The following is a 72,089-nucleotide window of genomic DNA, read 5'->3' as shown; positions in this document are numbered from 1 at the left end:
GCGCTGGGGTATTTTAATCAGCTTCTACGTGGCCACTAACCAAAGTGGCCTAGCTGAAACACAGGCATACAAGTGACAATGTGACCACATTTCACAGGGCTCACTGAAAACATCAACAGTGGTATTCCTCAGGTATGAAAATCAGAGCTTCGTAATGTAGATGTCAGTGTTCTCCTGTACTTTGTACCAGCCAGTTGTTCATTCTTAGACTGACAATTAGGAAGGTGTTTTCTTCAGCCCACTCTCCTGAGTAAGCCTGAACACCTGGGTCAAGGCATAAATGGCAACCTTAGTGTACACAACATAGCCTCTCTTATATAATGAAGGGTATAGCAGAGAACAGTTTGGCATCAGTGCGTAACAGAAGAAAATTATAATCTAATATAATAAGAGTATGTTTTTCTCCAGGGACAGAGATCAAAATATTCAATTTGCAAGATTTAGATTAGCAATGTTGCCAAGATACATATTCTAGGAAAGTGGAGCTGCATAGTGTTAGTGCTCCGCTCCCTTGATCTGAAAGCTGTGTGCCCTTTATATCACCTTGGATGTGATCGTGCACTTTTTTTTAAGTTGCTTTCTTTCAGCAAGAGCCATTGAAGGGTTGTGATCTTATTGAAGAGAATAACTCCAGAATGGCAGGAGGGACAGCTTCTTATTTAGTGTAATCTAACACTGGCAAAAGTTAATAGGGAGAAAGAAGTCATCAATGAACAGATTCTGTGAAAGAAAATTCTGGCATTTGCAGCTTTCTGGTGTTAATATTTCTGTAAGGAAAACAAATGGAGCAAAGAACTTTCTGGCTGTAGGGAGCACGTCAGTTCAAAGCCTAGGGATGGAATGAGCAGCTCTGAATTTTCCTTTCAAAACTATGTCAGCTGAATTTATGGACTTCAGATCACTCTGAGAAAACTTCTCACATCATTTTAAGCTTCATATTTGATTCCACTGTCTCAGTTCAGTATATTGAATTATGCGCTATTTGGTTGTTCAGGAGACAACAAAAAATGAGAGATCTCTTAAGCAGAGAGGTGAGTTCTTATATCAACACTGGAGTGACTTCATCTCTTTTGGTAAGACAGAAACTTGTCACGCAACCATCTTTCCTCGTAGCTCACTCTGTGATGTGTTCTCTGTGGCTCGTGCTTATGTTGCACTCCACTGTTTCTCTGCAAAAGTGCTCATTTGTGATTTGTTCCCTGTGCATAGGCTTCAGGAGCTGTAGAGGAAGTCCTGTGCAGGGAGATGCAGAAGGGCAGTTTCAAAGTAGGAAGAAGTGCTGCAAAAGCACTTGGGTTTTGTTCACGGTAATGAGAAGGGTTCTGTAGACAGGTTGGCAATAGAGCACATTCAGCTGGGTAGTTATGGCTCCAAACTCTTTGATTCTGTACTTTGTAAGCAGCTAAAACACCTGGGATGTCTTCTTTGCTCGTATTATCTTAACGATCTTTTATGCTTTTCTTGTCAGGTGTAAGGTATAGCAAATATTTTCAGGAAGTTCTGTGGTTTGTTTCCAGTTGTTTTTAATTCAGCAAAGTTCTTTGTTCTCCATGGAGGTATTAAATAAATTACAAGACAAATCCCTGAGCAAATAAGCACTTACATGCTTTTTCTTTCCTCAGACAGCATTTCTCTTTTTGTCTCCTTTCCCATCTTCCACCCTGTGTTACAGACACTTTCCTGTAGAACTAAGACATTCACATTGATAACTTTTGTTTTGATTTCTAGGCCTCACAGCTGGGCTGTTCCAGTACCAGCCTCTCTTGGATTCTGATTCGATTTGCTCTGCCTCGAGAGTACAAGAGATTTGGAATCAGAATGGAATCGGGACACAGAGAAAACATTTCTTTTCAGCACTTCTCTTACTTCGTGACTTGGGCTTGAAGTTCCCACTGTTTTACCTGGGCATAATGAACACACCATGGTGCTTTCTGGATTAACAGTTGCGTAAGAGGCTTCATCTGGACTCACTTGCACACATCACATTTCAAAGGAGTACATTTCTTTGGGGGAATGCGTTGTAATTTTTAAAAAGGGTATTTCACAGATTATTAGACATAGTTGTGCCACTGGGTATCAATCTCACAGCTAAAAAACCCAATCATTGTGTTGTGGCAATTGCTTACTTAACGTTTGGGCTTGTTTGTGTCGCTTTTGTGGGTTTTTTTAAATGAAGAGAATGAATTCCTTTGACTGACTGCAAGGCTCAGAAAATACCAGTTATCAATTCTCTTCCTAATGACAACTGATGACATGATTTTTACAAACGGTTGAGCACTTGGCAAATGCTAACCATAGAAATCGAATGAGCTGAAAGAAACTCCAGCCTGCCCCATTGTCATGACTGAGCTGACAGATGGGAAAAAGAGAAGGAGGTTGTGATGCTATCCCAGAAGCCCAGGGGCACAGCGTGAAGTGACTGCTGAAGTGCCTTGAAAGACCCCAAGTGAGGGAAGAGCAGATTTCCCCAAGCAGACATCAACTGTACTTTGTTTCAGAGGTTGCCCTTTCTAACACAGCCCCCAAACGGGCTGGCCAGATTCTCAGCAGTGGAGGTAAAATTGAATTTCCAGGAAGGAAAGGAAGAACTGGAGCCAGGCTGCTGCTGAGAGAGCAGGAGGGCAGGGGTGCCAGTGCAGCTGCCTGAAGCAGGTGGCCCAAATGGCAGCATCTGCTGCTGCCTAGGACACCGTCACCTGCCTGGGCATCAGCGGCGTGGCCAGGCTGCTGTGCTGCCCAGTGTTTTGCTGCAAGCAGCTGCCCTCCCTGCCTGCGCTTCATCAGCGGGGAAAATCCCCCGGTATGTGGAAAAGCCTCTAAGCCCCAGCGCAAGAATTCAGAAATTGCCATTGACAGTCTGTTGAGATCAAACCGCTTGGCCTTGCCTTTCCTTACCTATTTTTCCCCCCTGTCAATGCATCTAATGTGTATCCTTTGGTTTGGTAAAAAGCAACTTGAGAAGTTAAAAGTACCAAACCTCAGTAGCTTCACCCATATGTGCTGCGCGCCTCAGGCTAGACAGCACATATTGGTAGCCAGACTGAGAAGAACATTTACCACATTACCTCTTAAAAACTCACTTTATTTTTCTTGTTGAGCTGGCTCCCATCCAATGTGACACTCCAGCATGAGCCATGCAGTGACAGCAACAGCCTCCATGGAAACACACCGGAGCATGAGGCCAGCTTGGGGTAGAGAGAAAAGGCAGCTTCGTCCTTTTGCTTAATCTGCTGCATTTCCTTTTGAACGCTCTCTCCTTTCTTTTTCTTTTTCTATTTTTTTTAAAGCATATTAGCAATGCCTCTCCTCTGCCAATGTCTTTTGTCTGTCTTTTATAACAATGCAAAATTATGCTCACCCTCAGCAAAATGGGGCTGATTGCAGCACACCTTACAGCCCCAGCACCACACACTTCCACTCCTTCTTTGTCACACCATCCAAGTGCCAAAGCCAGGATGGGATCCTGCCCATGCCACCAAGATGTTGTGAAGAAATGTGGGTTCCAGTGGGAGGAGGTTTGAAAGTGCGTTGCCAAGCCAGAGACCCTTGTGTGTTGAAGGTGTTGCAGACTCGGTATTCCTTCTGATCCAAAAAGAGGCAGAAAGCAGCAAAGGAAGGCTCTGTCTCATAAATTTCTGCACCATCTTCCAGAATTGTACGTATTCCCACTTCACTCAAGAACCAGTTGACCAAGGAAGAAGTAAGTGAAAGGAAGAAATTTAGCAGGTTGCTCTCCTAGTAGTGTAACTGGGGAGACTTTGATGGTCAGGATGCTGTGAGGAGGAAGGATCCAACTATTACCTTCATCATCCTTATGTCTTTAACCATGCCTGCCTCTCTGTCAGACTAAGAACGCGTCCCTGCATGTAACAGCATTATTCAACTTCGCATAACGCTATTTTGATAGAACTGATTATATGATTTTTCCTTTAATATTTCTCTGAAATGCTTCTTTTTCTTTTTCCCCTCAGACTGTCATGAAGTAGATCTCTCACCCTAAATATTCACTCTTCGATATAGGTGGTGAACAAGACAGTTATTTGGCACTGCTCCAAATGCTTCAGCATTTCATAGGCTAAAATCCAGCAGAATCTGCAAGCCTACAAGCTAGCTGCTACTGTGCTTAACTTACAGACATGTGGCTTTACATCTACAAACTACATGCAAACACTGAGCTTCCCCACACATAACTCATAGGTTCCTACTACTGAATTCCTAACATACAGTGTGAAGTAGCAATTCTTGTATATCACGGGGAGAATTAGGTACCTCAGATTCACAACAGCCAGAGTACTGAGCAGGAGGTCTCTTGAACTAACCAAGAAGAATGACAGAAAACAGATATAAAGTAGCATTTCCTTCATCTATAGACTTAAACTGCCTAAGTGTGGGCTGCAAGCAAATGTTATAGGACTGGGATTCATGGGCCCGTACCCTCTCCCCAAGTTGAGCACCTTAGCCATCATTCCCAGGGGCAGTTCACATTTTTTCCAAACAATGCGAAACTGCCCCAACAATAAATGTGTGACATGCAGTATAGCGTGTAATAAGCATGTGTTAATGTATAATACTTTAATACGTGTTATAAATAATAACAGACAGCAGGCACTTACTTGATATATACCCTAATTCTCTCATCTCCCCACACAGTTCCCTCCCTATATTAGACACGCTTGAGGGACCGGGATATTTCAGACTAAATGCATACTGCAGGTATTTACATCAGGACCAACCATTCTTCCCTCTTTCTAATAGGGAAAGACACTCCTCTTTAGGGTCTTGCACATTTCATCCTAAAATAGATGTATGGATCTAATTGGCATCACCAGACTTCTTTGTTGCACCATTCACTTTAGATGGCATTCAGAACTACATTTTGCTTCATTGTAAACTTCGGCTCTCTCTACACTGATTTGGTCCCTCCCAATAATTTGTATATTTGTGGGCAGCAATAGGTTCCCAAGGCTAATTCTGCACTCTTCGTGACATAAAAGCAAATCCATATAAATTCCCACAAAAAAATAAAAATAAAAATGGTTGTCCCAATGCGCCAGACCCCCAAGAAAACTAATTGCACGGTACACATAAGGGAACAGTATTGCATAAGGGAAATCAATTGCCCAATTCCCTAAGTGGTGCTCTCTGATTGAGGTTACTGAAATTACTTCTCTTAAGATCACCAAGGGTTCTAGACCTTCAGTCAACATCCTTAATATCTGTTTCAGCGCACAATGTCAGGTCCTGAAATAATGGCAATTTGAACATCTACATTGAGCTGGTTGTCCTGGCCATGTTTAGCAAGCTGGAGACGTGGCCTAAGAATTCTGTGTATCTTCCCAATACCTTTCACATCACTTCTCATCTTTTCTTCTTCTCATCTACCTCTCATTCCAAGAAAGCCTGGTTATTTTATTATCTTGTAGTGTGATACACTAAAAACAAACTTTGTTGGCTACCTTCAAAGCACTTCATATAAATTTAAGACATTTACACTACCGCAGCAACACTGCAAAACATGCCATCTAATTTACATAAAGTCACCCAGAGGTTAATTAGTATATGGAGGTAAATTTCCAAAAGAGTGCACCAGGAAAAAAGCAGCAAAAAGCAATTCTTTCCTTAATTGGCTTTGTACACACACCTCTCACTCCATGTTTTTCAAATGTACTTAGTAATTTCTGTCTTCGTTTTCTGAGAAGATTGCATGTCAGGTAGAAAAGAAGTCTGTCATTCTGTATGTCTAAGTGGTTACTTGCTGACCTTTTGTTGTGCAATAGGCCATTTGGAAACATGACCATCACAATTGCATGATAGATGCTGTATTGCTACACTTGCACACACGCTCCGGAATAGAATAAAAAAGTATCCCCGGATATCCTTCTGTTTGAATAACTGCTGGCAAAGGTTGATAAAATCTACACATTAAAATGTCATGAAATCATGCACATTCCCAGCTATGTGTGCATTGCGGAACAGAGGGAAGATGCTCACTTGGTGAGCCCTCATGCAGGGGAGAAGAGTGGGACATCTATTGCTAGTAAAGGCAAAAGTGATGCATTGCTGTTTGAAAAGAAACATTCTGAGAGTCCATCGGAAACTGTCCCTAGGTGACCAAAGGAGAAATCTTTGCTGGATTTAACTCTGAGTCTTGACACATGGATCTGTACATTGGCACCACATTTATCTCCAGTTCCTAAGACATCAGTGGAAATGTACATCTATTTACACGAGAGCTTTAATGGATACAATCCAGGCTAATTCAAAAACTATACTTCTTTCAACAATGACAGCATACAGTTCCACTATCAAGACCTAGAAAATGTGATAGATTGCTTTACAGTGTTTTTAATGACAATTTTTAGTAATTGAATTTACTGCAGCCAGACTTCTGATAACCTAGAAATATTTGATAGTGCTGACCTTGGCCTTTTAAATATGAATTAAATCTACGTTTTCCCTGAGGCTTTGGAGCCAGTCAAGTATTCTAACCTCAAAATGTAGCTGTCTCTGAAGTAACTAGGAGAAATCAATGCATTGGGGTTGCAGATTATTTTGAGCAGAGTTTTCTCCAGCTTTGCTTGAAACAGAAAATCCCATTGCTGGAGCCAAGGATCCACTTTAGTTCTGTTTAGAAACAGAACACTTCTTACCCCTAGATGCAGCATCAAAACAGCAGGCACATCATCCTGTATGGCCTACTCACTCGTAGGGAAGGTGGTAGTTCCACCTCCATTCCTTTGAAGGTTTGCAGCTCTCTAGATGTTATTTCTAATTAGCGTTTCTGTAAAAGATGTCTAAAAAGCAAACAGTTGAAGAACTTCAAACACTTTTATGATAAAGTAGATGTAGAGTCGTACAAATGGTAACACAAGAGTAGATGTTACATTTGGCAGTGCTAATAGGGTAATTAGAGCCCTTCCATTCTCCTCAGTCATAAATAAATCTTTCCTCGACAAGTAGCATCACTGCATTTGTAAAAAAGCTGTGCTGTAATAAGAATACCAATAATCGACACTGAACATATTCTATCTTGTGCATCTATTATTCCTTATTACTCTCGGTGCCTGATCAAGTGCTTTTTTCTTACTTTAAACAGCCCTTGTCCATTGTTGGTGTTTACAATCTTCTTATTGTTGCTGAAGATTCTCTTATTCCTTCCCCACCATTGTTTAGCAAAGCTAAATGCATTTAGTTATTTTAATCTTTCTTGAAAAGTCAATCCCTTAATTAGAATCTATGGCTGTGGAGTTCCACAGGGTGTCTGCAGGCTAAAAACCACTAAGGCTGTTTTCTTACTAATTGTGCTCACAGACAGGACATTTGTTAATGTTGTTGATGGCATTAGTTTGTTAGGGCTTTTTTGTTTGTTTGTTTGATTGTTTGTTTTTAATTTAAAAAAAAAAAAAGAAAGAAAGAGCACTGTTTATTTAGGTGAGAGGCAAAAGGAAGAATTCATTACATTAGGTTTTCAAAGGCCTGAAGGCAAAGAAAGGGATGATTTTCTTGGTTGGGGTTTTTAACCAAAATATGCAGCAACATGCCTGAAAGCCAGGGGACTGGAGAATGAGCGTGTGAAGATCTCTCTCCAAAACACAGAGATTTTAAGATTTTGCTTGTAAAAGAAGGTTGTCAAATGTCAAACCATTCTCTCATCTACCAATAACTGATGAACATCCAAAAATGTGGAAACACTCCTCGATTCCTAATCTATTGAATGTATTTTGCTAAAGACACTATTGGAGATTCAGTGGGAACACTCCCAAAATGACTATATCGTCCTTTTCCCCCTTTCTCGCTTCCATCTGCAGTTTTGCTCACTGAGCCTGCATGTAGGTTTTTTAGGAAGAACTTTTAGGAAGAACAAACACTGCAACAAGCTCTTCAAAGAAGTTTTTATGGGCTTCTAATTTCTCTTCTGTGTGTCTTTGAGGGATGTAAATTCTCTGACTATGCAAAGGCCCTCCACAGCGCTATACATACTATTCTATATAATAAATGTGGTAACAACTTGCCTGAGAGATATATTTTCACACATCTTTTGCACATAAATGTACTGTAGCTTGAATTTTTCTTATGCTGGGATGTGTTCCATTTGATTCATTTCAATACACACAAGTTAGGACAGAAGTTCCATTGTTTGGGCGTACACCATAATGGTAATTCATCAAGGTATGCCCAGGATGTGCTTATATTCCCTCTGCCCACCATTTAATAACACCAAGATTATGAAGATCAGTTGTGCAGTGTGGCTTTCTCTGCAATTAAATCCTGTTCTGTCGCTGCTGTGTCCTGCTGTCTCTTCCACTGGGTCCCACACTGTAATTTGCACTTCACTTCATGCTCTAAAAGTAGCCTTTTTAGGACATTTCTCCTTCACTTGAGAGAAGAGCCCCAATGGTTGGGCTTCCTCATCATTGCCGTGTTGACACATTCATTTTTTCCATCCGCTCTAGACCTGATGTAGTCTAACCCCTGGTGATGTTTGCTAAAGTGGTGCTAGAGACCTCATTAATTCTTAGTTACATTGCTAATCATATGCTGTGCACTGTCAGTTACTGGCATAGAAGTGATCTGAGATCAAGCACCTGTCAGGCAGTACCCTTTACTGGGACTTTGGGATGCCCATGTCTTTCCAAATGAGATCCTTTTTAGAACATTTTGTGCTATCTGTAGCATCCCTACCTTCCTTGAGAGCAACCACTGCCCCAAGTCCACACTGTCTCATTTCCTTCTTCTGTTCCCCTATTGCAGCTGCTAAGGGCTTTTTCTTAGAATCATAGAATCATCATAGAATCACCAAAGTTGGGAAAGGCCTATAAGATCATCCAGTCCAACTGTCCACCTACCACCAATATTTCCCCACTAAACCATGTCTCTTAGTACAACATCTAAATGTTCCTTGAATACTTCCAGGGTCGGTGACTCCACCACCTCCCTGGACAGCCCATTCCAGTGCCTGACCACTGTTTTGAAGAAGAATTTCCTGAATATCCAAGCTGAACCTCCCCTGGTGCACCCTGAGGCCATTCTCTGCAGTCCTATCACTGTTACACAGTGGAAGAGACCAACCCCCACCTCATCACAACCTCCCTTCAAGAAGTTGTAGAGTGCAATGAGGTCTCCCCTGAGCCTCCTCTTCTCCAGAGTGAACAATCCCAGCTTCTTCAGCCACTCCCCATAAGTCCTCTGCTCCAGATCCCTCACAGTTTCGTTGCCCTTCTCTGGACACATTCCAGGACCTCACTGTCTTTTCTGTAGTGAGGGGCTCAAAACTGCACACAGTGCTCAAAGTGCAGCCTCACCAGAGCTGAGCACAGGAGGACAATCATCTCCTCCTACTGTCAACACAATTTCTTATAATATTTTAAAAATATATTCAAATATAAATTTATCTTTCATGCTTTCCTCTTCTCTATGTGGCTTTTTATGCACCACCTACAAAGTGTCTTAGCTTTAGCAGCAGCAAAGCTCACCTCTTCTCTGAATGTCCCTTGCACAGCAACATAAACATTCTTTTGGTGTCTAGGAGCTGTAGACTAAAACCCTCTCAGTTCAAGAAGTGCCCCATTTCCAAGGCGAGATGGCTATCACCAGAGATCCTGAAAGCTGAACTCAGACTACACTAGGCTATGTGCTGCTGGGGATTTCAGAAGAAGCCAGACATCTTGTCTGGTTAGTCCAGAGCATGACAGATTTTAGGTGAGAAATGTGTGGCATTTCCTCAGCTTGGGCTGTATTTGAACCTACTCAAAACTTTGCTTTGAGGGATTTGATGGCAGTCTAAGACGTTTCTAAGAGCAAGTGTTTAGCGGATTGGACAGTGCTGGAGAGTGGGCAGCATGGATCCCTGCGATTCAGGCTTTTGCATTTTGTCCAGGTCCCAGGATAATTTTGATACGTGCGTATGTTGCTCTTACTGCCTTCTGCTCAAAAGTCTGGCAAGTAATTGCATGTGCTAAGACCTATGTACCTATACGCACAAACCTATTTACTTTGCTTTTTAATGAAATCCCTACATTTACATGACTAAATGACATGTCTGCATCAGCAGGCCCTAGACATAAAGCTCACCACTGTGTGATGTACACTGCAGTTCCATCCAGGCTGCGGTGCCAAACACTCTGAACTTCAGCCATCCTGGTACTGTAAATGGGGAGATTCATTCCTACTTTGTAAATAGGATACAAACCAGCTTTCAGGCAGTACTGGAAATAAAAAATAAATGTTTTTCCTCTTAAAGGAGTAAAAAGCTCATCTTCTAAAATATGAAAAATATTTCAATTTGGTAGAGAACAAAATACTTTCAAATTATGCAACGTGAAACCATTCCTGACACCCCTACTGAAACATGACCCTGGTTCCAGGGTGTTCAGGCACTCCTGCTGGGACAGATCATCTGCATTTAAATTACAAGGTTCAGCCATATGTCTGGCTGGGAAATGAAAAGGTTGGAGTGATAGATACCGCCTTGTGATTCTGCAGTTGGAGCCTTTCATGCTATTCAGTCACTCTCCTGCACAGTGGCCTGTTCCAGGAAAAGCTCGCTTCCCATTAAATAATATCTGAATGTCTCCAAGGCCCATTTCAGAAATAAGCATTCTTTTTTTTTTTTTTTTTTTCTTTCTCAGAAACTACCTATCAAATCTTCACTTGGAACAGTTTTTGACTGATATTCTTCTCTGGTTGTTTAACGTTAACAACTTATCAGTTTAACCCACACAACGTTTTTGACATTTAGGTTATGATATATTACTTGGGATTAATCTCCCTCATTCATAACAGCACAGAACTTTCTAGCTCCCCACCCCGGTGTATCTGCACGTTTTAAAACAAGAAAGCTCTATTCTTTATAAATCAAATTATGCTTTCTTTTTTTTTCCCCTGATTTTGCACCCCTGATATTAGTCAGTCTACGGTGCTGTCTTTCAGTGAGAAATATTTTTGTTGTACCTGTCAAAACAGTATCAGTGCAGCTGCTGGATGCGTTCTGTAACGACTTGGCCTTTGCTTCTTTTGTGCTGTGATGAATGACTATTACAGTATTCTCAGCACTTCAGTTGTATATCCTGAAAAAAAGTAAAATTACTTTGTGAGAAAATATATTTTATATTACGAAGAAAAAAAAAAAGATATATATATGTATAGTGTTCTGAAAATATAGGTTCTTTTCCCCACATTTTAGGTGCTATATCCTTTCTGGACTTTTAAGTTGTTGTTGCACAAGGCTTGACTTTAAGAAACACGGCCTTGTGCAGGCTTGTTGATTTGATAGAAGTACCAGCAAGTGGTAAAGGCACAGCTTAGGTTTAGAAATCTGGTTGCCATACTTCTTAAATTGGAACCTCTCCCAGAACGTACAGTCTTCACCGAAAGCCTTACACAGAGAGGATGCCATTCAAAGCATCAGTGGTATAGGTCTGGCCCTGTACATTCCATGTTTCAGTGGCTGGTAATTCCATCAGGACATTTTTATTCTACACATACGAGGCACTGAGCTCAAAGTCTGCACTCTTCAGAAGAACATACTCACAAGGAATTCAGAGAATACTGCCAAAGAAGCTTCATCCCTGGGACTTCTCTAGTAAAAGCAGCTTTGCACGTGAGTGAGAAAGAGGTCAAAAGAAGCCTTGCTGTGTTATATTTTCTGCTTGTCCAGATGCTTGCTGCGGTTTGCCCTCACAGTGTTGGAGACCATGCGGCCAGGCTGAGCTGCTGACTGCCCACTGGCCACAACGATGTGGTATGAGTGGTGTCCCCATCTCCAAGGCACGACTCCCTGTGGCTGCAGGCTGCAGCCTGCCTTCTGCTGTCTCCAGCCACTGATGCAAAGCTTTGAACTCAGCCACAGAGCTCAGTGCTTTTATCGCCACTTTGAAAAGGAAAAGAAAGAAAAAGACCATTAGTGTAGACCAAGTGTGAATTGGTAAAAAGGGATATCCTTGTGAACTGCTCCCAGAATTGTAACTGGCCTCTGGCGCTCTTAGGAACAAAGAGTTGCAAGAATTAGCGTAACAGAATGGCTCTCAAGGTACTTATTTTCATATACTTTTTATTCTTGCTTTTTGTCAGGATAGTTTTAATTGAAAGTAAGCACTGGCAGTAATCATATAGCAAACAGTTCCTTTTGATAGCTTTGAAACATCTCTTTTTCTTAAAAGCTCCTGGTAGCGTGATTGAAAAATCAACTGAGTATGCATAAAACTTTTAACATCTAATTTGGTACAGAAATTTTCCACATATGGCATAAATTCTGTGTGTTTTATAAGAGAGACTAGAGAGTTTCATGGAGTGGTGTCTATCTGTAATATACACATACACACCACAGATGCGTATGTTTTTGTCTGTGTCATACACAAAGTATTATAGGCATGTGTTTAAAGGAAGACAGAGTGACAAACGTCTCAGAGCCACAAGGTCTACCTGATGTGTATTATGCATGTTAGTAACAAGTGCCCTATGGATGTGCTGACACCAGAAGAACCCCTTGGGTCTTTCTGACAATAATGCACGTATAAAACTTCAATGAAACATGTCATCCTTTTCACTCATTTTTACTGAGGAAATGCAAACAACACACTGTGTTTAAATAGCTTTAAAGATCTGATATAAATCAACAATAGGCAGGAAATTTAAGAAAGCCAAAGTCTGACACTCCCATTTCAGCACATTACACTCTGTTTTTGCAAAGCAAGTTAGAAGCCCTGGGTATTCCACCTGATTTTCAGTTCTTTATGTCAGACCCTATGGGAAAAGCACCAGAAGGCACAGAAGCTTCCACCTCAAACCCTGTAGGCAAGAGTTCAAGTGAAAGCACAAGTGTTCCATACAAAGCCTCAGGAGCTCTTTGGCCTGAGACACCATTTTCCTGCAGCTCATGCCGCATCCCTGTTCCAATCATGTAGCACCAAGGTGCCCTGAGCTGCATGTTGGTGTTCATGGAATCGTAAGTCTTCCAGAGCATCAAGGCCTACCACACAGCAGCTGCCCCAGCCCCACCCTAGGGCCTGCAGGGCTGGAGATGGGACTGGAAATAGGGCTCTCTGCAGGGAACCAGGGTGGGCCTGGCCGTGAGGCCTCCACTGGCACAGGGCTGGGTGGGAGGCCTGGCTCCCCTTGCTGCACTGTAGCTCTGGCAGTGATCTTGGTTAGTAGGAAAACAACCTGGAGAAAGGAAAGGATTTCCATGTCAGAAGGTTTCTTTTCACTGTCAACTTCCACACAGCCGGAGGAAGAAATCCCCTGGGCAGTTGGAGCTTATAACGTCACGGGCACAAGGTTTATTTTGAGAAAACAAGCACGTGTCAGCAGTTTTTTAGTTATTCCTTCAACCTTTAGGCACACTGGCAAGGCATCGATTCAGTGCCTTTCTTACATGAAGGCATATAGACAGGAAAGCACCATGCCAGCTGTGAGTGCAATATGCCACTGGTCTGTTAATGATCAAGAGCGACAATAGCAAAGGAACCAGAAACCAAGCTGAGCAAAAGGAGGAGAGGCATGCACAGAATAAATGTGCGGCAGCTACTGAGTATTAGAAATGTATTTGGTAGTACTATTGAATGTCCTTACAGTATTGGTTAGGGACAGCTGTACAGCTGTGCCAGAGGGTTTTATTTTTTTTTTCCAGCTCCTGCTTTCCACAGAGGCAGCAGCATAAAAATAAACACACATTAAAATCAATCTACAGGGAACTGGATAAACACAGTGCAATGATGGCTGCACTCTTGTGGCTTGCACCCTGTGCCTGTTAAACACCAGCCTTGGATTTCTGTAATATAATCCAGCAAAGACAGCAGCATTTAAAAAGAAATGTAATAATTTTAAGCCTTTACCTTAAAATGATGCCCTTACTAATGGTAAGTAGCTCCTCTGCTTTAAGTCTGTTTATTACACTACGGTAGGCTGTACTTGCTGCATCACTTGAAAACATGAGATAATTCTTACAAAAAACTCAGCCCTTCTGTGTGTACATTTGAATAGTGTAAGATTCAGCATGTGTAATTATTTTCAGTCAGCTTTTGTGCACTTGTGTTGAACAGGTGGAAACTCCAAAACTAAAAACAGAGTGGAGAGAGGAGGAGAGGAGGAGAGCCAAAAGTTCTCCGTGTCCTATCCTTTCCCTCTGAACGTGCAGAACATATCTGTAACACACTGAGTCAATAATGGAAGTATTTCCCAAACTTGGACCCTGACCTTGCACCTGGACCCTGCCCCTGCACAGCCTCCCACTGCCACATCAGGCTTTCGGTCTCAGTGTCTGTGCATACAGATGTGACGATTTGACCAGTGACCTACATAGGACATGTTTCCTAACCCGGACGGCAAGCAATTTTAAGAGCACAGTGCTGCCACTCCTGCATAGGAGAAACTCCCACTTCCTCCTAAAGGATGTCTCTGGCTGTAGACGGCAGCGGCGGGGGCTGTCACACAGAGGCAGAGATTCTGTAAGGCAGCTCTATGAACGTGGCAAAAGACCTGAGGGAAAATATGGAGAGAAGATGAATCTATTCAACGCTAAACATGTTTATTTTAACTTCTCTGGAGCTTCTGAAAAATCACTGAGCAAAACTCCAGGGTATAAATCAAAGTGAGAGAGAGAAAGAAAGAGGGCAAGCAAAAGAAAGTCATTACTTTGATTGGCAATGAAAGATTACTCAGAATCCATAACTGTGTTTACCTAGCTCAGCTTTGTGATCTAAGCTCACCATTTCAAAACCCTTGAAAGAAGCCCATGTGAAAAAAATGAAAGAGCCTGGAGTGTTCACAGGAAAAGGACTTATGTAAGTACACTACAAGTGGAAGGGTGCGCTTTGCCACTTACGCTCACACAGTGCATTTTCTTTACTATTAAACACACGTTTTAAAGAAATGAGTTAATTTCAAATTAAGGATTAATGGGTTGTGGGTTGTTTTGTTTTGTTTTGTATTGTTCCTTTTAGGAGTTTAAATTACAGATTAAAGGTTAAAATGATGACCAAAATGACATCTACTTACTTTTTTTTTTTTCCACCTTACTGCACTGTCCTACACCTTAGGGCAGCCACAATTATATTATCAGGCTGAAAAGTCAGTGCTAGGCACGCAATTACAATAAGCACTGTTCTCATTTGTTCACTGTAAGCTCCCCATTTCCTTCTTAAAAGTTGTTTTCAAAAGGATCTGCTTGCGTAATTGTGCAAGCCCTGGTAGCCTCAATCCCCAAGAATGTTTTCAATGACCTCTTCCTGCCCGGTTTTTCCATGAGGGAACTGTTGAGAAAGGGGGAGCTGACAGAGTTACCAGAGGGTAAATGAGTAGACAGATCCAGAACAGAGATTAGAGTTTCAGTAAAGAAACAAACAAACAAAACAAAACAAAACAAAACATAAAAACAACCAACCCTAAAAATATATTTCTCTCTTTTTTTCTCCCTGTTGTTATGATCTATGATTGCTTTTAAAAACTCCCCCTGATTTTAACATTTAACGTCCTTTTTAACAGGCCTTCCAGCTACAAGGTAGACCATCACTTCAGAGATAGGAATATTAACACAGAGGAACAGGAGCACTTCATCCACATAATGGCTACTGGCTTCAAGCAGGCTGTGGACCAGTCCTTGCTACCAAGAGGCTGGGTGGCTTTGTAATGACAGTGTGAGTCAACGCTGCCATTTGCACTACACATAAGTGAGTGCAAACAGAGGGTGGGAGGGCAGTAGCCAGAGTATTAGAAATGAAATACCTGCTTCTGAGGGGAGCTGGGAGCTGTAATGCAAGAACATACCTGTACTCTGTGTGTAGCAAATCAAGAGTTGTTTATTTACAGTATCAGTGTTTTGGTTGCGGTGAACACTTCAGAAGCCTAAGGGCAAACTGACCTTGAGAAGTTCAGATTATTAATAATTAATTATTACCCTCTGACAGACCCCATTTATCACCACAAGCACCACATACATTAATTAGAGCACTTCTGGCACTGGAGCAAACCCGTTCCCTTCATACCAGATTTTGTTTTAGATTTTGTTCCCAGAGGGAGCGTTGGAATTCTTAGATGTACCAAGGAGCAGCTTAGAGATTTTCCACTAGGATGGGTTTAAAACTATTTTTTTACTGTCCCCAAATCATGTTCAATGATAACCAAAAGAATATCTTTGCTAGAGAAAGACAAAATTAATAACCAGAGTTGCAGTTTTTAACCCCGCTTGTCACCTACAGCACTGACACTGGGGACCGCAGGGTAGATTATTCAGCAATTAACATTACATGATGTTGCTGAATGCAGCATATTTCCTAGCTTAAAAACATGCCACTCTGTGGCAATGCAGGGTAGGCAGCTCTTAAAGTTTGGACTGAATCTAAATGAAAGTCTCCCATGAATTGTTCAACTGCTGCCATTACTTTGTATATTGTGATTATGGTGTGATGCAAAGTAGGGATTTGAAAGGGCAGGAACAGAAATATTTCTTTGAGACTGATAACATTTTGCTCATTCCCATGTACCAAGAGGACAGGAGATTACTGTGTTGCACTTTCCCACTCCCAAAAGGGGTGCAAAATGATAGTTTCATAGTTGGGTCAAAATCTGTACTTACCTCTAATATAAAATTTCCCATCAGCTTAAAGTGTGCAAATTCAGTCCAGTACAGAAGAATTCGGGAGATAAATATACCGAGAATTTTATTAGCTACAGTGAACTGCGAAGTCCGCGGTGTTGCACTGCTTGCATTTTTCTCTGGATGGGAACATACATGTGTGTATATGTATATGGGCAAATATGATGCACCAGTGCTCCATGCTTTTAACTATTCACCCAAACTAGCCTGCCTCTTTAAAAGAAGCATGGGCTGAAACATGCTATCTGCTTCTCAGAAAGCCGAAGGTGGATGCTTGCCAGGGATTTGTGCAGCTTCCTGGCCCGGCTGATAAAGCAGGCCACCGTGAGGTAAAGCCCTGCTTTCCCTCCAGACACGTTTCCTCTGCGGCCGCCCAGGGGCAAGGAACTGAGATGATCAGGGAAACAAGGGGACTGCAACACATGGGGACCACTGGAGGAATCCCCTGAGAGGTTCCCACATGACTGCATTTAGAAATGTGAGCTTCTGAGTCAGGGTATTCACATCAGTGCATGGAAAGCACAGCTAATGCTGGAAGTTTAATGATAGCGTTTGACCATGTTAACCAGTAAGTGACAAGGCAGGGTCACGGGAGTTAATTATTCGAGTAAGTGAGTGCTAAAAGAAATGTTGAGAAACGCTGGTAGTTTGCACTGACTGAAATGGAAGGTGACTAATCATTTCAGAGTTTAACCTTGACAGCTCTAAGCATACCCTCCTTTCTCTTTCACCACTTTTGTTTTTTTAAATCAATATTGTGTACCTCGTGGGCAGAACATTAAAGGTTTTGCAGCACAAAGAAAAAGGAAAAAAAAAAAAGGCAGTCTGGATAGAAGGGTACCCGTGAGATGGAGATGAGAGCTCTGAGAGAGAAACACTCTGATATGGAAGGCTTCAGCTTTGGGGAAAGAGGTTCTGGCCTCCTGTGTGACGCAGGGCCACCCTCCCTCCCTCTTGGTACTTGTGTCTCTGGATTTCAGCCCCTCCGGGGCAAGCTCTACCTGGCTGTACGTGCCAAGCGCAATCAGGCCCAGCTCTCCACTGATCTCCGGTGGCAGTGCCATGATACAAACAGTAATGAAGAGAGACTGCTTGTACCTGCCTGCCTAGCCACCAGAGAATCCACCACTTCACATTTTTCATTATTTATTTTCATGCCCTGATAATTTAGAAAACTCCAAGGCAAAGTACAATTACTGCTGTGCCATGGCCGCTAAGCTTCTGTGAGACACAGCTGCATAATTTTAAGAGCCAGCAAACCGCTAGACCTCTTTGTTTCAACAGGCAAATACCAGCAAGCAAGGTAATATTGGGTACGCATTTTTCTTCTTTTGTATGCTGAACTGCTTTACAACTTCTAACACTGATACATGAGTCTATGACATCAAGGAAAAAAAGAAAAGAAAGCAACTATAAGCTAACTCTTCATAACAATCATGTGGCATATACACAGAGCTTTTCATCCCTCTCCTTGTAGGCCACCTCTTTTTTAATGCAGCCCAGAACACAGTTGGCCTTTCGGGCTGCAAGCGCACACTGCTGGATCATGTCCAGCTCCTTGTCCACCAGGACCCCCAAGTCCTTCTCCACAAGGCTGCTCACAAGGAGATCTTCCCCCGGTCTGTATAAATACCTGCAATTGCCCTGGCCCAAGTGCAGCACCCTGCACCCTGCCTTATTGAACCTCATCAGGTTTTCTCAGGCCCATTTCTCCAGCCTGTCCAGGTCCCTCTGGATGGCTTCCCTTACTTCCAATGTATCAACTACACCGCTCAGCTTGGCGTTGTCAGTTATCATTCAACATCCAGGGAAAGTGCAGCTGTCTCCAGACTGGGATGCAACGTGTGTTAAATAAACAGAATTTGAGGTTTGGAATCATTTTTCCCACTTAACACTTCAGTGAGGGTAAAGCGAAAAAGAAAAGTATATTCAAAGCATATGATACTGCAATTAGAAGGAAGGCAGAACTGAAGAGTTTAAATGCAAAGTTATATTGAGAGGGTAAAGATTAAATTTATGATGAAATGGCGATGGTGAGTACAAGTGTGCATCATATTTTCCTCCCCAACCACCAACCAACCAAATAATAAATAATTTAAAAAATATATATACTTTTGAAGTTTTAATCTGGTTATTTAAAAGTCCGTCCTTACTGTTATGCACAGAACCTCCAGTGCTATTTCTGCTCATTGCTGGGCTGGGTGCCACACTGGCATACATCATTTGGGAGCACCTCAAAGGGAAAGCTGCAAAATCCTCAATAGTAATGTCAGTGGGAAAAGAAGTATTTCTAAAAAATATTCATTCCTGATGTGTAGCATGAAGTCACATCGGTTGTGAGAACTTGCTGTTCTTCCCAATCATGTTGTAGGGATGCTAGAAATGTTATCTTACTGGGTTCTCTAAGGGAGAAGTCCACTTGTAAGACGGGTCAGTATTGGTCACCAGTCAGTCTTTCATAGTATCATAGTATCATAGTCTTGTGCGGGTTGGAAGGGACCTGAGAGATCATCGAGTCCAACCCCCGGGATCTGAGCCCCCTGTGTAGCAGAGCGGCACTTCTACCACTTGCACCACAGGGGATTCAAACCCTGGCCTCTGGTGTTGCAATGTGGCATTCCTACCACTGTGCCACCGGGGCACACAACATTTCATTAAATGTTACCTTGCATATGATGCCCCAAATGTCTTTTCAGTAGCAGTCCACATCCCTAGTGGCACACAGCAGTGATTGCCCTTGTCACAAGCTTGATTCCTGCTGCCCAGGCTGCCTCTGTCCCTGAAACTCCTGAACAGCTTCCAAATGTCTAGTATGAATCAGAGGTCAGCTCTCCTTCCTTATAGCTCACCACTGTGCACAGTGGGCCACCTCTACAAGCAAATGTGCATGGGTGGGAGAGTGTATGTGGACTGAACCTTGACGGCAGCCTCAGGCAGCACTCCTCAGCCTTTTATGGATAGGCAGAGTAAGACAACCTTCAGAATAAACAAGCAAACAGAGATGTTTGCCTGGTCATGCAGAGGATTTGTGAAATAAAGGGTACCACTGAGGCTGCTAACAGTACTTAACAAATGAAATAACAAGCCATTCCACCAGATATTTAAGGTGACAAGACCATGCTTGTGCCAGGTGCTGCTTTCAGACTGCATGTCATTTTCTGCATCAGTAGAGTAATCCAGACCATCATGGGGGCCATCAGTGGCCAAGAGGAAAGAAGCCCAGCTATGGCTGGGGAAAACATATTTTTTGAGCCAGGTAAGGATGTTGAGAAGCAAAGATTATATGTATAAAAAAGAATCTTTGCTTCAGCTCCTATCTAAGAATAAACATTATACAGTGTTAAAAAAACAAACCAAAAAAAAACCCAAAAAACAAACAACAACAACAAAAAAACAGTCATTGTTGCAAACAAGTCACCTTTCATGAAGGGTATGCTTTTAAGATACTCATGTAACTCGAAGACTGTAGAGGGCAGAAGCCTGGTTTTCAAGTCCCATTGCTCAAGTCAAGAATAATTTGCTCTCCTGCAGTACTTGGACTGCGGAGTAGGGATGCGGTAACGGCAGTGTGGGTGGTTCATAGCTTTCACTTTGCTTTGGCTTGGGAAGCTGGGAAGCCACAGCAGTTTTTCGCATGTGTCTTTTTGTTGCCTTAAGCATGAATGTCCCTTTTGTCCTCTAACAATCCCAGTAGTGTGTTCAGGAAGACAGTCTTTGACCCTTTCCTGGACTGCTGATAGAAGCCAACTGAAGCAGCAGGATGCTGTTCTTCTAAAACTATGTTGTGGTTCTTGCTGCTGGTGCCACTGCTGGCATCAGGCAAGCCTGGGTGATTGCAAACTACTTTGCCTAATGTTGCCTAATTTGTGCTAATGTACTTCCATTAATCTGTACCAGTGGTGAAAAGCACTGCTTGTAATACTCTGTTTCAATTTTTTGTGCACCATCCTTGCACTCATTCCTTAGGAATTATTTCAGCTGGTGGTTTTAGATCTTCAGCTCAATACCATGTTACAAAGCAGGCAGAAGGGTTGAAGTGACACCTTGCACCATGCCATCTTGATGAGGCCATCTTATTTTTTTGAACATCTTTATTTGGAAACTTTTGGTCAGTTCCCATTTTCCCTCTGTGCTGTAAACCTACCAGTTTTAGGCAGCATGGTACTGGTACATACTTTTCAAGTAAGTGCTGGTACTTGTGATGAAGCTCCCCTTATAGTCATCACATGATTCAGAGTCCAACAGTCACTCATTCAGTACATTTTATAGAACTGCAAGATATCCACAGTTCTGCATAGAATCTACTTGTTTAGCCTCCAAGCTGCCACTGTAGAAGGGTCTGGTCAGTCGTTGGCTATGTCTTCCCCTCCACATGGATATCTTGGATACCAAAAGAGACCTCAAATGGCCCTGGATCTTTACTAGTGGGCAAATAAATTAATCTCCTATCTCCCATCACTTAGGATCTGTCTATTCTTACTGGGAAGAAATAGGTGGCTGTTTCTCTCATCTATCTGAGAATGGGCTGGAGCGCCCCTTGGGGACTCCTGTCTCTACACATTGATTTAATTTAGGAATTTAGGTGAGTAGGTAAGGTGAGATGACTTATTTTTGGATGGTGAAGTAGTGAGGTGAAATGAATCCCATCCATACCAGCACATGATTAATGCTAAAACAGTGAGCACCTTACACTGTGCTCTTAAATGTCATAATAATTTTGGTTAGATTAATGTCTTCTAAAAGTGTTGCTACTTTTATTAAATTGATCCTTTCTAATTTTAATCCAGTAAATTTCAGAAAGAGGCTTTAAAGGGTAATAATTTTTGCAACTAGGCTCAAAACTCAGAAACATGAGACAGTAAGTCAGCAACTTGGTACTGAATTCACAAGATGTATATGAAAAGTGACTTTGAATCCCTATGCAAGTCATACAGAAGGAGTAGTATACACAAGACATATCACTATATTGTGACAAACCATAAAGCAGCTTTCAGCTTTATAGCATCTTGACAAGCTGTTCAAAATCAAGTCTTTAACCTTACTCTTTACTCTGATGATTAGGTTTCCCTGTTTGACACATATATTATGCTATATTTAATGCACAGTGGAAACAAAGGTAACATTTTCTGTACTACAGGCCTACTTTATTGTGTTTTAGCCTGTCACTCTTTGGTCTTTTATCGTAAGAAAAGCATGCTGTACTTGTTTGTATAGCAACAGATATTTTCTAACAGTAGTCCTGATATCTGCAATAGGGATTTATGAGGCCAAGAAGTGAAGTGTAGTCTTTCCCCTCAAGAATAACTGCTGGTGTGTTAATCTGGGGAAAAAAAAATCATATCATTTTTTCGTAAGTCTCTCTAGAGATGTGGGTTTTACTTACTTCTCTGAGCAGTCAGTGGTCATGACAGTAACACAACCTCACTGGCCTATTAAAGCTCATAAAATATAGAACAGTACTCAAAAAGTATTTATAGACTCAAAAATAGAAGTCAGGACATATCCCTATCATAACCAACACCTTTTTGGCAATGCTTATTCCACTCCTGTGATTGCTGACTGCTCAGTCTGACCTGGCGAGACAGCATTTCTGGATAACTGATACCTACAAGGCCCAGTGGCTTTCATGCATTATCTACAGCATCTGCTTTTCTTAGAATACCTTGTTCTTGTCGCTATTCACAAGGCTACTGCAATTACTGAATTCTTGTACATATAGAACACCCAGTTGCTGTGTCTCAAAAGAATTCCGTCAGTCTGGTGAGGAGCTGCAGGGGAGATGCTAAAAGGAATGAAGAACAGTACAGGGAGCTACAGAAACGTCTGTTAAAAAAAGTAATAATAAATAAAAATGTAATTCTATCAGATAAAAGGAAAGAAAGTGTGCAAACTTGACTCTGAGTTGTCATAGCTGTCTCCATCAGTATTTTCCAGCCCATCATAAAAACGTCTCAGAAGGGGTGCTGCGAGGAAAAGAAGACTGATATGCCTGTAATGTCTTTTGTGAAGATGTACGTTGTGGGCATAGGCAGTGTGCACTGTTTGCAGCAGTGCTGGTGGCTGTATGATACTGATAGGAGTTTCAAGGTATAGAAAAGAACTGAGTCTGACTTGGTCTCTGTTATTATTGCTTTTCTAAGTTAAGGAACTATAGAACCTAGGTCTACTTCCACTGAGTATGTCAGCAAGAATTGGGAAAAAAAATGATGAATGCAATGATTGGAGTGCCCCTCTCAGAGCCAGGGTCTGTTATACCATTCCTGAGTTAAAGATGTAGTCTGAGTAATAAAAAGTGTGAAGAAACTGGTAAAATATTTGGGGCTATCCACATGCTGAATGTGTCAACTGAAGAAATAGAGGGCCAAATTTTCAGCAGCACTACAATACATTGGTTTTGACTGTGCTATTCTTCAGCATTTCTCAAGACCAAATGTGCTAAAATCACTGTGTTTCCTGATTAGATGCCAGTCTTTCTGTCCTGATGCAGTGACAGTGTACTCAGGTGATTTCTAACCATCAAGTTACATATGCACTCTACAATGCATTTGCTTATGTGGCAAAAAAATTGTCTAAAAATAACCATTACGAGCAGTAGGGGCTCTGGATGAAGGGACCAGCTTAAAGAAAATCTGAAAATGAACTTGTCCTTTCAAAGCACCTATGCTATTCAAAGGTCAGGCATGTGCTGCTCTTTCCTTGCTTCTTAATAATGAAGCGGTAAGCCTGTTTCATGCTAGCAATAATAGCCACTGTACCAAATTCAATCCAGTACTCTACATACAGTGATAGTGACATCTGATGGTACTTGTGACAGATTATTATGGTCCTCCATCATCAAAAAGCAGTAAAAATTCAAGGCTGCAGTTAAAATTAATCTGGCCATGAAACCAGCCTACAGTTATTTTTTTCCGCAACTACTGTAACATTGATGTATACAAGTCATCAAATGTGACTTTGTGAGGGTATTAGATGTACATAAAGCTTGCTGAGAGAAACACACTGTTGTTGCAATACATTCAGATGCCAACAACTTAAAGTGGATCTTTTTACTTCTCTGGTAACATGACACACAATACCAGCAACAAAATGACTTAGTGATATCCAGAATGTTTGGAAACCTACTACCACTGAGCTGGTTAATAATATTTCACTTTTCATGTGGAGACTCTGAATTGGTCTGACAGAAATGACTCTAACTGCCGATTTGAAATAAGTTTTAGTGAAAACCCTGAGGACAAAATTATGAAATTACAAGATCACAGCTGTCCCTAGGAAGACTCTTCTGGATTCTTAGCGAAAATCAAGGAGCTGAATGTACAGAGGAGGAAACTATCCACTGGCATCAGGCTCTATGGGAAAAGCCAGTAACTCTGTGCCTTGCTGATAGTGGCAAGGCAGTGCAAGGAACTGTCCTGTTGATGGAAGACTTTTCTGAGATTTATCAGTGATTAGCACTGCATCCATACAATAAATACAGACTTGGACATCAAGAAACTACGGTCTCCTGCTGTGAAGAGTAATACAGTGGGATGTAAACAACATCTTTTTTTAAAATTTTTTATTTTATTTTAAGGCACAAATGTTGGTATTCATGATGCCGTACAAGCTGAATAAACCTTATCAAACATGTAACACTGGAAAACTTGGTGGTAGAACAAATTTTCTGCATGCTTTAATTGTAGTCAAAGAGTCCCAGCTTCCCCCAGATTTTCATGGTTTGTTGTTCAACTAGAATTTCTTTCATACATCTGAAATTTGCTGCAGGTTATAGTATGTTTTGTGGTCCATCACAAGACGGCACATTACCAGTTGATACTATATAATCCACAATGAAAATATGTTTTTAATGCTCTGTGAAAAATTGAAAGAATTTGGGTTATCTTACTAAAAGCTGTAGAGGGGAAATGAAATACAGCCCAGCCCCGTGGCTGGAATTTATCCTTTATGTTAAAGAGATGGCAGTCTTACAAGCACAAGGTATCTGAAACTTATATTATTTAAAGAGCTATGTATGATCCATTTAATGCACGTGTTAAGTAGACATTTAAATATATAACATTTGTAACTGGAATTTAATTCTTTTATTCTATCTTCAGCTGGACTATGAATTGAATGTATAAATTACAGGTGTTCTAGATTCGGTGACTCATTTCTGAATTTGGTCAGGGATAATTCAGCCATTAAATGCTTCTTGGATTCTCTTTACAACATCTCATCATTGCCCCTCACTACAAGAAAGACATCAAGGCCCTGGAAAGCGTCCAGAGAAGGGCAACAAAACTGATGAGGGGCCTGGAGCACAAGTCTTACAAGAAGCGGCTGAGGGAGCTAAGATTATTCAGTTTGAAGAAGAGGAGGCTCAGGGGAGACCTCATTGCACTCTACAACTTCCTGAAGGGAGGTTGTGATGAGGAGAGGTTTGGTCTCTTCTCCCAAGCAAAGAACAGGACCTGAGGACATGGCCACAAGTCGGATCAGAGAAGAGTTAGATTAGACACAAAGAATCAAAACACTATCCTTGTGGGACACCTCATATTGAGATCAACCATCCTACGATTTGGAGATTTTCCTCCTGAATCAGTGACCAGTTGTTCTGGAAAAGCTAGTGTTTGTAGCTGATATTAAACTCAATAACAGAGGGTTCTCTGGTCTCACAAAGAAACATGTGAATGTTCTGAAGGTTCCACAATGAAACTAAACACATTCAGACCAAAACAAGGTAAAACTTTAACACATGAGGATTGTGAACAAATGGCATAATTAAAGATGCTGGTTCAGTGTAATTTTTAGGAGAAAGGAAGATCTAGATTTTGTGCAGTACAGTAATACAAAAAAGATTTTAAGACATCTTTCTAGAACAAAAGTAACCCTATGTGATGATAAATCCTGTGATACTGGACATTTTAAACAAAAACAGATTTTTTAAAAAGACATTATTTAGTTAAATTGTAAGTCTTGAATTTAAATTAGGACTAATTTTTATCAGTCTTGTGGCTTATATTATGCAGTTTTATGATCATGATAATTCTTTTGACAGAAAATCTGTCATAGTTTCTTAGGACAGTGTTATAAAGACTCAGTAGAAGGATGCTTTCAGGAGTTGTGGGACTGAGTTAACCATACAGTGCTGAGTTGTTCTGGCAAAAACTGCAAGGTAGGAACTATGGGTAGGGATTTCATTCAAAAGAGAATCCCAAAGACTTCCAGTAACTTGTTTTCCTTCACCTCAGAATTACTTGTGAATTTTATTTTCAACAAAGCATTGCTATGTACATCATTCGGCATGTGTTTATGTATACCCAGCAGAATGAAGCTAGCTCTCTGACAGAATCAACTCTTTTATCTACTGTCTGTGGACAATGATTTGGAAAACTACCTGGCATCAGTTTGAACAGTTCAAAGGATGCTCTCCATATCAGCGCATCCAGCCATATCATATCCACTTTAAAGAAAATCAGCAATCTACTACATTTTTGATTTGCAGTTAAAATGATTAATTGCTGCTGCTAGTAGGGGGATTTCTGCTATTCACTGCTGATACCTGGATAGCTGGTGAACTTCAGAGGCATCCCTTCTCTCCCATGGAGAGATCTTTGGGCTGTTCAGTGTGTAAAGCACCAATGGAAGTCCTACGTGAGCAGGTGGTTGTCTGTGGGCAGGGTATAGGTGAAAGCCCCATGTAGACTAGTCAAAGCTAGTAAGGGCCTTTGATCCTGGACAGTATCACAGAATCACAGAATCACCAAGGTTGGAAAAGACCTAAAAGATCATCCAGTCCAACCATTCACCTATTACCAATAGCTCCCACTAAACCATGTCCAGTAGTTTCATAAGGCTCAGCAATCAACATTTGTTTTGGTTTGTGTCAGATGCCTTCTCAGAAAAGGTGGCCTCAGCATTTTCTGGCAAGATCTCTTACTACTGTTTGTGAAAAGGAAAAGGATGGGTGCATCCTTTCACAGTATATATAAAGAGTGATATTCTCATGCAAGCATGACATTGTCTTCTGAGACCATTATCCTTTGATGTATAGCATCACTTTATGAAGTGATGGCAGTTCTTGGGTCATGAGATCATGTCAGGCTTATTATCCTGCTCTATTTCATTCTTTATACAGCAGACATCAGGTTTAGTAATTCTCAGCATCCTGTCAAAGAGAATGTCAACAGATGACAACCTAAATTTAATCATTGCCCTTCTGTAATTTAATCTAAATACAGATCAGTCTGGTTGTGTATGTTATTTTAGAATACTTAATTATTGTGATATTGTTTTCTAACAACACTTTAGATTTGAAATAACAAGGATTGGCTGTTACACAACTACACTAAACAAAGTATCTGCTGTGTTTTTTTTATGCATTGTGCTTAGTTCTTATCAGAAAATAATTTGTTTTGCCTAATTGTCTACTTAGTTGTTGTATTTTCTAGTAAAGCTATCATAGGAAATTGAAAACAGCAAGCTAGGACAAATGTTTGTCTTCTTCAGCCAGCATAAACAAATTCATGTCTACCTTGCTCCAGGGGTTCAACAGTTTCTGTGGTGTCAATATGAGCTCTTTCTTCTGACTTGGCCTATTTGTTCGGTATACACAACAAACTTAAACATATTTCCTTTTCATCTCTAGTTTTTCTGAGACCTAGGTTCCCTATTTGAATATTTTAAGTACTTTTTGTGCAATATCTGTTCTGGAAGCTTTTCCATCTTTGTCATACTACTCTTTTGTATCCATACATGCAGAAGCAGCTCACAGGACTAAATATCTGGCGATGCATAAGTGCATTTCAGAAATGTTTGAAATATTTTTGTGCCAGACTAAATTGCCAGTTGCAGTGCCCTGCTATTAAGAACATACAATCAATAAATAGTTTCCAAGACACAAATTCAATCTTAAATCATATATGTATGTCTTAAATATATATACATATTTGTTCTCCAAGGTGTAGAAAGGGTGTTTGTGAAGTGCTTCTGGCAATGACAAGAAGTGGTTTATGGTTAGCTTCTATTCACATCTCACAAATAACCTTATGACTAACAAACACAAAAACTTTCAACATCTAATTACTAAAGCCAAAATTCCCCCCTCTCCATTCTCATCAACATTCTGTATTTGTAGTGATCTCTGATTTTGAACATACAGTTTTGAGAAACAGGAAAAAAAAAACAACATTGCTTCTGGCTTGTTAAGGCAAGCAAGTGATGGCCTCAGCTGTATTTTCATTTCCCCATACACATGATAGGGTTAGCTTCCTAATGAGGTATGCTATTTCCATGATATGAAATTTACATTTTTCTTTTTTTTCTTTTTTTTTTCTTTATACCAGAAGCTCTCTTCCCAAAGCACCCAGGAGTCACATGACAACCTATGTTTTTCTCGCATCCAAATTTCATCTGCAAATAATTTAACAACCTCTAGATTGTCAGAAAGGTGGCATTTCCACGTGAAACATCTGTTAAAAACAACTCAAACTGTGATCTTCAAAAACATTGTTTCCCAGTAGGGGGGAGATTGATCAAAAATGTTTTTTTGTTTTTATTCTCTAAGAAATGCAGAAAAATATTTCCAACTCTTCTTCTCTATACTTCTGCATAGTCTAGTCTGGAAGAAAATGTTCCCACTTTACAGGTTTCATTGTTTAGAACCTACACAGAAATGAAATAAACCACCCTCTTTCTACTATGCCTTTACTCTGATCAGGAAAGTGCACCCATGCTGTCAGCCGTTTCATTTGCTTTCCTTCTGCAGAGCAGCAGCTCCATCCTGTTTCAAAGCAGTTTATATTTCAGGATGAAGAGTATTCCCCTAGAAATTTGAGCTGGAGGGTGTAGGAGATTGGCTAAAGGAAGACAGTTTGATTTTCTTATCTATGTTCTGAAACTCACTGAGATCTTCCAAAGTCCTTGGATGACATACTCCAGTGCTCTTCTTCTTTCCAAGGTAGTGTCTGTAAGAGCGTTAAGTCCTACATCTTAATTAATGGCAGGTCTTTTCACAGTTACCCCTTCACTTAGCCCTTCAACCCTGTGATTCAGCCCGTGAACTTCCCTTCCCCAACACACAAAAACCTCTTTTAAATGTTTAAGGCTGTCTTAGTGGATTTAAGACTTTGACAGCCAACTTTAAATCACCAGTGAAGATGGGTTTGAATAAGGTCTTGTACTGAAGTAGTTTGTGCATGGACATACATTTCTTCCTGTCAGTTCTGCTAAAGAGTGATAACCTCTTACAAAGAGCCCGTAGCAAACAGCTGGCAATCAGTAACATCTTGAAGCACCTGAACTGTTTGCTAAGCGAAGCTGAATGAAAGCCCTTAAATCAGTCGCAAGTGCTTGTATTTCCATTTTTCTATTTTATTCTCAATTTAAAAAGATATCACTTATATTTTTTTCATTTCTGTATGGAGTAAAATTTTCCTTAAATTTCTATAATAGTCTCATGGTCAGCCTCCTGTTAACTGAATATTATAAACATTGAATGCTTCAGAGCTACCTCCAGTCAGAAATAGTCAATTTCTGACTTTTGATTCTTCCAAACACTATTTGAATCAATGGAGAAGGGCTACTTAAATCTTTCTTAGTTGTATTCCACATTCATAGAGCTTTAACTCCAGTGGGACTTTTTACCGGTCCATTTCTCTGTAGTTTATTTCACTGTTGATACCACATGTAATTGAGTAGTTGCTCATAACCAAGTACTATGACAGAATTCTGCTTCCTTCAGTTTCTGAATTCTAACTCTTCAACAGTTGCCACAATCTTCTGCACAGTTTCTACGAATGTGACGCAACCAGATCATGCATAAGGTCCTTTTAAAATACAGTTCCCATGTTTTTAATTTTCTAACACATTCATTGACAAACTTTCTTAAATCAGTCATATGGCAACAGTCAAAGTGAAGGATTTTATTTACCTCTTTTCTGAGCTACGTATGATGTGCTGCAGCTCATGCTTTTTTGGTTTTTTCTTTTCGTTTTCTTCAAATTTCCAGTGGCGGAGACTTGTGCTTTTGGAGGACAGAAATAAAATCTTGGTTGACAGTGACTGTAAAGAGCCAACAGCTCATGAGTTGCTGCGTGGTAACAACTGAGATGCTCCTAGACTGACACTGATATATTACTATTGGTTTCTTGTCAAATATGTTCCCCCTTGTACAATTATGCACAGAATGTGCATACATTAAACTCATTTCAACCACTATGTTTATCCTCCCTAGACATGTAAAAAAACCTCAATATTTTTTCCTCACTCTCAAAAAGCCCCAGTATCTTCATATCCCACCTTTAAAGAAAATCTCAGTCTTTGGCAGCTGTCTTATGTTTTTGCCGTGTTACTGTTTTCCCTCTGTTTCTGGCATTGCCAACATATTCTGCAATATGCTGCAGTGCCCTTAATAATATTTTGGAGCAGCCTTGCTAGAATGCTAGTTCACAGAGGATGCAATTAATACTCATCATCTACACTGTGTACAGTTATAAGTTTTGAGCCTTTTTTGATATTTCTTTCCTGAGGGGTTATTACTCATGTGAGGAATATCCCAATTTTGTGACATGTTTCACTTTTTTGTTTTGGTCTTACATACTTTGGCTAAAACATTGCTGATGGCACAAAAAAGAACAAAACAAAACAAAAACAAAAGCAACAGTGTTTCTTGACTGACCAGGCTTAGTGATATGGATATTATTTTAGTGCAGTTTTATGTTTATTATTAATAAGCATATTTGCCATACACGGGTTGGCAATCTTTGCTCTTTGGCTCAATATCAATCATGTTCAGAGGCTGAAGCTGGATTCTGACCTCTAGCTACCCAGACAAAAATAGGATCTTTAATTTATTACAGGTGTTTGCTGGAACAATTACAGCAATAGACTCAATACTAAACATTGCAGGATGTTACATCTACAAGACACTGTGGACACTCCCTCTACCAGAACAGTGTGTTTTTAGAGTTCTATAGTTTGTGACCCTTTAATGACTTCTATGGTGACCTCTAGAAGTCATTTGATGTTGCTGTTGTAGATATATCTTCATCCATCTTAGAAAATTTTGAAATCCAGTTTTTGAAACTTTTCCTCACATTATGCATTTCTCATTGGGAGAATTAGCTCAGGAAGCACAGAATCATGAAGCTGCAGAACCAGGTAGGCTGGAAGTCATCTTCAGAAGTCCTCTCATCCAAACTGCATCCAACAGGTCTCTGTCCTTTACAGTCCTGAACATTCAAAGAACAGACTACATGTCCTACAGTGTTTGTCTCCCTTTCAGTATTGGATTACCCTCATGGCTCAAAAAAAGAAAAAAAGTTCTTAAATCTATCTAATTGAAATTTCCTATGTTACCCCTGAGAATCATAGAATCACCAAGGCTAGAAAAGACATCCAAGATCATCCAGTCCAAATGTTCTCCTACTACCAGTATTTCTCCACCAAACCATGTCTTTTAGTACAGTATGTAAATATTTCCTGAACACCTTCAGGGACTCTAACTCAATCACCTCCCTAGGCAGCTCATTCCAGCACCTGACCATTTTTTCATTCAATTGCTGTGCACCTTCAAGAAGAGTTTAGCTCTATCTTCTTTGCACTCTCTGTTGAAGACACCAACAAGATATATCCTTAACTCTTTCCTCTCAGCGCTGAACAGGTCTGGCTCATGAAGCCTTTCCTTACAGGCCACGTGCCTCAGCTCAAGTGCTGTTTACTGGCTTCCACTGGACTCAGTCCAGCATATCCATGTCTTTCATGCATAGTAGAGTCCCAAAATGGACACAAAACTCCAGATGCAGTGTCATAAATGTCACACATAGAAGAAAGATCACTTCTATGAATCTGCTGCCTACAGTCTTAATAATACAGCTCAAGGTTCTGTTGGCCTTCCCTGCTGTGAAATCACATTATTGGCTCATGTTCAACTCTTCCTCCAGGATCCCCAGGTCCTTTTCAGAAAAGCTGTTTCTCTGACTGCCTGCATTGTTGCATGGGTTTATTCCTCCTCAGATGCAAGACTTCATATTTTTGCCTTTCATGAAATTCCCATCATCCCATTTCTCCAGTCTGTCAAAGTCCCTCTGTATGGCAGTCCTACCTTCCAGAACATTGACTGCTCCTCCCAGTTTGTTGACAGACCTGTTGAGAATGTAGCCTGCTCCATCATCCAGGTCTTTAATAGGAAGACAAAACATTGCTCATTCCAGTATTGATCCCTGAGGGATACTACTATTTACTGCAACCAGAAAAGACACTTTAAATCTTTGAAAACAACTTGTTGAGTCTATTCAGCCAATTGCTCAGCCACTTTTCCACTCACCTTATCATCCACTATTTTAGCCCATATCTTATTAAACTGGTAATAAGTGGATCATTGGAAATTATGTTAAAGGCTTGGTAAAGCAAAGGTATCCAAAACATGCCACCTTCTTCTTGTGCACAACATCACTGAAAATAAATGAAATCGGTCAGGCATGGTTTGTTCTTGATAAATCCACACTAGGTACTCACAGCCACCTTCTTGCCGTTCACATACTTCAGAGTGGATTCCAGGAGGAGATTCCCCATTGCCATCTCAAAAGCTGAAGTGAGGGCACCTGTCTGTAGTTATCTAGATTCTCCTTCCTGCCCTTCTTGAAGCTGGGTACAATATTTGCCCTTTTCTAGTCATTCCCACCTTAGAAACTGTCATGACCTTTCAAAGGTGCTAGAGAGCAGCCTTGTCCCTCCAGCACCTTAGGTATATTCCATATCATCACATGTGGATGTCTAAGTGGGTGAAATGTCCCACACTTGTATCTACTCCTACCCGGGATACTGCTTCACACCCACAGACAGTTAAGTGGTTCAAGGACCAGAGAGATCAAAGATCAGTACCTGAGCCTTTTCCACATCCTTTGTCATAAGACTTACTGCTCCACTAAGCACTGAGTCTGCATTCTTCTTAGCTTTCTTTTTACTACTGGTATACTTACAGAAACTGTTCTTTGTTGCCCTTTGCTTCCTTTGCTAATTTCAGCTCTAGTCACTCTATGGCTTTCCTGATTTTATTCCTACATGCTTCAACAGTGTCTGTTCATCTCTCCTAAGCAGACTGTCCTTGTTTCCATCTTCTGTGTACTTATTGTGTTTGAGCTTAGGCAGGAGCTCCATGTTCATCCACACTGGCCTTCTGCCATGCTTGCTCAACTCTGAACATTGTGCACTGTTCCTGTGTTCTGGGGAGGTTGTCCTTGAAGATCAGCCAGCTATCCTGAGGCCTTTTGCCCTGCTGAATAGTTTCCCATGAAAGTCTCCCTGAACAGACCTAAGTTTGCTCTTCTGAAGTTCGGGGAAGGAACTCTGCTGTTCATCTTGCTCACTTCTCTCACAATCTTCAACCCCATAGTCTCAGTTGCTGCAGCTAAGGATACCCTTAGCCTTCATGGAATCAAATAATGGCCCGAGTTGGAAGGAGCCTCAAGGATCATGATTCTCCACCCGCCCCTGCCACAGGCAGGACCAGCAACCTCCACATTTAATACTAGATCAGGCTGCCCAGGGCCCAAGAGGTTTACAGATGCAGGGCTCAGGGATGTAAGAAATATGAGAATCCTGTCTGCCAGTGAAGACCGAAGCAAAGAACTCATTCAGTACCTCAGCCTTCTCTTTGTCCATTGAAGCCAGTTCTCCTTTTACATTTACCAAAGGAGGTACGCTCTTTTTGGCCTGTCTCTTCTGGCTAATGCGCCTCCAGAATGTCTTCATAATATTTTTCACATCCCTTACGAAGCTCAGTTCTGCCTGTGCCATGGCTTTCCTGGTCCCATGCCTACAAGTCCAGACAGCATCCCTGTATTCTTCCCAGGTGACATGCCCTTGTTTCCAGAGCTTGTATGCACCTTTCTTTGCCCTCAGTTTGCCCAGCAGGTCCTTGCTGAGCCATGCTGGTTTCCTGCCTCCTCTGCCTGCTTTCTTATTCAGAGGGATGGAGAGCTCTTGTGCTCTCAGAAAGGCATCTTTATAGAGTAGCCAGCTCCCTTCAACATCTTTGTCGTTAAGGACAACATCCCAGGGGATCTCAGCCAGTTCACTCTTCTGAAGTTCAGGGTCCTGACCTCACTCTTTGCCAGGCCCACATTCCTCAAGATCACAAACTCAACCAGGGCATGGTCACTGCAGCCCAGGCTGCCTCCAATCTTAATATCTTTAATGATCTCCTCCACACTGGTGAGCACCAGGTCCAGCAATGCTTCACCTCTGATTGATCTGTCCAATACCTGAACCAGAAAGTTATCATCAACGGATTCCAGGAGCCTCCTGGACCTCTTGCAGCTCACTGCATGGTCTTTCTAACAGATATCTGAACGGTTGAAGACCCCTACCAGGACAAGAGCCTGTGAGCATGATGGCTCCGGCATCCAAAGCAAGAAGGCCTCATCAACAGCCTCCTCTTGATCAGGTGGCCTGTAGTATACCCCTATCACCAGCTGGCCTTTATTAGTCCTATCCCTAATTCTAACCCACAGGCTCTCAACCTGTTCCTCACTGTTTCTCAGAGGGAGCTCCTCACAGTCTCTGACATAGAGGGCAACTCCCATACCCTTCCTGTCTTGCCCATCCCTTCTAAAGAGTTGATACCACCCCTCAATGGTGGTATCCCAGTTATGGGAATCATCCCACCATGTTTCTGTGAAAGCAACAAGGCCATAACTTTCCAAGTGCATCACAGTTTCCAGCTCATCCTGCTTATTTCCTAGGCTGTGTGCATTGGTATAAAGGCACTTCAGCTGGGCTTTCTGTCTCACTGCCTTTATAGAGGATCTAGGATCCCCTAGAACAGCAGCATCTCCCTTCCCTACTCCATCCCTTTGTACTCCACCCTCTTTGCCCATCAAGTTTGGTACAAGCCCTTAAGCTACCCACAGTAGCTCTCACTTTGTCCTCTTCCCCCTTCATATACCTAGTCTTTAAACTAGGTATAATGAGTTCCACCAGTTCCTCAGTGAGGATCCACTTACCCCTTGGAGAGAGGTTACTTCCATCTGCAGCCATCATGCCAGGTGCTGAGTAAATAGTCCCATGGTCAAAAAGACCAAAACTCTTGTGTTTGCATCAACCTCTAAGCCATTTATTCATTAGGTGCTTTTTTTTTGGATCCTCCCAGTATCCTTCACTGCCACTGAAAGTATAGAAGAAAAAAAGCACCTGCAAGCCTGTTCCATCAACTACCTGACCCAGTCCCTTAAGTCTTTCTTGATAGTCCACAGGCTTTTATCAGTGACTTAATCGCTGCCAGCCTGAATTATACATAAGGGGTAATAATCAGAAGGGCAAATCAGTCCAGGAAGTTTCCTAGAAATGTCCCTGACCCGTGCCCCAGGGAGGCAGCACACCTCCCTATGGATAGGGTCAGGCTGGCATGCACGCTCATCCATTCCTCGCAGAAGGGAGTCACCTATGACGACTACCCTTCTATCCTTCCGTGTGGAAGAAGTTTTGAGGCGCGGGTGTGTCCGCTTCCCCCGAGGCACCCTCACAGGTGAACCTCCCTCCACACCCTCACTCACTTCTCCCTCAAGTTCCAGGGCCTCACGCCTATTTTGCAGAGGCACACCTGGGGAACTGAGGATGGTCAGAATAGGGGATGCCCACTTCATCAAGTTGGTATCCATTTCTACTCCTCCTCTCTCAGATTGCCTCAGTCTGCTTGGCAACAGCAGGGTAGGATATTCACCACTGTCTGGTGAATATCACCCTGGTGCCCTTCTGGAAGAGAGTTACAGAGCTTTTGCCACTGCCCCACACCCCCCGATTCTTCACTGTTGTTGCTAGGGGGAGGAGAGGACAGGGGGCTCACTGCAGCAGGAACACTGCCTGCCTGCTGGTTCCCCTCTGTCACCTGTTTGCAAGGCAGCAGGGGGTGATGTGCTCCATGTGGAGCCTCAGCTGGCTGCCAAGATCTCAGGGCCCATAGGGTTTGGCACCACCAATCTCCCTCTCACATTCCCTTATGCTCCTCAGCCTCTCCACCTCCGCCCTCCGGTCAACCACGTGGCTGAACAAGTCACTGAGCTGGTCACAAGTGTCTCCCTCACCTAGCACTGCAAAGGCCAGGCTCTGGCACTCACTACAGCCAGAGACCTGCATGCTAGCATCTTGTTTCAGTGTCTCAGTCGGGGTCTCCACATTTTCCTTAGCAGCAGCCTTCCTTTTACATGAGCATGGGACCTCTATCTGGGTCTCCACATTTTTCCTGGCAGCAGCCTTCCCGCGGGGCGCAGCCATGGCAAACCAGCAGACTCACCAGCACTATTCAGGTAGCCTTAATGGAGTGTGACTGATCAGCCCTGCCCTGCTGCCGATAGTGCCTGCACCATCCTCACCTCGTTACCAGCCCGTTAACAGGCGCCCCCGCACTTACCTCTCTCTTCACAGCGATAACAACCCTCCTCGCTGTGTAGTCCCGTGAATGGGTGGCTTACCGTTTCTCCGCGTTTGAACGGCCCGCGTGACTCATACACACCGACTCCTCCTCTCCGCCTCTGAAGCTTTTTCGAGGCAAGGGGGCGTGAATGCAGAACCGTTGTGCAGGCAACGCCCACGCTTCTGTCCGGTCCGGGACAGCTCCGAAGCAGTTAACCTCGGTGATCAAGGATATATTTAGGTTAGATATTAGGAGGAAGTTTTTCACTGAGAGGGTGGTGACGCACTGGAACAGGTTGCCCAAAGGAGCTGTGGATGCCCCATCCCTGGAAGCATTCAAGACCAGGCTGGATGTGGCTATGGGCAGCCTGGACTGGTGGTTGGCGACCCTGCACATAGCAGGGGGGTTGAAACTAAATGATCTTTGTGGTCCTTTTCAACCCGGGACATTCTATGATTCTATGGTTCTGTGATTCTATGATAAAACAAATTAATCCTAAATTGTTGTAGCATCTCTAATACTAAAAATGTAGACCTAAAGCAGCATCATAGCAGTACCTGGGTGCTCTATATACCATTTAATTACACAAAACATCCCTATTTCTCAGCCTTTTCTGAAATATTTCAACCTCTCATTCTGTTTCCTGCCTGTACTATACCATCTTCCAGAGCTCACTTTAAAATTTAATGCATTAATAAATGCCATCAATAAAAATATCCTGATAATTCACATGATTCTGTGATCTGCCTTAGTATTGCTCAGCCCTTGTGAAAATGGCAGCCTACCAGCACAATATCAGGTGCCAGAGCACTTCATTAAGAAAATTCTCACTGTAGACCAGTAAGCATTTGAGAATTCTTAAGAAATAAAGTGACTTGCTGGAAGAAGAGATCCTGTGATAGGTGAACACATCCAGAGAAGGGACAGTTTGTACTGACCTAGGGACACCCACAGCCCCCAAGGTTACAGCTGTTTTGATACCACACACAGTACTACAGCAACACAATCAAAACCATACAGGATGATAAAAGAATTGAAATCTATACATAGACAATTGGAGAGAGATTTAAAATGTAATGGTAGAAAAGGAAAATCTTTTCTTAGCCATAACTGATATAGATCTAAGTTTCTCTCGTGAAGCACAGTATTTACATCTATACTCCAAGACTACAAGAGATTATGTGTATTGATATGTTGTACTATCCATTGCTGCAAGAGAAATGAATTCCCATGTGTTTTTTCATTCTCTTTTAAAATTATTTACATTCTCTAGAATTTTAAACTGAATAATTTGCTTATTAAAATTTCAGACTATGCTTCTGTTTCAGGTAAGTGTCATATGCCTCAAAACAGCACATATTTTACTCTCATAGGCCTAATCACAAATTTTATGTACCAGATAAGAATTTCTCCACATTTTCCTTTGTATTTCTTTGTACTTCTATGTATATATAATATATCCTCAAACACCTCATTGTTATAAAAGGCAGGAAAAAAATCTTAGAAAAGCTGGTGTTCCTTCCTTGTTATCCCTCTGTTTTAGTCTCTGTTCCCTCAGTGCTTGTAATTGCTTATGTGAACTCTTTAACTCTTGCTGAGCCTGGTCAGTCTCCAATTACGTGCACAGCTCCTTGGCCTTTATTTCTATTTGCTGTTTGCTTCAACAAGAAGGACAGCTGCTTTCTCACAAGATTATTTTACTATCCCCATGAAATCTACTTTCACCTTACCAAGGGTGATAAACACTTCTCATTCTATTTCTTCCTATTAAGATCAATTACTCCAAGGCATTCTTGTAAACTTGCAGATATCATTTCCACCTTCTGTCAGCCTGGCAGAACTCAGGTATTTTCTCATCCTTTTCCTTGGTTATATAGGACACAGCTTTGTGACAGCCCACAGTACTCACTATTTCAACTTTCTCAGTTTCTGTTTGTTCAGGTTTTTTGGAAGTCAGGGACCGACCATATCGCTCCTACAATTTAAAATTTCTCCAACCAATACAAGGCAAAAGGCCATGTGCATGACAGTATGCCCTGTCCAACAAAGAAAGGCATGTATGGAAATGGAAATACATTTCCAAGTACATTGCTGCATCTGTTACAGTAACAGAAATTATTCTCGTGTTTGACTATCACAAAAGCTAGCAAGTGCCTTCTGCACTGGAATTCACAGTAGTGTTATTTTTGAAATGCGCTTCAGCAAGATTTCATAGTCCAGTATATGACAGTAACTACAAGCAGCTATAAAATATGGAGCTCTTTCACAAAAACCCATATGACCAAATGAAACTCCATCTACTGTATGTACTATAAAATCACCCTTTGTGATTGTGGTAATAGCAGGATTTCACTGTGCAGGTGGTGTATGTTGTCAACAAGAATTCATGATAAAAACACATTAAGGTCAGCTTGACATTAGGAATGAGTATAGATTGTCAAGCACAATCTGGCAGCCAACTTAAATCACAGAAACTAATTGAATCACATTTTTCTCTCCTGTCGTGGGTGTTTATATAATTGTATGTCCTTAATCTGCCAAATCCCAGTTTAATTTCTTGTCTTGGTGTTTCAGAAATTGTTTTGATATGAATGGTTTCAGAGGAGCCTGTCCATGTTAATTCAGCAAAATCATGCCTGCCTCTCCAACACTGTGGAACAATGCAAAGACCACTCTGAGATCCTGTCTGCTACAAAGAGAAGCACTGACACCTTTCTATTCCTGTTTGGCGTATATGTGGATGATGTCTCGGAAAAGCCTGGCTAGCTCTCACAGTTGTTGGTAACTGTCCCAAATATAACTTTGCAGTGGCTTACAGAAGCAGCAGCTTTCCCTTCTGTAGAATGTTAGTGTTCTGTTTTTAAATATTAATGTATGCACTTTGCTTTACTTATGTAGCCAATTATATAAATGTGTAAGCAAACATTAAACACTGCTTTCTATTAAATATATATATATTATATATATGTATATTTTATATATGTGCATATATATATAAATTATATGTGTATATATATATGTATATATATATATATATATGTATATCTTAAAAATCTCTCCCAATTAGCTCATCTTTTAACATGAAGTTACCAGACACTTACCGTAGTATCTCCCTCCAAAAATCATGAAGGCTGGGTCTGCATCTGATAGCTTACCTCAAAGCTCTGTGTCTCCATACAGAAGAGCAAGCCAAATTCATTTCTGTGATAACACAGAAGTACTCAATATAAATTAAGGTATCCAAAACCTGTCTCATTGTCAGGGTTAATAATTCACTGCATGTTTTCAGAGCATCCTTCTCACAGAATCCAAGAGAAACTCCTAGAACTTGAAACTTAGAATTGTATGGAAAAATTTCCAATATGTTCTACAAGCACTTTCAGAACATCTGTAACTAATATAAGGCAATTGCGCAGTTCTTTACTTCAAAGTCAGAAAGCATCGTTGTATGCATATGCTAACTGATGAAGGTACAAATAATTAAGTTGGCCACATTATATTCTCAAGTAGTCCAGTAAAATCGTAACAAATTTGCTCATTTCAATATTCTTATTCAACTCTTGCATATTGTAAAAGAGAATCTGAGGACCGTACATATGCTGGAGATGCAGATTCATTAGTGTTAGAAAATGATATTAGTTCAAGTGTCAGAAAATGACTTCCTCATTTGTGAAGCCTACCTTGCCAGGAAGATATTTACTTTAAACAAAACCCAATCTTGGAGCCAAAGATTTCTCATGATTAAGCTGTTGGCTTGAAAGACACTCAAAATTTTCTTCCTCCTACCACTTGCCCACTATATGTGAGTCTCATATCAGAAAAGACTGCTCAGTACCGTAAGTTATTTTTTCATTAAAATTAACCTTTGCAAACTTAATCAGTTTTCTGTCAAGTTCCTGTTTGCTGTCATAATTAGATTTCTGAAGGCTGAACTATGCTGGGGAGACCAAAAGACTACGGTGGGCATTTAGTCACTCAGCCAGAAAGCTGACATGAGGATTGAGCGAGCACCTGATGGCTGCTACAAAATGACAATGAAGGAACTCTCCTCCGTAGATTTCCAGCCTTCCTGGCTCACAGGCAGAAGTATGCCCACTGTCCTTCCTTGTCTTCAGTTCTGGTGTGACATATACATCAATTGCTCCAGAAGAGTTTTTAAGAAGCCTTTATGTATGAAACACTGGAGAATACGCATGCTTACAGAAGAGAAGTATGCATTCCTTTCAGTGTTACACTTCTAAGCAGGTACTTCAGCAAGCCAGCCTTGAAAAAGGAATTTTGCATCTTCTTTGGAGAGAAGGAGTAAAGCTTTTGCAGTCTGGCTCTTAGAATGCAGTTTGAGTATGAGTCTGAAGACTGTTCAAGTTGCCCCCATGAGGAGTCGAAAAAGCTTGTTAAGAAGAACTGGGAATTTGATGCAATAAGAAGGGCAGATTTTACATCCAAAGAAGGAAGGTGCCAGTTGCCAATAATCCAAGTTCCCCAAGAAGTTCTAAAGACAGGCCACATCTTCCTGGGAATCATGCATTTTAAATACTCTCAACCAGTCATATTCTTGTAGGTGAAAAAAGCATTCTCTTGAAACAACAAGGTATGTTAATGATTATTGTATAAATTGAACAAATCACGACATTCTGAGAGCTCAGATGCTTAACTCTCGGTTACGTTAAAAGGTTACATTTAAAAATATTGCAAGGTAATTGGAAGTGATAGGAATGCTTGCCATCTGTTTGAAAACATAGTGCAGAGTATAGCAGATTGGGTTCCAAGCATTTCTATTGTTGTGAACCAACACTCTGATACTACTATGGATTTCCTGAGATACTTCTGACATACAGGTCAGTGCTGTACTAAATAGCCAAGGACAAAGCTTATGAAGAAGACACACACATCTAGTGAGCCTTGCTTGTGCTCTGGCTTCTCAACTACTGCAGATAATGGGAGACATACAACCTTTCACCTTTTCGCCAAAACATCAAAACACTGGAAAAGTTTCATTTGTTTAAATTCATATTGCAAACAAAGACAGTTAATGTGTTGATGACATTTATTGTAAACACACTGTTTGTAGCAGAAAGATGTTATTTTGAAAAATACTTGTTCTATCCATGAAAGCAAAAGGCAATATATGGATTTTGAGCTTGCTACAGAAAAGGGGATATCTGAAATGGCAAGCTTTTTCTTGCTCTATTCTCTTTATCATATTTGATCTCACCAGAAGTTACATCAGTGGCTATGCTCACCATATCTCCACTAAATTTCTTTTCAGTTCTTTATATCCATATGCTTAGATTTATTTCCGATAATTTCAGCATTTTTAGATACTGCACTTGAAGATTATTTTTTAAAACTGCTGTTTTTGTCAATCAGTGGTATTGCTTCTGACTTGTAAATGTCAGACATATTTGAACTCCCACATTTTCTTTCAAAACCGGTTTTGAAGTATTGTTAAAAATAATTACTGTCATCTCACACTCAATAACAGATTCAACTTTACAATAAAATAGATTTTTCATACTTTTCCTAACATCCACATCAGTCATAACAAGTGTTTTTCTAGGTACTGAAGGCAGAGATTCTTCTGCCCCTAGTACCAGTTGAGACGCTCAGTTTTGTTCAAAAAGAAGGCAAAGTTTATGTCTGTCCTTGTAATGCAAGGCTTAGTTACACATTCAGATTGAATGTGGTACAGTTCTTTAAAAGGGTAATGAATGCAAGGTTTAAAGAGCTCCTTCCCTGACAAGGGAACCTCAGCAGAAGTTTTCCCACATGGGTCACATCGAAGCAAAGTGGTACCCAGCTTCTGCTCTAGCCCTGAGGCCACACAACATCATGAAGAGGGAGATTTTCAACTGATTGATAGGGAGTGGAGCTCCAGTGCCTAATTGATGTTTATACCTATTGGGAAAAAAACAACCCAGTCAGTACTGTCGACAGCCCAGCTCAAATTTCCCTTCTCACAAGAGCAAAAATGCTGCTGAATGGAATCCTGCCTGGCTGAACTGATGGGCAAGAACACTGAGGCAGCACACTCTGCAGTGTGCCAGCAGTAATCCAGTCTGACCTGCTGACAATCCATACTAGAGGTGGTAACCACCTGCTAGTGGGCTGTTTCTACAAAGCATTCCCTATGCTTTACTGCTTGGAGTGACAATTCCTTGGCTGGTCTGCAGAACTGCTGCTGTGCTGTTGTGGATCAGCAGTGAGCACCTTTAGAAGCTGTGCACGCGGTAGTTGTTCTGAGGATCAGTTACTCCCAGGCGAATTAACTCACGATTGGATCCTGCTGTATCCTGCATACCCATGGCTCCCATCTTGGGACATGCTCATTGACACATAGAATTAAGAGGCCTGAAGGTTTGCTCCTGGTTTGAAGAAATCAACTGCATAACCTCAAATAACTGCCTTGTGCAGAGAAGGATCCGGCTCTACCCGGGATGCAGAGGAGGCAAAGAAGCAAACCTATGATAATCTTTGCACTAAAGATTGTTAAGTGCTGCTGTGTAACGTGAAAATACACCGGATTTTTTTTTAGGCTTCCATATGCAATAATTTTATATGGTGAATACAATAATGATGGCTAATAGTATGTCTCCAAAATACTATGTGAAATACATAATGCTGTGATCAACGGTGAATTAAAGCACTGAAATGATAGCCTTTCAGTTCAAACAAAGCACGGTATTAAAATTCTGGTGGGTGAGTTTGGAAACAAAAATTGTCAGCTTCTGACTTGTTTAGTCACCTCTCTGGCTGGGTGTCAAAATAGGTCAATAGAGCTCTCTTTCCACAACAGCAAGAAGTAAATGGAAACTTTGCTCCGTTCCAGCCTAAATCAGTAGCAAAGGAGACATTCCCACTGTCATGTAGCTTTTGTATTTGTTACATGATACTCGGTGATGTTAAGTGATGGCTGACAGGTTTTCAGCAAACCAAAACACCCTTGTCCCCGAGGATGGCACCAGCCCTCGCACCTGAAACGTTTTGGCCCTGCCATGTAGAACACGGCAGCACCCCTGGTCTGGCTCAGCCAGGCATGGTGAGGTCAGTCAGCAGGCAGGCGGGCAGGGAACAGAGGCAGAGTGGTGATGGCAGCCAGACCACAACCCTGCGACTTGGGCTCAGTTTCTATTAGCAACAATCTCAAAAGCCTCTCTGTGCGCAGCTTCGTAATTGAGCGTTAAAAGTGCTGTGCTACGAGCAGTGCACCCTCCCTTACAAATTCTGACTTCATTTGCAGACTTGGTAGCCTATTGAGTACTTCAGTTTGAAATTTTTTAATACTTAAGCAGGGACTGTGAAATTAAGCCATGGTCGGGTTTAAACAGTGATTTACTTTGCCAAGTATTGCTTGAGATCACCGTGTTCCTACTGCTTGGAACTGCATTTCCATGCTAATACATTGCTAAGAGATTTTCTAAATGTCCCTCTAGCTTCATCGAAAAGCTATAACTAACTTAAGTAATAAATTACCATCACAGGCTCTATGCACATAAAGAAAAGGTGTAAATGGAATGAAGGCCAAGAAAAGAAGTGTAACCCCATCTTAAAACTTGCAGCAGACTTTTCCCATAAGCAAAAAATAATCCTTTCAAAAGTATAGGGCCCTCAGTCACAGAGCAAATCTGCAACAAAGCAAATCCATAGGGGAAACTGAATGTTTTATAGTTAAGATAGAACTCAGACTTTAGTACCTGAACAGAAAGCAATGCCCTGAAAAACCTAAATCACCATATATTATTCATTGTAACATCTTCAACAGTTTAGGTTGGATATTAGGAGGAACCTTTCACCCAGAGGGTGGTGACGCACTGGAACAGGTTGCCCAAGGAGGTTGTGGATACCCCATCCCTGGAGGCATTCAAGGCCAGGCTGGATGTGGCTCTGGGACTGGTGGTTGGTGACCCTGCACATGGCAGGGGGTGGAAACTCCATGATCATTATGGTCCTTTTCAATCCTGGCCATTCTGATTCTATGAGTCTAATTAATACAGACATATTTTCTTTACCTACAGGTCTCCATATGAATGTTGTATGAATGTTGATGTGTATAGCAATGTGTCATAGATTTATATCTTGCACAGAAATACAATAAACTCCAATTTTTGAAACAGTATAGGAACAGGAAAGCAGGCAGCTGAAAAAGAGGTTGATTTGCTGTCTGATTTATAGCTATTGCTCCTGCACATTTAGAGAGAATTAGATACGTAGAGATACACAGTGAGATTTTAACGTTTTTATGCACAAACATGTGGCTTTATCTATCCTGGATCCCACTGCATTACAAATGCTACCAGCTCTGCTCTGTGCGCGCTCTGGACAAACACATTTCGTTGCTGGGTGGGTTAGTGTACTAAATGAGGCGTGGTTCAGAGAGGGGTTACCGCAAAGGTTACCTCTGTCACTGGAATGCCTGGGAGGAGAGCTATAGCCAGGCTGCCCTACAGCACCGTATCCAATTGCTCAGGTAATTGCTCAGAAATGTTTTCCCTGCTCTCCCCTTTCCCTTTGTGTCCGTGTGCTGCCTGTATGTGCGGTGTACGGAAGGGAGGAGGAAGGCAGGCAGGAGGGTTGGGCTCAACATGTCTACCGTGGCTTTTCCACAGCTAAAAGAACGGGAATATTTCTTCCTTCTCTTGTCGGGGACGGGAATAACATTAATTAAACAGGGCTGGTTTTTCCATTCTGCCAGAGGTATTCACTGGGAGAGCTTTGGCTTCTGGCCACCAGAGGAAAAAGAAAAAAACCACCACCACAGAACCTCATCTTGTTTCTAAATTAAGTACCGTTAATACTCCTTACTTGTTTGTTAAATCGCCCCACAGCACACGTCCCAGCCACCGGGGACACCTGCCGGCCGGGCTGCGCCTCATTCCCCCGGGCCGCCTTCCCAGCCGGGCCCCGCCGCCGAGCCGGACTCACCCACGGCCTCTCCCCACAGCGGGAGGGCGGGGAAGCGAAAAACTGCCCGCCCCCGCCGCACATCTGCAGCCCAGCACAAGGCCGACTTGTGTGCGCGGCCCCGCCGCCGGATGAAACCCGCCTTTGTCCATCCCGGCGCCGCGGTGAGGCGCCGCGCATATCAACGAGCCACCGCCCCTCCGCCCTGCCGGCCCCGCCTCCTCCCGTCGCCCTGCCCGCTGACCCCAGGCAACCGTTGGGCCGCTCGGCCGCCCGCGGGTAGCCATGGCAACGGCAGGGCCTGCGGGGCGGCGGCCTCCCTGCCCTGCCCTCCGGCTTAGCGCTGCCCGGCCCCACGGCGCTCGGCTCCGGTGCCGTTTGCCCGCTGCGATCAGAGGCGGTCGTAGTGGCTCGGGCGGCGGCAGGCTGCGGTCGTCGCGTTCACAAGGGCCGGCAGAGGAGATGGCGGCGGTCCCAGCACCTGCGCGCTGCTTTCTGAGCCGTCTTCAACGTCTCTGAGCAAAGGGCTTTCCCCCCAGGCCGTGGGCACGCAGCTGTGTTTCTGCTTCCGTACCCCTGCTGTGTGAACATTCGCATAACGTTCAAATTGCTTCCCCTTCCCCTCACTGTATACCACTGAGATCCACTGAACTAAGGCAGTGGGAGGGCTGACACGAAAATAACATCTCTGGTGGTGTTTGCATCACCTGTGTGCTGCTCCCCCGGCAAATGCTCTGCTGACAGATGTGTTCACATTGCGAGGGACACGTCTTCCTCCTGGAAACAGCAGACACTTGCACTTGGTGTGGATGGCCAGGGCTGAGTCCTCATCAGTGGTGGTGGACATCTGCTCGGAGCTGCTGTGCCCTCCCTCCAGGCATCCTGGAGTGGGGTGTTTGTACTGAGGTCTCCACAGAATCACAGCATGTGAGGGATTGGAAGGGACCTCAAAAGATCATCCCACCCTGCACACAATGTATGCACAAATGCACATTGCTGGCTTCATCTGGTCGCTCTAATATTTACTGCATTTTCTTTCCATGTAAGGTTCATCATGATAATCTGAAAACAAAGTGGAAGAGAACAGAAAAATACCTGGTTTCTGAACTGAATTGTATATTCACAATTTTATAATTTCACTTTTTATGAGGGTGGATAGTGATAGGACGAGGGGGGATGGTTTTAAATTGAGATGGGGGAGATTTAGGTTAGATATTAGGAGGAAGATTTTCACACAGAGGGTGGTGATGCACTGGAACAGATTGCCCAAAGGAGGCTGTGGATGCCCCATCCCTGGAGGCATTCAAGGCCAGGCTGGATGTGGCTGTGGCAGCTTGGTCTGGTGGTTGGCAGCCCTGCACATAGCAGGGGAATTGAAACTGGATGATCATTTTGATCTTTTCCAACCCAGGCCATTCTGTGATTCCTATGAGATTATCTGTGGGATAACTTTCTGGTTTCATAAACTATATAACACAAAATTGGACATAAGATAGTACCTGTACATTCTAACATGTTGAAAGTCAGCAAAAGCAAGACTAAGCCTAAGTAGCATAAATTAATGTCTTTTGGAACTTTGCTGTCATCTGAACAACAAGCAGTTCAAGAATGTGTTATGAATCCTCTGAAAGAAGCATGCTGTGCATGTGCAGTCATGAAGTGAGTTCTGGCACTCAGAAGAGTGGCATTGCTTTTCCATGTGCTTTTATAGTATCTCATGGCTTAATCTATAATGTAATTTACATTACGTAATACCTAATGATCCCAGAATACTAATTCTATGAAGATATTGCTGTTTATTGAAATACATGAATCAGAGTGTTACTGAGGGTGATATCACCTAATTCCCACTGCCTGATTTCTGAAGAAAATTATTTTAGGGACCATATGTATTTAAAAAAAAAGCAACTACCCCCAATTGTTTTGCTGGTTGTGCTTTGCAATGTGTCCCTATTGTATTCAGTAAGTGACTCTTTTGCAAAATGAATGAAAGATGACCAAAGGAGAGAACTGAAGAGGAGCACTGGGAGTTTAAAAGAGTTTTGATTCTGCACTGTCATTTCAGTCTTTCACTGTATTCCCTCCAACAGTTTAAACAACCGCTGTAGATGGACCAATGTGAGGAGGTGGAGCCAATGTTAGGAAGGCACGCTGCTTTAGTAAGTCACCTGCAAGACAAAATGATCTTTGAATTTTGAATAAATGTGGTTTATTTTTTCATTACATTTGGAAAAAATGCCAGTAAGGATTCAGTCACTGCTCATGGTGATACATGGATGGTGTTCCTTTGTGAGAACGGTACTTATTAAAAGCTCCTTTTTGTCATGCAAATCATGACATGTCATGCCTGTAATTCTTTTCTGTGATCCTCTGGAATAAGGGGATATAACAGTAGTGGATAATAGGAATGCATGGGGATGTGATAGGGAGGGGGGAGCAGTGTTGGGAGAAGTTCAGAGGAATTCAGGGAAGGTCCAGCCACAACGCTGATGTGATCATAAGGAAGGCAGAAACAGAAGGGAGAAAGAACCTCAGAGTCTTACTGGAGACATACTGCTTATTCCCAACATTTCAGAATGGGGTTTGAACTCTGAGAAATAAGTACGGAAATGAATTATCTATACTCTATGATTCCCAAGGTATTTGAGAGTATCTTTAATGTTTCCACTCTAAAAGGGGGGTAGTTCTTTTTTTTCTGTACACTGCATTTCAAAGACAGTCCCCTAGAGTGAAGTTCAGCTTTGGCTTCAATCACAGAAGTTTAGCTATGAGAATGTGACAGAGGTGTCTTAACTTTCCATTACAGACAGTGGATTCAGGTTCCTCCTCAGGAGCTATTTGAGCCTCACTCTTTAATACACTGAAAATAGGCATTCAGATGCAGCATGACATAGGGTCTCTCAGGGACCCATGACATCTGGCCAGGTAGGATTAGCCAGGGCAACTCAAACTCACATTTAGGCAACTGCTGCTAACCTAATACACTCGAACAGGTTTGCATTCTGAAGTAGATACTTCCATTTTATCAGCTGACTAGGTCTCCAGTGACTGCACTGACAAGGCACCTTGCTCTCATCAGGACATCTGTGCTTAGTTTCTTCAACTCAGGTGCTGAGTCCTGCAGGCATACTTGAAGTTAAGCCCTACAGGCTTAATTTACTTGCCTAAACACTGGTGGCCAGCACTGTTTAAGACTGCCATGCAGCACTGTCAGTTACTGCCTTGGACCTGAGGGAGACCCACTTCTATTGCAGTGACAGCCAGTCTATGCGTTCAGAAGAAGGTATTTTCTTGTCTGTTACTTCCACAAATGTAATTCTTCAAACATTTTTCTAAGAAAAATACCTCCCTTCTAAAGCTTTCTTTCTTTCTTCACAGAAAAAAAAGAAAAATAAAAAGATGCACAGCCTCAACCATTTCTAGAAACACAGAGCTGTCTTAAGATCTCTCTTTTCCAGAATCTTTACTGCTATAGAGTGCAAACCCTTATTAAATGGGGAAAAAAAAAAAAGTGGGGAAGATAATGTGAGTACCATTTAAGAAACTGAAAGAGTGAATGGCAGAAATCTTACTGTTCTCTGAAGTTAAAGGTTGATCATAGGATCAAAGTAGAGGGCTAAAAGCGTTAAATGAGTGGTTTCATTCAGGGAAGGACTGGAAATAGAATCACAGAATCATAGAATCCTTAGAGAAGTATAAAGAAAAAAACAGAAGTATAAAGGAAAACCAATTTGATACATTGGAGAATAACAGTAAAAACAGATATACAGACATTGGGAATAAATTAAGGAAAAATAACAAGAAAATCACACTTTTCTAAGAAGGTAACTCAGAGAAAGAAAATCTGATAGACACTGAAGACATCTCTTAAGACTTCTTGTCCCAGTCAAACTTAAAATTGATTGGGTATGAGCATGGGACAAGACCCATCTTCTCCCATACGTGTACCCATGTGAACCCCACGTGAACGATGCAAAGACTTGCTGAGATTTGCCACCACTTCTTTTCTTCATGACCATTTTTTATTTCTGTTCCCTCAGAGAAACATTTGACAGTTTAAGAATTTCTCTTATTCTTCCATCTTTTTTTTCTTCTGAAAATTAAAAAGACTTCTTCTGCCTTCAGATAACTTTTATGTGACAGAAAGTCAGGTCATCTTTTTATACTTTTCAATATTTTATGAGAATGTTGGCAGGCTTTTGAGACTCTAAATTTTAGGACTCGGAGAAGCAACTCAACCTTATGCTCTCGTGCCATGAGAGAATGCACTTTTCCTGGTGAAATGTTTAAGTCAGACACTTGAACATCCTCCAACCTTTTCACCTTTTCACATCAACATCAGCTTGAAGTCACAGCTGCTATAGAATACCTTCACAGGGCAGAAACCAGTAAAAGACTTGAAGCATCCATGAGTGGGAACCTGGGACAGTGATCCAAAAGGCACCTGTTTGTCTGCTGCCTAGCTTGATTAGATACCTTCCTGTCAGGAGGTAAAGTTCTTGAGACACTTACAGCTAAAATATATAGCTTAATGCCTTCCTTTTTTCTAATGTAAGGGGAGAGTTGGGAACAGGCTCCATCTACAAACCCTTAAGGCACTTAATCTGCTAGACATTTTCACAGCATATCTACTGAATGCTTCTCCCTGAAACACAGGTGAAGAAAAAGCAGTGGTGCTTCAATGCCAAGCCCATACGTATACACGCATACACACACATCAGATACAGCGCCAAATATTCAGGTCACTCTTGCTCCCAGAAATGGGGAATATAATACTCTTTTTAGTGTGCAGAATCCAGTGGGCATTGACTGCCTTTCACTCATTTAATACTACAGTTCTGCTAGAAGCAAGGACCAAAACCTACAAATGCCATTTTTCTGCTGATCTGTAAGCACCTTTCAGATACTAGAAGAAAGCAATAATGTCTCCCCTCAGCCTCCTTTTCCTCAGACTAAGCAGCCCCAGTTCCTTCAGTCTCTCTTCATTGGGCATGTTCTCAAAGCCCTTCACAAGCCTTGTTGGCCTTCTCTGGACCTGCTCCAGTATCTCTATGTCCTTTCTGTACTGAGGTGCCCAAAACTGAACACAGAACTCAAGGTGAGGCCTCACTCAATTCTCACTTCTTGACATCATTGTTGAGGGGTTACTTATTCCTATGGAGCAGCTGCTTAGCATAGGTTTGGAGGGTAAAGGCATAGAAATGTTGCATGTATGCATGATGTTGCAAAACCACACTGTATCTACTGCCCATCAGACTTTTTTTGTTAGATGTGTTGTCCTAGGTTTTGCTCTTCCAGCACATTCTTACTGCTCTGAAATTAGTGAGAGATGATATTGCTCTTATCAGGCTCAGTCCTTTCATAGATGTCCAGTCATCTTTCATTGTCACATGACTTTGTGATAAGCTTTAATCACATTACAAGGTAGTCTGCTGCTTGGTTACAGGTCCTGCTTGAGTGGGCTGGCCATGTGTCATGTGCATCCGAATAAGAAATGATCAAGGAATAACAAAATCCTATGTTGTTAACCCTATTTCCAGACAAAGCTGGAGGTAAAAACAACAGCAGGAGGGACACAGACCAGCCTTGCAATCAGAGTGTTCAGAGAGAGACAGAGGACAGAAGGTAAATATCAACTGTCTAATGCTTCCGTGAATAATTAGTTTGTGTGTGGTTTGTTTTTTTTTTTTTAATTAGCATTTGCTTGTAAAATCATAGTATCTCTTCTTTGTCTGTAGATTTTATCTTCCTGAAAATTTTCTGCTACACATTCTGGAATAGATTTTTTCCCTTCATTGTTCTAGAATTTTGGGTCTGAGATTTGCCAGACAGATCCTCACTCTGCATTTGGAATCTGACACCCCAGGAGCTTTGTATTTTCCCTGAGTCCATCTGCTGTCAGGAGGAGTTTCAGCTTGTGTTTGGGCTTGCATATTAGGGCATGTGGAGAAACAAATTAGCAGGTAAGAAATTGCCATTCTTCTGACTCATTTCTTTTTTTTCCTTTTTTTTTCCTTTCCCAGTAAGGGGCAAAAAGGTAAGTGGCAGCACATGGCTTATAGCTGCCTTATTATAACCACCTTCCCATGTGGCCGGTTGAGAAGCTAACTAATAGTTCTGATACTAGCTAATCTAGCAAAAAGATTCCAATGGGTGGAGGTGAGAGTAACATCTGCCTTTTATATCCTACTCTTGCCAATGCAGGCATGTGAGGTTTTTTGTTGTTCCAAGAACCTCTGAAGCATAGCAAAGGTAAAGGTCCTATGAATTGGAACCACCTGCTTGAACTAATGTTTTGGCAAGCTCCTGTTTTCCTGGAGCTGGTTCAGAGTGTTCTGGGCTATGTAGAATGAGAAAAATCCACAAAAAATTACTTATACCCTCTAACCATTCTCTGTGCTATTGTGTTCGGACTGAAAATGTGTAATGAACAAATGTAGTAAGCGTGAAGCACATAGTGGGCTTGTATGACCACATCCCTTACTGTATGGTCTATTGTATGGTCTGACAGTAAATACAGAGCTTAGAGATATAGGGGCAAACAGCTTTCAAAACTAATGCTACATGTAGCACAGGAGATTCATTAGCTGCTTTCTTGAACCCTCTATTTGACATTGTTAGAAGTTTCAATATTTGTGTTGGAGTAGATGGACTGAAAACCACTGACAGATTCTAAGAGCCCCTACTGTACTTCTGTTTGTGTATACAGCTTGTATGTCCCTCACACCATACCACTTTTGTGTAAGGGGCTTCTTTTTAAACCCAAGACTTTTTATGACCTTTGCAAAATAGCCCTCGCTGCAGGGTCGATGGCTTATCCTTTAGAGGAAAGACAGCAACAGGATGTCCACAGATATTTGTCAATTCATGTTTAAAATGGCAAATATATGACAACTACACATTTTATATATGTGTTTTTTCCAAACTGGATAAAACATAAATAAATATGTACCACACACAAAATCAAGGATTTGCACTTCATCCCTTGGATAATTCGGTAGTTCTTTGTTGTTTTTCTGTTGGTTTTTGTTGTTGTTGTTGTTTTAGAATTGTGCTATAATGTTCTATAAAGCTTCTAAAACAGACCTATAGTCTCTCTGATCTGAGGATATGCCAGAGTCCAAACCTTTCTGAGTTCTCACTCGCCACCAAATGCGTAATTTATGCAAAATCAAATGTTCAATTCTTCAAGAAGAAGCGAAGTCTTAGCCAGAATGCCATCGAGTCAAACCAGTTAGGACATTTTTCCAGGATGTTCAGATGGTTGCTCTGAGTCAGGCATGAAAGGTGCTAACGCCCATGTCCCTACATTCTTACACTGGATATGCAGTATAAGTGTGTCATTATCTTTATGAATTCTGTAAATTATGCATACAGTCTCACTTAGGATCATTCTGCCCAGCCATTCTTTGTTGGTCAGATTTTTTTCTGAGCTGCTTCACAGCTGTAGAGGAACTGCAGCTCAAATAAGTTTCAAGTTAAGATGTTCAGACACTTTAAGATACATAATATGAATGTGAGCTTTTGAGAGCATTGCACTTTTTTATTAGAAATACCTGTAAATAGAATGATAAATATAGGTCAATGAAAAAGTTTAATGTAATCCTGAAGTGTTTATATTTTTTTTTTAATTATGCAAGTACTGAACATTTTTAAGCAGTTACTTTAATCTCAACTCACATGTTTTTCATCTTCCAGAGTCTGAATAGACCCCAGCTCTGACATTTTTCTTTATCCTTCATTTGCTGCATTTGCTGGATTCAGACTGTATGTTATTCCTTCTTTAAAGTGGGTACCTACGATCTGTCTTTCCTTGCCACTAGTAGCAGTTCTGACACGTTACAGTTTTTCAGACTTTTAATCACGTCCTTTCTCTGAACTTTGATCTGGTGGGCACAATCCACCTCTCCGAGCAAGAGTTAAGTATGTAAAACAATTAACAACAACAAAAAAAACCACAGTGAGAGCCTATTTGTCCTTAATCTGAATGCAAAAGGAGTACGGACTTGGACAAAACAGAAAGACTGGAGAAAAGAAGGCTGCGGGGTGACCTCATTGCAGCCTTTCAGTACCTGAAGGGAACCTATATCCAGGAGGGGAGTAAACTCTTCAAAAGGGCTGACAATACCAGGACAAGGGGAAATGGATTTAAGTTGAAAGAGGGTAGATTTAGGTTGGATGTTAGGGGGAAGTTCTTTGCTAGGAGATTGGTGAGATCCTGGAACAGGCCGCCCAGGGAGTTTGTGGATGCCCTGTCCTTGGAGGTGTTCAAGGCCAGATTGGATGGGGCCCTGGGCAACCTGATCTAGTAAATGTGGAAGTTTGGTGGCCCTGGCAGGCAGGGGTTTGGAGATTCATGATCCTTGAGGTCCCTTCCAGCCCGGGACATTCTGTGATTCTGTGACTCATGTATGCCATTTTGACTCGGTTTCATTATCATTCTTAGCTGTTCATTCATAGATGTGATCAACATCCTCCACAGTATGCTAGATTTCCACCCATTAGATGTCTACTTACTTGATAATGGAATAATTCTCTACATCTGCTGCTAATTTGGATCCTTTATCATTGATGCAGTAAGTTTATTCAGTCACTTATAAAAATTATCAGATATCCTCTTCCTTTTTGTCGTTAATCCGTTTTGTCAAATGACCAGGCAGAACGTTTTTTATTATACGATTGAAGTCTATCATTTGTTCATAAATTTTCAGTCTCTGGGAGTTCAAACTGGCAAAGAAAAACCAAAAACTGATTGCCTGAATGATAGGAAACTTAGAATTTGTTTTCACGGTTTTCGATTACTGATTTGATAGCTCAGCATACCTGAAAATTAAAGCAATATAGTTTAAGAGCTGAGAGTGTGAAGAGTGCAAGAAAAGTCACTTCAACCACTTAAACCACCATAATACTACTCATCATTGTGGTATTTTGAGTTCCTAAGTCATTGCATGACTACTAAGATACTTTGGGTTACTTAAAAGGTTTGCGGAAAACTGGTTCCATCACTGCAGAGGTCAGGTTGCTGAAGTTCTTAATCTAACTGCAGGTGCTTCATGCATTTTATTTGCATAAAGCCATTTTCTTAACCAAGAAAGAAATACATATACAAGTGTTGCTGTAGTCAGTGTCGCTAGCCTTTTTTACTTCATAATCACTTTTTACAGTACCATAAAATAAACCACCACTGTGTGTTTTTCTTACAGAAAAGTATTCTCAAGAACGATGCCTACACAATTGCTTACTCTTAGTAACCATGTATGCTGACTCTTTCATGAAATATATATATATATATATATATATATATATTTCTTGTGCTGTAGACAGATATTACTTGCAATGAGATAGTGATGGTAAATTATAAGAACTGGAGCAAGCTTCAGAAATACTAAAGATGATAGAGCTTCAGGGATGGAACAAGCAGATTTACAGAGATAAAAATTACAGGAAGAACACGCAAATGTCCTGGATTAGATCAGAAGACTGAATCATCCAACATCTTGTCTTTTGCAGTGGTCAATACTAGCTGCCTAGGGGAAAGTTAAAGAAAGGGCTAACACATGGCAGAAATCTTTAATGCTTTGTTAGTATCCAGCACATTTCAGATCATAGAATCATAGAATCACAGGGTTGGAAAGGACCTACAAGATTATCTTGTCCAACCGTCCTCCCATCACCATTGCTACCACAAGCTACTAACCCTTATCTCATAGCTTCTCATCCAGACTCCTCTTGAACACTGCCAGGGACAGAGACTCCAGCCACCTCCCTGGGCAGCCATTCCAGTGCCTGACCACTCTTTTGGAGAAGAAATTTTTCCTAATATCCAACCTGAATCTCCCTTGCCACAGCTTGAAACCATTCCCTCTAGTCCTAAACTTGCATTTATAAAATACAAGGTTACTGATACTGGATTTTAAGAAGAATTTTGGCGACAGTTAAATCAGTATAGTTTCATAACAATCTATTTAGTGCAGCTTTTTTTTTTTTTTTTTTTTTTTTTTTTTTTTTTTTTTTTTTTAGTAGTTTATCATTGAAATTAGAAAATATTCTTAAAATCCACTTGTGTCACCTACTAAATTCTGGAACTGATAATGCATTAGAAAATAAGCTGAAACAATTAGAGTATTTTTAGTTAAGAGACAACTTACTAGCTGAAGGAACGTTTTATATTCTGTTTCACTGTGTTTTTTAGCATCTAAGAATCCCTGCAAATAATAACCTTGGAGTCTGTTGCAATATCTATTCATGAAAGCTACAGAAAAATATTGAAGAGATTCAAAGCTTGACACAAAACCAGGAACAGACTTAACTTACAGTTTGTTCTGTTGAAAAAAATATCCTACCTTTTAACTCAGAGTTTTTCTCCTTATCTTCCTTCAATAATCACAAAAGTGGTATAGGACAAACTATACACATACAGAGGACAAAGACTGGGATTGTCAGAAAAAATACCCCATCATTTCCAATCAGGTTTAGTTTGTGTATTATGGTAGAATTTTGCAAGAAAAACAAAGAAGCTGTCATCACATCTAATGGCTTGCTGATGGTCAGAATCCCCTTTGGAATAATAATTACATCCCTGTGCGTATGCTGATGTATCTCTACTCTGCCTGCCCTCACTCTTGTGCTTTCAATGTGAAATATTACCTGTGATTTATGCCAAGCACCTGTATCTCTCTGTGCTGTATTGGTGGTTGCACATTGGGTGTCCCACGGTTTCTGGCTCTGCTCCTGGGCCCTGCTGAATTCCAGGCTATTTTCATGCAACATGGCTAGGTATGTTCAGGAGGCAAGGGGAGTTGTGGGTGCAGGGATCGATTGCTTGTAATTGACTTGTGCTATGTCTCAGGACTCACTTGGCTGATCAAAGAGAGTGCCCACAGTTTATATATATCCAGGCACATACCCTTAGGTGAATTCTCCCCACAAGCTTTGTGTGCATATATGAATATTGCAACTGTATACCTGAAAACACTTTAGCTATTAATGAAAGTCTTTTGAGCTCTTATAAGATGCTGTAAAACAAGCTCCTTCATTTAGAATGGGAACATCAACGGAATCAGTAATGTCTGTTATACTGAAATTACATTCAAATCTGCTTGAATGTTTTTGATTTTTATACTGCCTTGAACAACTTAATGAAAAATGTGGACTCGCTTTGGGCATTCAGTTCTTAATTATCATTCACAGAGTGGACTGGGTTGTAAAGGATCACAATGATCATCTAGTTTCAACACCCCTGCTATGTGCAGGGTCGCCAACCACCAGACCAGGACGCTCAGAGCATAACCAGAATCAGCTCTTATTTTTACTCATCCTGTATTTGTTTTGTTTTGTTTGCTTGTTTGTTTTGTAGTATTGTCTAGAAATCGTTCTTTCTATCATGTCTGAATGGCCATCTCCATTTGCTATTGCTAATCTCCTATTGCTATATACGAATTGTATGGTATTCACTTTTTTTACCATTATAGTACTACCTGGTTCTGGGAATGTAAATTCCAAGGAGAGAACAGAACCACATAGGATTAGAATCAACATAGAAACACAAGGTTTTGTTTCCTTTAGCTAAATAAATTGGCCTTTAGAAACCCACACTCATATGTTCCTGAATTTATTTTTGGTGGGAGGATGAAAGTCCTAAAATAGATGCTAGGCATTTCTAACACTTCAAGGATTCATGAAAAATACGAAGGAAGTGGGCATGTGAGGAATCAGCTAGAAATTATTCTTGGCATTTCTTAGATTTTTTCTCCACGATAATGGTGCATAAAAAAAACCAAAAAAAAAACACAAAACAGTCAACTGTGCTGTACCAAGAATTGTGTGTAACTTGGTAACAAGACTTCTGGTCTGACAACATCATCCAGTGAGTTTTGGTTTTGGTCAGATATGCTACAGATTGCATGTTGTGAATAAACTCCCCCAGGAAGAGTAAGAAAGCAGTGACATTGTATAGCCTGTATATTATATGATGTATTTCCTTTGATTTGGTCTTTATGTTTCTCAGCCTGTAATTGCTTTCTGTTTTTGGTTTGGTGATGATCCAGGTTGCATAAAGACTGTTTGACTGGAAACATTTGGACAATCTCCCAGTGACTGAAAGGTAATCTATGTGAAATGTCAGGAAACTTTTCTTCTTTTTTTCCTCCTGACTTCTTCAGCAAACCAAGTAAACTTCTTGCTTCACTGGATCCCATTCTCATTGTGCTTGTCAGTCAGAACTGATGCAGAGTGACTAATCACAACAACCAGATAGCTTCCCAGTGCCTTTGTAGCACTTGGCGATTAAACATCCACCACCATGCTGTGAAAACTTTTACAAGTTTTCAGATTCATGGTGGAACTTTCTTAAGTAGCAAAAAGAGACATGTAATACATCTGGGGGTTCAGCTTGTTCATTTACTGCAGTATTCACAGTAACTGGTTACCATTGCAACGTTGCAAAGTGCATTTATCTTTACAGCATCTAACAAGGCACTTTTATTTTTTCCCATCAATTGCCACCAGGACAATATTTTGCCTTCAACTTCAATGCCTGAGCTCAGTGCAGTTCAGCAGAAGTTAAGAATGTATGTGACTAAAAATGGGCATGACTTATGTTGATAGATGATCAGTTTCAAACCAGCAATCCCTAATCACTTTTGCAGACAGCAGTGCTTATCCAAAAGTAAAACATAGCTACACAAAGTAATCTATGAAGCAATCAGTAGTACTGTTTCATAATAAATCCATTTGCAAGCATATATACTCCTGGTTCACTGGTGCCATGACTTCATGTTAACATTTGTCCTTGTTGGGTAGTCATTGTTTATGTCTTACTGGAGGGACCAATTGCTCATTTTGTCATCTCCCTTAAACTGCAGCATTCAAATGAAATGAAAAATATGTGAATATTTACAATTTTCTGTTGTGAAAGTGCTGTTGAAAGGCTTAAGAAACTAGTTCTGTAGCTTGAAGGTGTGTAGCACTGCAGACAGTCTGGGAGGGGGAAAGTTCTAGGTCTGTCAAAGCTCTTCAGTAGATGTAACAGTAATGTCACATTCTTCATACTTTACAGTTCAGTTGTGAACATTGCAGCACACTGCGTGGAAAGATAAAAGTTTATTTCATAGCAAAAGAAAGCGGATAAAGAGCTTGTTCCAGTTCATATTTCAATTTGTCCTTCAAACTGGTTTTAATGAGTAGTAATATCTAAGTGTTAGAACATTTTGATTTTGCAAGAGAACCATGACTGTTTTGCTGTGATCTAATGCAGAAATACTACCTCATGTTTTTCTCCACTATTTCATTTTTTAATGATGGCTTAATTTATGGAGGGACTGAGGGGAATAATAAGTTCTGTTTCCAATTGGATCTAGCTTCGTTGTCTTTCACTGTAGCCGGTGTGTGAAAAATGGTTATAGTTAGGAAAATGTTCCTGTTGATTGTTATGAGATCATTTTAAATAGTCTTCATGTTTACAGATTTCTCTTTTTTCTACACATTCAGGTTACAGCAGAATGTGACATACCTGCATCAGTAGACAAGGGAAGAGCCACTGATGTCATCTATCTGGACTTCAGTAAGGCCTTTGACACAGTCCCTCATAACATCCTTCTCTCCAAATTGGAAAGATACGGATTTGACAAGTGGACTGTTCAGTGGATTAAGGCTGGTTATGAGATTATACTCAGAGAGTTATGTTCAGTGGCTCAATGTCTGAGTGAAGAACAGTGTCAAGTGGTGCCCCTCAGGGGTCAGTATTGGGACCAGTGCTCTTTAACATCTTCATCAATGGCATCAACGGTGGGATTGAGTTTGTAGCTGATAACAAGCTGTGTGATGCAACTGACACACTCAGTGGACAGGATGCCACCCAAAGAGACATATGTAGGCCCAAGCAGTGGGCCCTGGTGAACCTCACAAGGCTTAATAAATTCATGAACAAGGTCTTGCACCTGCATTGTGGCAAACCCTGCTATGAGGACAAGCTGGGGGTGTAAGGATGGTGCACAACTCCACCAAAAAGGACTTGAGGTGGATGGCAAGCTGGACATGAGCCAGCAATGTGCCCTCACATCCCAGAAAGCCAACTTTATCCTGGACTGTATCAAAAGAATCGTGACCAACAGGTTGAGGGAGGTGATCCTTCTGCTTTCCTCTGTGCTGGTGAGGCCTCACCTGGAGTACTGCATCTAGGTGTGGAGTCTTCAGTACAAGAGAGACATAGGCCTGCTGGAGCATGTCCAGAGGAGGACCAAAAGAGAGATCCAAGAGATGGAACACCTTCCCCATGAGAACGGGCTGAGAGAGCGGGGGCTGTTCAGCCTAGAGAAGAGAAGGCTCTGAGGAGAACTGATAATGGCCTTTCAGTATCTAAGAAGGAGCTTTAAGAAAGAAGGGGCTTTAAGAAAGAAAAGTCCTGTCACTTTAGCACAGTGACAGAACAAAGGAAAATGGTTTCAGAGTAAAGGAGAGAAAATTTAGATTGGATATAAGGAAAAACTTTTTTACAATAAGACAGTTGAGGCATTGCAACAGATTGCCCAGAGGTGTGGTAGAATCCCTGTCCCAGACACATTCAGAGTCAGGCTGTACAGGGCTCTGAGCACCTAAGGTAGCTGTAAGTGCCCCTGTCCATTGCAGGGAAGTTGGACTAGATAGCTTTTAAATGTCCCTTCCAATGCAAAAGATTATATGATTCTATGAATCCCTCCTTACCTCCATTGGCTTGTAAAGTAAGTTTCAAAAATCTTGGTGTTCTGTAGAATCAATGCAATTAGTGGTGTGACACATTCAGAGAACTATAGCAGTGAGCATCATAAAGATACAGAATAGCATTCCATAGGAGATGCAGGGGAAAAAATGAAAATTTGAAACTGGCTTCACCCTGCAACAATTTAGAACATAGCTGAATATTAAAATCTTTAGGCCTTTACTGCTATTTCTGTTATAAAAGTCAAATCTTTGGAGATGGATGCAATTAATAAACATACATATACAAAAATACATTATTGCTTTAATAGCAAAATGCAGTACATTCTGTTTTGAAAACATGCTAAAAAACAGCATAATAAAAATGCTTTTAAGTCGGGTCTTCCACCTTTCTTACTTTCTTTTTCTTTCCTTAATTTTCTTCCCCCTTTCTTCCTGTCTTTCTTTCTTTTTTTCAGAATGAAATTTCTTTATCCTGGGAATCTGACACAGAATTATTATTATTATTATTATTATTATTATTATTATTATTATTATTATTATTATTATTATTATTATTATTTTAAATGAAGGTGTTTTTTTTTTAATTTGAAGATTTTTAATTGATTCTGCCCAGAAGGAAGTCAATAAATTTTCAGGGAAGTGCTTGTGTATTGTGCCATAAATAAAGCTTGGGGCTAGAGTCTGAACTGTAAGTATTGAACAAATAACTGCTTATTAATTTAAAAGCAACCATCTGATGCATTGAATGGGGCACAGTTCTGTGGACAAAAAAAGGAACCTATCCATAATTCTTGAGAAGCGAACAACAGAAACACTGCAGAATTAATGACAGAGGTTTCTAACTTATAAGTGCTTTTTTTTTTTCTTTCTTCATAACCTTAAAATTATTTTAATATAGGTCTTCTGCATATACATACATGTAGGTCTTTTTGAAAGTGATGCCTTCTGTTTATTTCCAGGGGCCCGGGTGAACCTCATGAAGTTAAACAAATCCAAGTGCAAGGTCTTGCACCTTGGTCATAGCAACCCCTGATACAAGTACAAGTTGAGGGATGAAAGGATAGACTACAGTTCTGTTGAAAATGACTTGGGATAATGGTGGAGTCATAGAATTGCTCAGATTGGAAAAGACCCTCAAGATCATGAAGTCCAACCACAACCTAACCATACTACCCTAACAACCCTCCACTAAATCATGCCCTGAGCACCACATCCAAACGGTTTTAAACACATCCAGGGATGGTGACTCAACCACCTTCCCAGGGAGCCTATTCCAGTGCTTAACAACCCTTTCTGTAAAGAAGTGTTTCCTGATATCCAGCCTCAACTTACCCTGGCACAACCCTGTCCTCAGTACAGGAGAGACACGGACCTGTTGGAGCACATCTAGAGGAGTCACCCACAGCACTCACTACTTCTTCCTTCATGATGCATCAGTTCTGTTGTTTTGCTAGAAGCCGTGCCCAGCTTCTCCTCAGCTTGGTGAACACTAAATCTGGAGTGACCAGTTTCCAACCTTAATCTTCTACAGACTTTTGACTTACTGCTTCACGTGGCACAGAGCTCACCTGCATCTCCTCTGCAACAGGAAGTTAAGATCCCTGAAGCTGTAGGGCCTCTGATAATACCTATCCATCTCTTGCTCATCTACTTGAGTGCCCTGCAGACTGCTTACTTCCTCCAGACTGCAACACACCCTCTGTAGAAGAGATGGCTCTCAGCCTCCACAGAGTGGCCCCAGGTGCTCCCTGTAATCTGAGTACTGCAGAGCTGCATCACTGCTTGGGTGGGAGCTTCTGCCATAGCCGACACAGCAACTCCAACAGCTCCTGGAGAATGAGCTTCGCAGTGTATCAAGACCATACCTGAGGGACTATATGCCAGTAAGACTGAACAGGACCTTCTTGTGCCCTTCTGCACAAACTGCTACACAAAACGCTGAGTCTGTTCACTGCACTCAGGTGGTCACAGGATGGTCCCCAGTTGCTGGGTTACATGTACCTCAAGTCTCTCATCAAAGCAGTGGGAAAGGCTTCCTTCAAAGACGTGGCCTCCCCGTGAATCTTTGCATGTGAAGTGAAGACACAGGACACAAATCCACAGGAAACCAAGCTTTGTTAGCTCTGGTACTTTTGGAACAGCATGTTGCCTGTCTACTTAAGGCCATTGTACAGCCAAAGATGTATGGGAAAGGAAACTGGAATTTTATTCCCCGATATACCATGTTTATCTGCCTTCCTTCTATTCTGTTATTCATAGTGGCTTTTTACCAGTTGTCTGAACTTAAAAGTAGTCATCTTTAGTTCCCAAGATCACCCTTAGACTTCTTTGAAATAAATATTATCCCAAGTAAGCAAAGATATTTCCTCTCTCAGTTGGAAACAGATGCCTACCATTCATTTCCAGAATGAAGGAGGATATAGCTGCATATATTGAGAAGTGTTATTTAAGTTTTAATATTGTTTACAAATCTGTGTTTACAGTCAACACAGCAAAAGTAGATCCATTAAGAACAAATAAACAAAAATGCAACATGACTGTATGTGGCATGGCAAGAAGAGTATGGATCTGGATATTTACCACATTAATGTGTAATTGCAAAGCATATTGTGATGAAGGATACCTTTCTGTATGTGGCTTCTAAGAGGCATCATGGAGGAGTAAGTTAATAAAAAAATCAATTAAAGTGTTGTGCAGCAGTAATAGTCTCAAAACAATGTATTTTGAGGAGTCCCATATGAATATTTTACATATAATTCACCTATTGGTGTTCATATCTTTTCATAAAGTGGTTTCATAAAGTCTTCTATGTGTTTTACTTGTATTTTATATACGGTTAGTATGCTTACCTAGTTCTAACACCTCATTATTCTGATAATAACAATAGATTTAGGAGTGATAAAATTCTTTCCTGCCATTACAACTGTTTTTTTAAGCAGAAAAGTAGCTCCTTTTTTTCTCGTTTACTTAGATGTAAAAAGGAGGACTATTCCCAAATTCTAATTGAATTGTTTGCTCTCTAATACTTTGACACAGAGCTCCATCATTTGTGTGGCCTGTCCTTGGATGTAAAAATATTGCTGCTCCTGAAGTAGAGACAGCTCAAGCCAGTTTCCCTGTGCTAAGCAAATCCTCTGTCTGCCACATTTTGTCATGAGTAAAATGACGTTGACGTTAGTTGTTTACACACTGGCTGATCTCAAGATGGCATGTAGAAAGTGGGAAATTTCTTTTTACAGAAATGACGACAGCCATGAATTGATTTAATCAGAGTACCTTTGGTCTCTGTAATTGTCATGCCATGTGAGAAACTGGATCCATGAATGATCCAAGAGCTCTCAGAAAAAGAAGAATTTGATAAAGATTTTATGCTGTAATGCTACATGATTTTTGAACAGGCTCAGTTTCTCCAGTGTAAATAAGAGAAGGTAGAATTAGGAAATATTTTACATACAGCAAGATGTATGAGGAATTAATAGAGGCAGCTCATCATAGCCGACTATCTAAAAGAGTGCATATTCTATGCTAACTTCTAACTTTCAGTAAATAGCACAGAATCTGCATGGATTGAAGGTCCCAGGTGAAACCAGGGGATGTCTGACATGTAGACAGTTTCACTTATCCCCGTACCTCTCAAACCTAGGAGATCAGATGGTGTCCCAGGTAGGGGCACATTAATAATGAAAGATATTAATTATGTCAGTATGGTTTGGATAAATGATACTTTTGGAAAGTGATGCCAAGACTGATTTTTTAGCTCTAACATTAGTGACTGTAGTAAATGGCAGCTAGTGAGGAAATACTGGCTGTAGGTCTTGATCTGCATGCAGCTCTTGTTTCCAAGCACCGGCGTCGTCCAAGAGCTAATTTGTACCGGTAACTATAAGGCAGAAAATCTTCACAGGAACAATAAAAGTAACCAAAACAAAACCACACTATTGTAGTGTGTATTGTCCAAGGAAGTTGTGGATGCCCCATCCCTGAAGGCATTCAAGGCCAGGCTGGATGTGGCTCTGGGCAGCCTGGTCTGGTGGTTAGTGTTTTGTTTTTTGTTTTTTTTTTACTAATCTGTTGAATTTGTGGAGTCAGACAAGGAATGATGTTGACCTTTTGCAGAAGGGATCAAAAAAAAGAGTGAGCAAGCAATTCTAGCTGGAAGGGCTGGCAGCAAAGGGCAGAGTATTTGGTTGGTAGATTAAATTTGAGTTACATAGCAAATTAGGGATGAAGAAAGACAAATGATAATGGTTTTAGATGCATTTACTTATGCTTAAAACAAAAAGTCAGTGCCTTGAAAACAGATACAAGTGCTCTAGATTGTGACATCCTGTCTATGAAAAAGTCTAGTAAATGATATATTTTAGCACTGGATCCACTAACTTCCCCACCTTATTGTTTCATACATACATATTGAAATGCTATTTTGAGAATGTAGACATGCTAACAATGAGGATGGCTACATTTTAAGATTTTCTTGTTAATATTCATAATAAGACTAAGACACATCAATATTTATAAACCCATTTTATAGATCATAACATTTAATTGGGAAGAGTCATTTTACACAATTAATATAAGAGATGGTTAATTTTTGAGAGGGAATCTTCAGTTTTGGTAGAAAAAGATATTGAGAACCTCACTTCCAGACTGCACAGCTGATATTTCCTGTAAGTGGATGAAGAAATTTGTTACTAAGGATCTTTTCATATATGCCAGCCCTGATGTAGTGACTACATAGATTAGACAACATCATAACCTAACAAAGGAAATAAAAATATATGATAATTGTTCCACCTATGAATTTTACTTCCCATTACTACATGTGCGTGTTTTAATTTTTAATTTGATAGAGTAAGGTTAGATTTTCTGCTTCAATCTATGCAGTGATGGAATTCAGCTGCACAGAAGTAGATGTCTGAATCTGAGCTTGTCACTGGAGGCCCTCCATAAAGTCAGTGAAGAGATGTAAGCCCTCCAGGGCATACTATTTATTTCAACCTAAGCTGGACATTTTCACTAAGCAATTATTAGGAATCAAGCTATAGTGTTTATTTCTCTACTGTGTCTACAGGTATCTAAGGTAATTGGGTCATATGCAGCTTTCTGCGTTGTAGCTACATTTCTTATGTGTTGAAGTTACACTGCATTCTGAGTTATCTCATAAGGTAGCCAAGATGTCTCATTCTTGGGAATTACCTGTAGAGGAAATAGAGGTGAAAACTGTGATAATAAGACTGTGTGTTAATAAGACAGAGACTTCTTTTCTTAAACTAAGTCTGAAGAGAAATATTACATTTTTGTTACTGCATATATGGTGTACTTCTATTAGTTCATCTGAAGTATAGGTAGATTTTTAAGCTTGTCCTCATTAGTTACATACTTATTAGTTGCTCTTCCAAGGTCAGTCTTTCAAGGAGCCCATTGCCAAGTCTGTACATACAAAGTTGCCTAGATATTTTTAATGCACCTTGTGCCTGCATTCAGTATCTACATCTATCAGGCACAGCTATCTCTGCCGTTTAAATTAAAACAAAAAACAAAACAAAACAAAACAAAACAAAACAAAAAGGTAGCTCTGAAGCCTTATTTATTTGCTTGTTTACTTTTGTAGACATGGAAGTCTTTAGTTTATAGGACAGCGAACTGGCCAGGAGGCTGGAATTAAATCTTGTCTTTTTTGTAGGCTTCTCTGACTTTTGGAAAGTTACTCAGAATATGGTACACACACACACACGCACAGGATTAAATGGTACATTATCTGTATGTCTAGTGTAATATTCAGCCATCAAGATGTTTTCCTAGGGAAAGAAATTGTTGCATGGAGAGTACCAGTGTGGGTAATGGGATTTCTCAACAGGATGCTCAAATCACTAACCTATAGAAGCTAAAAATACATTTATTTGTCTTATCCTTGGAGATTACAGTGTCTTTAGAACTGCTGTCTGTCACTCTAATTTTTTAGAGCAGCTGGACTTCAAGTGAGGGGGCATCCTGCAACAGTTGCAATGAAAATAAACAAAATGCAGCTAATTATAAGTTAGCAGAATCCTGACATCTGCTTTCATTTACTTTAGTCTCTGAGTTTTAGCATTAGATGAAGAAGATGAAATATTTATTACACACTGATCACAAAATCACAGAATGGTTGAGGTTGGAAGGGACCACTTGGGATCATCTAGTCCAACGCTCCTGCTTCAAGCAGGGTCACCTAGAACACATTCCCCAGGCTAGAAGGAGACTTCACAACCCCTCTGGACAGCCTCTTCCAGTGCTCTGTCACCCTCATAGTAAAGAAGTTATTTCTCATGTGCAGATGGAACTTTCTTTGTTTCAATTTGGGCCCATTGCCTCTTGTACTGTTTCCAGGCACCTTTGCAAACAGCCTGCCCCCATCCTTTTGATACCTTCCCTTAAGATACTTGCACACATTAGTAAGATCCCCTCTCAGACTTCTCTTCTTCAGTCTAAAAGCTCTCTCACCCTTTCCTCGTAGGAGAGATGATCCAGCCCCTTAATCACCTTTGATATGGGGTACAAGACCACTTTCTTCATGTCTTGTGTCAAACAAATGCCACAAGTTCCCCACATACTGCTTGTAAACTAAAAACGGCTCATCAAGGAAAGAAGACAGCCAAAACTTCCACCCACAGAAAAATGCACGAGGGAGTCTATGCAAAACATCAGCTGTGGGGGGTTAGCTTATGCCATTGGCAGGGAAAACAGAAATATAGTCCATTCTATTCTAGTCTTAGTGACTTATGACTTGAAAACTGATAATGCAAAAATAAATACACAACAGTATTAATAAAATCAAGAATACGTGGCTGAGTGAAAATAAGTAGTTTGCGTGTGTGTAGTTTGGGTAATTTGATTTCATCATCACAGCTCTTATTCAGCGAGGTGCCAGGCACTCTTTTCTCACCTGGCCCATCTTGTAGCCTCAAGACTTATCAAAAGATGAATATTTCAAATGAACCATTCTGCTCTAAAGTACTCAGAAGAACTTGAATGAAACAAATTATGCAAGCTGCTTGAAGATAAACTCCATAGGAGGTGTCTTAACATGTTGGGGGGCATTTTTCCTTTCTATTTTTCCTTTTTTTCCCCCTTAATTATTAGAGAAAAGAGAAGGATTTTACAATGTGCAGTAAATTGATAAAGGCATGCAGGGGATTGTGTTTCGTTGCAGGGCATTAAGCAAAGCAGGGAGCTGTAAAGTTTAGAAGCATTTTGGTGAATATATCTGGCTCTTTTAAACTGAAATAAAAATGAAATAAACCAATAAAAGTTATTAAGAATTTTCTTTTTTCTAAAAATGAATACCTTGATTTTCTCTTACAGTAGTTGGAGTCATGGTTTTGCTGCACAATATAACACTGTTCACATGAGAAAAAGATAGGGATATTCATTTGAATGTTGCCATGCAAATATATACACATTGTATGAAGTATGGCTTGTATGTTGTTTTTCATGTGTTGTTTAGTTGTGGTTTATTGAGTTGTGGTGTTTTCAGTGGTGCTCAGGGATGTGAGATTTACTGGAGGGTTGTTAGAGTTAGGGTAGTATGGTTAGGTTGTGGTTGGACTTGATGATCTTGGAGATCTTTTCCAACCTGAGTGATTCTATGGTTCTATGTTTATAATTTTTGCTTACAAAGTACAGGGAAACTTTACTAGTCATAGCAAGGAGATAAAATATGTGTCTTCAGGTAAAAGCTGAACTATCCCATGATCCTATGGAATAGAGTTCATGCTGAATATCAGAACTAAAAGTTACACTGAGAAAAGAAGTACTGCCAAAAAAAAAAAAAAAAAAAAAAAAAAAAAAAAACCACAAAAAACACAGCATTTTGGTGACACCTAATTACAAAGAGCCATTAAATAAATGGGATTTGGACAACACTCAAACAAGCTGATTTGTTCATTCTTCTTCTCTTACAAAGAAAAGCAGATCAAGTCATGAAAATTTCTATTTTCAAATAAGAAGCTTATTTATTTAAAAAAGTTTGGTTCAGTAATTTGACACTGTTGTTCATCTGAACTTTAATGTTTAATTTAAAAATTGAAAGCAAAAAAGTTGTTTAAATAAAAAGAACTCACTGTTTCCTCATTGTTTATTCATACCACTTTGAGAATTTTCCCAGAATTTTCATAAAGTGGGAAATTTGAAACCAGATCTTTAATGTGAACATTGATATTTCATGAATCAGCATCTATAAAAAAAATACTTCTTTAAAGACTATCTCACTAGCTGCACACCAGAGCACACAGAACGGTCTCAGAAAGATTCTTTTGTCCTCATGAGGGAAAAGGACCAAGTTCTTCTCTTGCCATATACTAAAGCTGGCCTGCTGCATAGTACAAGCCCACAAACTGGATTTACTGGCCAACTCTTTACAGAGTTTTTTTTCTCTATATATATGGGGCATATACTATGGATGAAAGGCTCTCTGTAGGCTACACACAGACAGAATCATAGGACCATAGAATTGCTTAGGTAGGAAAAGACCTCAAAGCTCATCAAGACCAACCACAACCTAACCATATTACCCTAACTAACAACCCTCTGCTAAATCATGTCCCTGGGCACCACATCCAAACAATTTTTAAACACATCCAGGGATGGTGACTCAACCACCTCCCTGGGGAGCCTATTCCAGTGCTTAACAAACCTTTCTGTAAAGAATTTTCTCCTGTTATCCAACCAAAACTTACTCTGGTGCAACTTGAAGCCATTTCCCCTCGTTCTGTCACCTGTCATGAGTGAGAAGAGACCAACCGTGCTCTCGATGTAAGCACCTTTCAGATACTGGAAGAAAGCAATAAGATCTCCCGTCAGCCTCCTTTTCTCTCCTCATAGGGCATATGCTCCAGGCCCTTCCCAAGCCTTGTTGACCTTCTTTGAGCCTGCTCCAGCACCTCAACATCCTTTCTGTACTGAGGTGCCCAAAACAGAACACAGTACTCAAGATCTCCCAGTAATGTAAACTTGACCTGAGGGTAGCAAAAAGTACTTTTGATAGTAATTTGGGATCACAGAGTGATGAGATAGATAGTGTAACATCACTACACCCTGTTCTCTTCTTGACTTATCTCCTGCTTTACATGAAGCAGAATCAATGTCCCTACAAGCACTGAACTCATCGCTCAGAGTCCTGCAAAGCACATGCATGGAGTACTGGGTAGCTAATCAGCTTAGTGTTATACAATCATTTAACAATGCAAAGAAAATACTTTTTGGAAACTGGAATTTTGGAATTGGAAATTCCAAATTGGAATTTGGCAATCCAAATGGAAAAGAGGCATTTATTTTGTTTGTCATGGAATTCTTTATCTTACTGCTGTCCTTTGCAAGTAGTTACAGAATATAATCACTGAATCCATTTTCTGGATTGGTCTCAACAATGAAATAAGTTGCTCTATTTTATCAAAATCAAGTAAGAAAATAAAACCTGTATTTAAAGCACCCCATGTAGCAAACTATCCATGTGTAAAACTTAGTAAAAAGCTGTAATGCTTGGACTATTAGCTTCCACAGTATCATAAACAATTCTATTGTACAGAATCCAAAACTAGAGTTTTACATTAATCATTGGCTTTAATGGATATTAATCTCTTGGGTGCCATTTAGTAAGCTCAGGGGTGGAAGACAAGAACACAGGAGCACACATCACATACCCACAGGGCAAACCACCACTGTACTTATTAGACTTATACTCTCTGACCTTGTGCATAAAGATGTGAAATGAGGCTTGAAATATAAGAGAATGAAATATGACTTATACGAGTCAAATGAAAACGAAAGGCCTAAAGCAAAAATAAACAAATAAATAAATAAATCCCCAAACCCAACTACCCCCAACCAAATCTTTTTCTGATTAGAAATGAACAACTGCATTGGTAAGTTGCCATTTTTTCTGTAGTTCCAAAGGCCAAAGGTACTTTTCTTTTTTCTTTTCTTTTTTAAATACAGTGCAGTATAGGGCCATAGCCAGCAGATAAAGGCCATAGTGGTCTTATTTTTTTTATCAGACTCTTTTACTGTTGCAAAGATTTTTATTTCCCAGCCCCTGACCCTTTTTGCCCCATGTCACAAATGTCATACTGAGAGAATGCAGTCTTGCCTTCAAGTTAGTAAGAAATTAAGCAGAATTAAGTAGGACGAAACAGAGCTTTTCTCTCATTGACCTGCCCAGGGCTCAGCAACTGAGCTGCAGTAAGATCCCAAGTTTAAATTCCAGTGTTTAAATAACATGTCCCACAGAACTACTTTATAAAGATGTAAGCTCCTTTTAAATAAACTCAGGTAGTGTTTTAAAAATACCTCAGCAGTAGTTTTCTTCGGGTCTTCCTAATCCACCTCAAATACCTCTAAACACAATCAGTATCTGATAAATTTCATTCAAATCTATGTGCAGATGTTGATAATTAAATTTCTTATCAAGTAGAACTACTGGCAGGAAATCTTATCATTCCATCAAATCTTCCCAAATCTGTACATTTCTGGGTTGTGATTGAAAACACTGAACCTCAAATATTTTTACTAAGAAGTAAAAATTATTTTTGGAATCTCACTGTCATCTCCCAATTAATTTGACAAATAACATGACATAGCAGAACAAGGAGACAGTACCACCCAGTCTCTCTGCCTCCAGGATGTATAATGCATTCTCCATGACTCCATTTGGCTCCATTTCAAATGAGAGTATTCACACTGCTGAACAGAACTCAAGCATTGAGCTCTGATCCTAACTATGAGGCCATAGTTAGTCATATCTATGGGGCCAGATAGTGCTGCAGACTGACTCACCTCAAAGCAAATCTTTCAAATATATCTTGGGAGAGAGTTGGTTGTGTCATTTCTCCCAAGAGATGGAATCTGCTCCTATCACCCCCTCATTTCATGGTGTTGACAAAGTGTATAGAGACAGAATCATCAGCACCTCAACACAGCCACGGTAGAAGAAGGCTGCCATGGGAAGGGACTTGGTGGTAGCATGAAACCAACCCAGAATAGAAGAGAAGCTGGCTATTGATGGGGACGTTTACACTCCTCCACTTCACTAGGCCACCTGACCTGGCTCAGGAAAAACTCAACCTGAAGTTTGTCCTGAGCCACTAAATGGCATTTTCACTCCAGCAAGGAGGAAACTCCTCATCTGGTGTAAAAAATTTTTTTGGAGCCACTCATTTCTGTGTTGTTGTTTGGTTGATTATATTTCCCCCACAGGAATGCGGAAAAACATTTGCTCTCAAAAAAGGTTAGTCTACACTCTTCTAATTTCAACTTACTGAATTTGTATTTTCTTTCTCTGTACTTAATCCTGAATAGTAAAGTATGAGAGGAAGGAAGAAATAGTAAACTGAAAATATTTATATATATGGAAGTAATAAACCTTCTAATGGAAAATAAGAGCAAAACATGATTCATGTCAAAGACGTTAAGCCACAGCATATACAAAAAATGCTGTAAAACAATATGAGCATCATTCCTACAACAGCAGAAGAACAAAGCAATGCAGGTATTTATCTATAACTGGTGTTTGTTTGTTCTTAGAACATGTGGTGTATATAATATCTACACGAAAATATCATTACAGAATTATAATTGTTATGTAAAATATGCAGACATGGCTTCAGAAGGTTAAGTATTCAGGGTAGAATTTAAATCCTTTTAGATGTTGGGGGGGGGGGGGGGAAGTGATTTTGCATAGTCCTTCCTAAAACTTGTGACACAATGAGTGCAATTTGCTCACCGCTTATTGTTTTGCATATAGAATAAGTACCTTAAAAGAATTCTGAGTGTTTTGGTTTTAAGCAGCAAGCAAACTGAAATGAATGAGAAGCCAGATTTTGTTCTGATGCATTACACTTATCAACAGTTTGAGAGAAATATATAGTTGAAATTAAGTGTTTTGAAGAAAAGAATAAAAGAACTGTTGGAATGCTGTAACACGCCAGCCTGACAGCTGAGCTTGGACAATAAAAACTTACTATCAGAAAGCAAACTCTCAAGAGGAGTTAATGGCTTTTTAATGCAAAGCAAAAAGAAACAAGGCGAACATACTGCAACAAAGCAGTGATCTTGAAGAATGCCTGATGAACTAAGCCATACAGGAACTTACGTGAGAAGATCTCTGAGTGCTGTATGATGAGCAATTCAGTCAGAAGACAGAGAGAAACAAGAAAAAGACAATGTAAACCTACACATCAATTGATGTGATGTACAGAAGCTGAGAGAGAACCAATCTGCTGATCTTGTTTTCCAGCTCAGCTAATGTTTTGGATCATATCCATTGCCTATCATTTCTGAAAAGCTGTTTGGATCTAGTTAAAGATAATGTCAGCATTAGAGGAGACACAAAGAAATTTCAAGTCTTAAAAAATTACTTTTAGGACACATTTGATGCCCAGTAGCAAAAAGCATTCCTAGAACTGTTATTAAATATTTTCACTGCATTGTTTACTATGATATTGATATAAGTGTAGATGGGGAAGGGATATTCTTGTT

The 72,089-nt window shown here is 40.7% G+C and overlaps 5 long non-coding RNA genes across 10 annotated transcripts in view; 2 read left to right on the top strand and 3 right to left on the bottom strand.

Annotated features, from left to right (window-relative positions):
- LOC107308061 overlaps positions 1-5,941 on the top strand; it is an 11,465-nt gene extending 5,524 nt beyond the window's left edge. Inside the window, exon 2 of the long non-coding RNA XR_001552621.2 lies at positions 1,729-5,941. This is a non-coding gene — a long non-coding RNA (uncharacterized LOC107308061). The remainder of the gene's footprint in view (positions 1-1,728) is intronic.
- LOC107308062 overlaps positions 1-6,697 on the bottom strand; it is a 9,205-nt gene extending 2,508 nt beyond the window's left edge. The window contains exon 1 of the long non-coding RNA XR_001552622.1: positions 6,651-6,697. This is a non-coding gene — a long non-coding RNA (uncharacterized LOC107308062). The remainder of the gene's footprint in view (positions 1-6,650) is intronic.
- Positions 6,698-9,278: 2,581 nt separating this feature from the next.
- Positions 9,279-13,703, bottom strand: LOC107308059. Its single transcript, XR_001552618.2, has 3 exons — positions 11,531-13,703; positions 10,951-11,066; positions 9,279-10,205 (listed from the first exon to the last, which is right to left on the bottom strand). It is a non-coding gene; the product is annotated as an uncharacterized LOC107308059 (long non-coding RNA).
- An 11,283-nt stretch (positions 13,704-24,986) lies between these two features.
- On the bottom strand, positions 24,987-45,283 carry LOC107308057. 6 transcript variants are annotated; one of them, XR_001552609.2, is made up of 7 exons: positions 44,784-45,283; positions 39,083-39,182; positions 35,979-36,197; positions 34,576-34,736; positions 29,502-30,801; positions 28,475-28,536; positions 24,987-26,738 (listed from the first exon to the last, which is right to left on the bottom strand). It is a non-coding gene; the product is annotated as an uncharacterized LOC107308057 (long non-coding RNA). The 6 variants fall into 6 exon arrangements; XR_004305925.1 differs by having other exon boundaries at positions 28,475-28,554; positions 34,576-36,197; XR_004305923.1 differs by having other exon boundaries at positions 34,576-36,197.
- On the top strand, positions 43,886-60,091 carry LOC107308058. The gene is made up of 6 exons (XR_001552617.2): positions 43,886-44,448; positions 46,973-47,041; positions 50,423-50,507; positions 50,687-50,845; positions 56,930-56,985; positions 58,371-60,091. It is a non-coding gene; the product is annotated as an uncharacterized LOC107308058 (long non-coding RNA).
- Positions 60,092-72,089: the final 11,998 nt, after the last annotated feature.

Source organism: Coturnix japonica, chromosome 1, assembly GCF_001577835.2.
Source record: "Coturnix japonica isolate 7356 chromosome 1, Coturnix japonica 2.1, whole genome shotgun sequence".
NCBI classification, from domain to species: Eukaryota; Metazoa; Chordata; class Aves; order Galliformes; family Phasianidae; genus Coturnix; species Coturnix japonica.
This window is presented reverse-complemented; position numbering and strand designations above follow the sequence as displayed.